A 72,089-nucleotide genomic window follows, 5' to 3' on the forward strand; every position below is an offset into this window, starting at 1 on the left:
TTTTTTTTTTTTACTTGGTACTTAAGAAAATATTTTTAAATAATGTTATGAATTTATTTTTTTAAAATATATAAAAAAACCAATATATATATATATATATATATATATTTGCCTGTTCGATAGCCACCTTCGGTGGCTTTTCTCTATTGATGTAGTAGGGTCCTTCTCTAGAACTCCTCTGACTTCTGATCTTCATGTATTGCATGGTTGGGAGAAAAAGAAACTTGGAAAGGAAAGCAGGTATAAAAATTACAACCGGAGATAGTAGGTCTAAAATATGAAAATCACAAAATATGTAACAGAAGGTTAAATTCACCAGTCTTTAAGTCCAAGGGAAATAAAAAAGTACAAAATCAAAAGCTCTGGCTAGTACGCCAAATATTGAAGGAACGTCACCTAAACATTATTATATTGAACAATGAACGAACGTACAACCAAGGCTTCATTCTCTTATCAAAGATGCCCGATCTGTAGGTATAAGCAAACATGTCAACAAGAAGATGGAACTGCATCAATACAAACAGAGTAACGGGTACACTGGCCAAACAGATGACAGGATTGACAGTCCATGAATGTCCACGTAGCATGATTAAAAGAGCAGTAGAAAAAGCTATCATCATAGTTGTGATAGAGAAGAAGAGGGTGCAAAGGCCTATTATCATTCTTTTAGGCAAGGATTTGAGAAAATCTTCTTCTGCATAACGTGATGTAAGGATCCCCAAAAATATCAATACTGAAGCCGAGGAAGAAAAAAGCGACAGAGAATCGGTCAATATAAAGATCTTGAATAAGCTATCATGTAAGAATATTGGCAAGCCTGATTCTTGATTATTACCACCTGGAACGGTAAATGCTGCCGCAAACATGATAGTGACAATGAGAGCGCCTACTACCGTACAAGAAGTTGATGTGTCCTTCATCCATCGCTCTCCTTCTTTCATCAAGTCCTTGTGGGTCTTTGTAAACAATTGTCTAGGAGTCAAACCATCTGCGTTCTTAAAGTTTGTAATCATGGGATTGCAAAGGCTCTCCACCTGCTGTAATTGTTATACAGAATGTTAAAAAGAAATGCAAATAAAAGTACCTGTCAATATTTGAGAGACACTTTAAGTATATATTTACTTAGAAATTTGAATATTAACATTTATAGTTCGAAAATCTTGTTAAACACTCCAACCTAATTCATGTTAATATTGCCGAAACATAAACTCCCTCCCTTACTCTTTTTTTTTTCTTACTTTAATTTATTTTGAGTTTGTTTGCTTTTGTTCTTTGCCGCTAATCAATCTAGAATCCTATATGGTGTATGCACTTTTAACATAATCACAGTTGAATGGAGCTCTGTAAAATCAGGTGACGATTCAAATGAGCAATTGTAACCCTACAAAATAGGTCATGCACCTATAATAATAATTTTTAAAAGTAATACCGTCAATGAGATTTTCTTAATTAATTCTATATAATTACACTTAATAAAATCTCAGGCCAATTAGATTTCATTTACTTTTTGATCTATGAATTCACGCTCTTCGTTTATTTCGGGGAAAAAGAAAAGATTATGAGCTTTAGGACATCTATAATAATTATGATGACATCTTCCATAGATCTTGGAGAGGTGGAAGACATATGTGAGATGCACTTAATTAAGGAAAAAGAATTTATTTTAAAGATTTAGAGGGGCTACTACTTTTAGTAGAAATGCTTTACAAACTGAAGTGTCATTAATTAATAGTTTAAAAAAAAAGTAAGTCAAATCAATATTTGTTACGCTGGGGATGTGCAGCAATCACATGAAGTTTATACTACTTTTTTTAATAAAAATTATAGTAAGTTTAGTATTTTTCCTATATGAGTAAATGAGAGTAAATGCGGATATGGGAATATCTCAACCATTTTTGGTTTGATTCTAGCAGATTTAAGGACCCTAGTAATATTATCCACAAATGGCAAAAGGAAACTTGCCTTAAAAGTTAAGACTTCTTTGACAAATAATTTTCAACTTTTGCTGTTCTCATTTATTTTCTCTGTGTAAAAATCTCTAGAATTTGTAAGATGCAGTAAGTAAAGACTGCACACCCAAGAAATATAACGTGTGAGAGCTGACCTTAAACCATTGCAACTCTCTTTGCATCTGCAAAGCTGCACCTGGGATGTGATCAAGCGGAGTGAATTCTGTTAACATTGCTACCATATGTAATATGTTATTGCCGAAGACGTCTCTGTTAGCTGCCCACATGCTTGCCTGTCTGGAGCGGAATGTAGCATAAAAGATATCAGCATGGCGATGTAGGGCAGCCAACATAACGATGCCTCTGTTTTCCTCATCACGGATATGCAAAAGTTTTGGATTTGCTGTCACTATTCCAACAACAATCTCAAGGATCCCTTCCCTCATAGCCCGGAATATTGCTGAATAAACACCACCATTTATCATGTCTTGATGATCTAAAGTTGATACAGCTTTGCACATGCAAGACACGAGTTCATAGGATCTGACATGGACCAACTTCATCTCATATAAATGCTTAAATCCTTTGTCAATATGGAAGCAATGTCAATTTTTCTGTATGAATCTATTAATAAACGACAAAATCAAACTAAGAATGAAAAGTTCAAGAAATTAACCAATAAATTATATTAATCAAAAGGATGCACCATACCCAAGATGTTAAGGAGACTTGAAACTAGCTGACGCAATAGAGCTCGCACTGCAAAGTAAAAGCATATTTGCTCATCACAAATATACAATAGAAAATTAATACCAAAAACAAAAATAATTTAGTGACTTTTATTCAGATACACATTTGAGAAATTTAAGCATATTCCATTACTAAGGTCTCTTGCTTGGTAAGTAATAAGAAACTACTTTGTCGAATCAGAGAAATCTGCAAACTAGTCATTTTTACCAAAGAAATATGGCATTCATGCTCTTTCTCAGTGATCACTAACTATTCATCATCATTAATGGGCCTATGGCAATTAATTGGTGAAGCACTCATACACATTGCTCTAATTTTTTGCCTCATTTTGTCAACAGTCGTAGATCTGGAAACATTAAGTTGTATGAATAGATAAGACCATATCGCAGGGTTCCACCCTACCCCTCCCCAAAGATCATAAGACAGACAGATTAGATCATAAAAACATGGTATGCCATGAAAAATTTTAATGACAAAACTGGACTTATTGGTCAACTCAGTTAATTTTTAAGTATGAGCAGTTACTACAAGCTGGTGTATTATATGCTGAGTTGGACAGGTTTTGATATGCTCGGCTAGGATTAGTAAGAGTTCTGCACGTTAGCATGTTGGCAAACTTAGTTACATTCTGTCTTATGAGCCGGAAAGAAAAGTTGGGCAACAACATACCTGGTCCGATAGTTATTTCTTGATTGTTTTGAATGTTCAAACGAATTTCATCCGTGGTATGAGCCCGTGGAATGTGTATACCTTTTCAACAAAAAAAGGCTGATGAGTTTGAAGTAATGATTTAATGCATTTTTAATGTATTTCTCGCTGATAGCATTTTTACGCATTACTCCACACAAACAATTGAATAACTAAATCTTCAATGTACAGTAAAACAAACACACACACACACACACACACACACACACACATTGCAGAGTGGGTTAAGGTTGTGTATGTGTGTGTGCATTTATTTATTTATATTATGTTTAATGTTTGTCATGTTTCACAGGTATTGGTTGCTTTAAATCTTCATGTCATCAAAAACCGGCACCACTGCATTTGATCTTCTTTATCAGGCAAGCAAGTTTACTGGATTTATCATCTAATGTACAAAACGAGGGAGAGGAAAACCTTACAGTCAATCACATCGTAAAAATATGGTGCAAATTATCTAAAATTTTGAAAAAAAATAAAGTAGTAAAGGAAAAGAGGAACCAACGGAGTGCATCCTATTCCATATTGACTTTGATATTGCACAAGAATGGCACCATGAAGGTGGTTTTGAAGGATAGTCCAGTGAGAGAACTGACATGAGAATAATGCAATAGCCACAAGATGTCTTGAAAGTTATTACAGTGAAAGTGGCATTGGGTTAAGTTATTAGAATCGTGTCTTTGTAGCTACTAGATTAATTACTCCTTATGTGGAAATCCATTATTTGATAATGTTAATGTAATCCTTGAAGAAATCAACTGGATCCTAGACGTGAGCACACATTTCCAGAACAATGTAATGAAAAGCAAGCGAAAAGAAGTTGGTACTGACAGGCGTAGATCCATTTTTTCCAAAACGCGAGCCGGGTTGCACCGGGGAATGCATGAGGCATAGAAGCCAATACATACAAAGGGGTGAAATTGTCTCTGTCTGGTGCAAAAGCCAAACGCGGCCAACCCTCCATTAAATGCACGGCAATATCTAGTGTTGAATCATGCATGCGTACAGAAAACAATGAACAAAAGGAATTATGTTGCCAAGATATAAAATCATCAGAAATAACAGCCAATGAATGGTAAGACAAGAAGCACTTCTTACCAAAAAGTCCAGTATAGATAGTGTGGTTTAAAAGCGTAGCACCGTTGTGGCCCTTTTCTGGCTTTAGCTCTTCCAAAGGAGTGTGAAGATAGAGATAGCGAGCCAATTCTTTATGGCCATTCTCAAAGGCAATAACAACAGGAATATCTTGCTGATTATTTCCAATGCTGACTAAGCTCTTGTTCTTTCTAATCATGCACTCTGCCATCCGGTTATTACCCTTAATAGCTGTATAAGCCAGAGCTGTATTACCACCAAAATCTGGTATTGCCAAGTCTTCTTCCTTCATCATCTCCACCAACTTCTCCACTATATGTTCGTGTTCAGCAGCAACAGCAGTGTGAAGAGGCGTCTGGCCTGAAATATTTTCGATTGTTGCTGTCTTTGCATTGGGGTGGAGCTTAAGGAAATCATTTGTCGCGTTCCAATTACCACTTTGAATAGCCTGAAGCAAGGCAGCATACTCAGAGAATTCATTGTTCTGGTTGCCATCCCTCCCTGCCATGGTTTAATTGTTCTCCTTAAAGAATGAAAAAAAGGGATACCATTCCGACATCAACGTGCCAACCACAGAATTATCTTTTATGTTGATTTGAAGTTTCAGAATATGTAAATGACATTTGAATTAATTAGGACCAACAATGGACAGGTCATACCACGTCAAGGCTAGCAAAAAGTATTTCTCAGACTAATAAGAGAAGCACAATTTCATTTGCACTAGGAGTTTTGCAAACCGGTAAGGTGATTGATGTTGTACATAATCATCGATATTGTACTGAAACATTTGAAATCGGAAAAACCACGACTGGGGCTGGTTTTCAGTTCCATGGTATGACACCAAATATGTAATCTACCTATTAAAAACCAATTGAATGGTTAAAATTTACAATGCATCCAATAGAATCCATGTTTGAGCCTCTCGAATCATTGATAATTTTCTTAAATGTATTATAATCCGTGTGGTAATATGTGTTGGCCAGCTAGAAATAATTTGCAGTTAAAATAAAACTAGAGAGTGTCACCTGGGCTGCTTGATGTGTTTCCTGCATCTTGATCAGCTGCATTTGGTGGTTGCTCATGGTTCTGTTTTCTATCTGACGTGTTTGATGAGTTTAGTAGTGCAAGCTCAGGGTTAATTCCTCGTGCGGGTTGCTCATACATTTTAGCCAATGTATCCCACAAAACTCTGGCAGGACTAATATCTTTGATCTTAGACAGTATGTCAATCCCACATGAAATCTGAATTGCATGTAAAGTTGCAGCATTCCTCTTCCTCCAAGCCTTGAATTCTACTTCATCATCTTCTGGATTAGGAGGTTCTGTTGTTGTTTCGATAATGTCCCAAAGATCTTGAGCCAACAGATAGTTTTTTATGCAAGCACTCCAGTTCTCATAATTTTTAGTTCCAAGAACTTCAGGAACAACTGTGCCTGGAGGAATGGTTGTTGCCATGTGCGGAACCTGTCAAATTACAAAGTAAGCATGCATGTTAGGTGAAATTCGGAAAAATGGATGCAGATATGGTATATATTTCGTCTTTCAAAATCGAGAAAAGAAATTTGTGTTTCGTGCTTATAGGAAACTGCTTTTGAAATATAAATCAAACTAAGAAAAATTTCAAAATTGAGAGAGAAATGAATGAAGTGCGAAAGTTGCACGTAACATTTATCTAATCCTAATCCTACATGACTTAGAAATCCCACTTGTATTAATCTAACTTTTTATGTAAAGCTCATCCTACATATTATATCTGCCGAATTCAGCATAATAACTATGTAAGATTTTTAGTTTGGCCGGCGTAGGCTTCTAAAATTGAACCACCTTAAATTCTTTATCTTCTTATCTTCTTTTTTTCTCCTCTCTCAATATTTTCTTGTTTTATTACTATTTTTTTATACCCTATCACGCCTAAAGCTTGAAATCTTAATTACAACTGTGGCTCAACCTTTGCAGCATACTCTATTTTCATTATGAAAAGCAAGGGAAAACCCTGTTTGTTTCCTGTCCGAGTTTGAAAGATTGGCCATGGAAAGAAGGAAGACGCATGAGATCAAGACCGTCGGTTGTACGGAGGGGTAGAGCAAAAGGTGAGGGAGGAATCTAGTGGTGGGCATGCGTATATCAACGGCGGATAAAAAATCCAGATCTAACAATCCTACACCAAAACAAGGAAAAATAACGAGACAATGACGGAAAAAAAATGGCGTAGATTGGCTATCGTTTCAGACCGTGTTCTATTCTTACTCCATTATATCTGCTCTGTCTTTTGCACCCTGCTTTAGTTTGTTCAAACTCTCCCAAACAAGGCTTTAGTTTGATCAGAGACACGCCATTAGTGTACAAACAAATAGAGAAGACTTCACGAAACAAATTAAGATCGAAAACGAAGTAATTACTTGAAGAGAGCTGGAGAGCTGTCTGTCGCTTGCAAAACCCAGTGTGCAGTGCTTCATTTGAAGATATGGTTAATGGTTGAGATGCCCACTGATCATATAAACAAGTCTGTCGTTAAGCGTAGAATAATTATCCCCTAAACTTAATTACGAAGGACTTTTAATGGTATATCTAATTACTGATTATTATTATTATTATTATTATTATATCAATTAAAAATGATATTTATATAAACAATTTTAATTTTACAAAAATATCAAATTATCTATATTCTAAAAATATCTAATTACTTTCCATTGACTTTATTCGAACAACTATTTGTATAATTTTAAAAAAATACTATTATCTCTCTAAATTTATACCACTCATTTTGTCCATTGATATGGTACCACAATATAGTATCAATTGGCTTATTGAAATAATTTAAAAAATTAGAAAATATATATTAAAATTTTATTTATAGTAAACTTTGATTTAGTTTTAATTGCCTTTCTTATTCCTTTAGGCAATAGTTACCTAAAAAAAATTATTTTGGTTTACAATAAAGTATTGTATATTTGCATGTAACTTTTTTAAACATATAAGTCAAATAAATGATGTGACATGCTACTATACTTCTAATTTATACGACTCGATATGCTTTCTTGATGTGACATCATATGATGTATTAAAAAAAATTAAAATATAAATATAAAAAAATAAAGGAAATATACGATTTTAATCTTCTGTATTTTTGTGTTTTCGGACAATGTTTTGTTTTGACTTTATGTGTTTTTTAATTTTTTTGTAATAAGTTACATGGCACCACGTCAAGGAGGGAATTTGAATGATGTAGCATTATTCATAAATAAATATTATTTTGAAATAGATTTAATTAGTTTATGATAATCTGCCCCCAAAAATGTTGATGGCTTAGTTTTCATGTTTGTTTTTCAATTTTTTATTGTTTTTATTTTTTTATTGTTTAAAAAGTGTAGTGTTTGGCTTTGAAGACTATGGCGCATTGTTAAGACCATGGATATAAAGATCAATTTTAATAGAGAAACCGTATTTGCCACAAGTGCTGTGTTTTCTTTTTAAAATAAGGAATTTATGTGAAAATATTAATTTATTTAATAATAAATCTCACATTTTTTATAATACATAGGCAATGTTTGCATAATATTATTATATTAAAAAAATTATATTATATATAATTAATTTTATATATTTTTTATGTCTTCAATTAGTATGATTAGTTAAAATAATTAAAAAATAATAATCATATTAATTGAATATATAATAAATATGTAATAATGATTATAAATAAAAAAATTTATTATTTAAAATTAAGAAAACCAAAATAACACATTTAATTGTCACGGACTCGGAGTACCGATAATCAAGGAGTTTCTGAAAAGCAAACAAAAATTGTCAAAAGTCAGAACCGAAAGAGTACTTATCTCGTGACTCGTGAGTCGTGAGTCGTGGCTTTTAATTGAAGCATGAATCAATTATCAGTGTTGCCGTTGCTTTTGCCATATTATCCGTCCGAAAATAGTGGTTGAAATTGAAAGAGAATGATGCCAAGCTTCAGCATCCCAGTACCATTTACCTTACTCTACCTTTAAATTCTCCGTCCTTTTTAACTTTTTTGGTTTGGTGGTGACCATAATTCAGTTTTGGCTCTAATCTGGGTTCACTTTAGTAGATGATTGAGGTGATGGGTTTCTCCTATTCTCAGATCTCAAAATCTCTCTCTCTGGTAGATGGAGATTCTATTCAACCATGGAAACTTGAGCTTTCTGTGGACCTGACTTGCTCGGCTGACAAAGATTTTTATCTTGTTTTTCCTAATTTTATAATGAATCATGGATGTCAAAAATTAATAAACAAAAAGTTGATATTCCCGATGGAAGATGGATCAACTTGAGAGAGAGACTCTTTGAATGCAGAAAGAGGCAACCATGAGAGACTCCATCGCATTTAATATAAAGAGTTTTATTATATATAATTACAGTTATTTATTATTTTGTATATTAATATTAATTTATTTATATTTAAAATTTAAATTAATATTATTTTTAATAAAATTTACTTTTTAACTAATCACATTATATTAATGCATAAATTAATATATAATGATATTTATAACTATATTTTTCCTAGCACAAATGAGTTTTGCAGTTATTAGTCTCATTTTGATACAAAAACCAGCTTTTGTGCATAATATTTGAAAGGAATTCGACTCTCAAGCATTTTTTTGTTAGAGATCTCAACAACTCTCAAGACTTGGAAATCACTATTCTCAAGACTTGGAAACCATTATTTCAATGGAAAAAGTTCTTTTTCGAAAGGTTGGATTTTTCCTTTGAGAAATGATATTTGCAGTCGTGGTTGTGTAAGCGACGTGTAGTCGCTTTGGAAAAAATGAATTAATATGGGACCCACATGAAAAAAAACTAACTTTTTAATCGTGGACCCTATTTTTTTTCAAAGCGATTGCACGGCGTTTGCAATTCCACGACTATATGTAGCATTGCTCTTTTCTTTTCTAGTTCCTTCATCTATTTTTTTTCTTTTTAATAAAACAAATACTTACATGATGCATTGCCACGTCAGTAGGGTGCACATACAGGCACAATTTTTACCTGTATATAGTAGAATATATATATTTTTTTTGGGATAATTGCGTGAGGTTTACGTTGAAATGTAGTCTATGTTTGTTAGAGACAATGTTTCATTGCATTAGTTTCATAGTATTTTAATTGGAAAGATAAATGAATAAGCTTGGTGGCTGGTTTAAACGTTTTGACCCTTTGGTGGATTGGGAATTTAAACTCATTGAGAACTCATTTTAAGAATCTAGATTATATTAAAATCTAGATCTATTGAAGAACCCCTCTCAAGAACCCGGATTACAAGGAAGAACGCCACAAAAGTTGTAATTTACCTTTGATAAGTTCAAAAATTCAATCAAGAACAAGAGGAGTAAACTCAACTCACGATAAAAATTCAATAATGTCTAACCTGAAGTGGGTAGCCACAAGATGTTTAAATACTCCCCAATAAAAGTAACCCTAGATAAAAAATAAGGCCTCTTTCTAAAAATACCCTTACATAAATAGTTCGACTCTACAGTACTATGAATAGTGCTGCACTACAGTAACTCACTCATTGAAACCCTATTTCAATATTTCCCAACATACCCTTAAGTTATTCTCATAATAAACTCAATTATTCTAAACTAATAAAATAAGTCTTTTAAGTGAATTAACTAAGTTGAAAGCCTTCAAGTCATGTTACTCTGTTGCTCTCTTCCATAACTTATATCAAATTGGTCAAAATTGGTTCTCCTTCCTTGAAGCTCATCTTGAATGTTGGGCTATTGCTAGTTTCATCCCAAGTGGATTGCACCAATTCTTGCATTGCCCCATTGATCTTCTTGGCTCTTGATCTTGTGATTACCTCATTTGGAACTTGAAAAATATCTCTAAGGCTCGATCCACCTTAGGGCCTATTATTTCCCCTCTCTTCAAAATGATTCAACCTCGAATCTCCACCTGGATCAAAGGAAAAAAGATTATGAACATTGAAAATAGCAGATACATGATACTTACCTGAAAGATCCACTAGATATAAAGTATCACTAATTTTATCAAGAATTTGGAAATGTCCATCCAAGCTACTTTTGTTATCAACAGGTAAAGGTATTAAATCAAGAGCAATGTTACATACAGTCGTGAAATTGCAAACGTCGCGTAATCGCTTTGAAAAAGAGTGAGATCCATGATTAAAAAAAGCCTTCTTTGGTCTTGAACTCGCTCCCCGCTCGAGAATGAATGTTGGAAACTCTTCGATGACATGTTCCTTTGAGTGCACGATTCCTTAGCTGTGCCTGTTTGGTACCGAGCTCTTTGATGGCCTTTCTTTATCCGTTCACGCTAAAAGAAAAGGTAGTGAGTGGAGTCAGGCACAAAGCGATCCTCAGCAGCTGAAAGAAGCCTTGTTCGATCTCCTGTTGAAGTGGTGACTCACCTGCAACATAAGTTTTGCAAACCTAGGTTAATTCAACTTTTAGCTTTTTTTTTTTCATGTGGGTCCCATATTAATTCACTTTTTTCAAAGCGACTACACGCCACTTACACAACCACAACTGCAAATATCATTTCTCTTAAATCAAAATGAATAAGTAGATCAAAGCTCAAATCAAATTCAAAAGACGAATGAGAAATAGTTGTATATGGTATTATTATATGCAAACTCTAATAATGACAAATAATACTCTCGCAAACATTTATGCAATAATTCAATGAATGGAAAATGATACTCCCACAAACGTTCATGAAACACATATAAAGTTTTCCTTGTACCAAAATGACCACTCCAATTATATGCAAACTCAATGAATGGCAAGTAGTACTCCCACCAATATTCATGCAACACGTCTAAAGTTTTCTTTATACCAAAATGTCCCAACAAACCACATCTATGCACAAGCAACTTACGCATAAGACTAGTAGGCTCACAAAGTCTATTCTCTCCAAACAATCTAGCCTATAGAACTTACCAAACGATACTTTCGCACATACGCCATACACATTAGCAAAGTCATCATTAGTAGCATGCAATTTCTTATCATATTCAAATCTCAATAACTTTGCATTCAAAATGAAAACAATGACATACCTTCTTGATATTGCAATAACCACAAAAATTTTCTTACCATGTGTGTATTTGATGACATGAGGAAAGGTAACATTACATTCCTCTCACTTGACATGCATTCTATTAAACTTACATTGTCTCTTCAAGTGTATTAAGGACTTATGTTTGGTATTTAGGATAAATTCATTTGGCCAAAGGTAATGTTGCCAATTCTCCAATGCTGTCACACAATCAATTTGATACTTTATTCCTCTAATAAGTAACAATCCACAAAGAACATCACTAGGCAACACGAACTTATATATTTGCAACAAAGAGATAACAATACTAGACAAAGATTCGTTAAATTCGATAGTATTAAAATTCGCCCTAGTATAAAAACTCAATTTTCTCTCACTTTCTTCACCCTCGTTTTTCTTTTCAATCTCGTTTTTCCTTTCACTTTTTTTTTTCTTTCACTCTCTTTTCTTTCACTTCCTTTTTCAACATCTTTTTTTGAGCTCTCGGCCTCACAATTATTTTTTAACTTATTATCTATTTTTCTTGATATTTCAGCCTCACCCTCATATTTTTTCTCTCTATCATTTTCGATCTCACTATTTATTTTTTCTTCAATCTCACTCACACTCTTTTTTTTTCGCTTAACTTCACTTTTACTCTATCTTTTTTGATCAATTTCAATTTCTTTCTTTCTTTTTTGATCAACCTCACTTTCGCTCTTTCTTTTTTGATCAATCTCACTTTCACTATTTCTTTTTTTATCAACCTTACTTTTCAGTTTCAGTTGGTCCTCATGGACTTGTGTTGGAGTTAAAGGAGCAAATTTGATTATTTTTTCATCATTTTTAAAACTGTACATGTTCTTGAACCCATCATAGATCACTTTCCTATCACGTTGCCACGGTCTTCCTAACAAAATATGGCCAGCATGCATAGACACTACATCACAAAGTACCTCATTCTTATACCTCTCAATTGAAAAAGAAACTAACACTTGTTTTTTTACCCTAACCTCCCTGCAATCATTCAATCACTGCAACTTGTATAGTTTAGGGTATTTCAAGGTAGGTAAATTCAATTTCCCAACTAAAGTAGTGCTAGTCACATTAGTACAACTCACTCTATCAATAATCATACTACATACCTTGTTGTTGATGTGACATCAAGTATGGCAAATGTTCCCTCTTTACTGCTCTGTATCATCCATTTTACTTTGTGTATTGAGAGCATGCCTGACAACAAGAGACTCACCATACTTCTTATTCTTATGCTCATGTTCAATACTAGGCTCACATCTACTCCTGTCTCTCACACTTTACAGATTTCTAATTAATGCACCTCGTTGATCAATCATATCCCTCAATGTCAAATTTAACATTCCAAACTTTTATTGCATTGACTGCAATACAAATAATGAATTGTCTCGGTGTTGAGTCACTATTATGAGACATCGTAATGTGCTGCACAAAAAGAATGTTAGTGGTAAAAACCTCACACACTCCCTTACGTGTTTACACTCGAATGATGACACTTCACTTGTGTTTCGCTCTTAATTGACCTTTTCCAGATAAGAATCTCACACTCTCTTACCTTTTACCTCAAAAGTTTTCTCACTCAAGTTCTTTAAGATCTAATTGAACTCAATCAAGACAATACAACCTTATTTTATTCTAACTAGTAATTAGGTCCAAGAAACAAGAACAAGAGAAAACGCAGAAGGAATAAAATGACAAGAGACTCAAGAAATTTATACGATGGAAAGAGTAATTACAAAATAGGATACCAACTATAAAGATGTATTCAACACCTTTAAAGATACGACTCAATCAATACCAAATCACTTAATTTCATAGGATCAAGTATTTCAAACAACTATACCCAAAATCATTTTCTTTCTCTTATTTTTTGTTTTTTGGTTTTTTTTTTTCGATTTTTATTTTCTTTTCCTCTTTTCTTTTCTTTTTTGGATAGAGAATCTAGACCTGTTGAAAACTCGTTTCAAAAATCTAAATTATATTAAAATCTAAACATGTTGAAGAGCCCATCTCAAGAACATAGATTATAAGGAGAAACGCCACAAAAATTATGATTTACTTTTGATAAATTCAAAAGTTCAATTAAGAACAAGAGTAGTAAACTCAACTCACCAATAAAAATTTAATAATGTCTAACTAGAAGTGGGCAGCCACAGGATGTTTAAATACTCCCCAACAAAAGTAACCCTAGGCAAAAAATAAGGCCTCTTTCCAAAAAGACCTTTAAGTGAACAGTTTGGTGCTACAGTACCGTGAATAGTGCCTCGCTATAGTAATTCCTTGAAACCCTATTTCAACATTTCCCAACATGCCCTTAAATTATTCTCATAATAAATTTATTTATTCTAAACTAATAAAATTAGTCATTTAAATGAATTAATTAAGTTGAAAGCCTTCAAGTCATGTTGCTCTATTGCTCTCTTCCATAGCTTGTATCAAATTGGTCAAAATTGATTCTCATTCTTTCTCATTTTTTCAAGCACATCTTGAGTGTTGGACTCTTGTTAGTTTCATCCCAAGTGAATTGCACTAATCTTTGCATTGCCCCATTGATCTTCTTGGTTCTTAATCTTATGATTGTCCCATCTGGAACTTGCAAAAGATCTCTAAGGCTTGGTCCACCTTGGGACCCATCACCATGCTTCTAAGGTTGTATACTAACTTTTGTTCTAGGGCCATGATCCCTTTAACCGGGCCGGTGGATTAATTGGTCAGCCTTGGCCCTTCATGGTATTAGGCTCAGACTCTGGGCCTTTGGCTAGGGGGAGAAAATCCCCTAACAGTTAAAATATTATTTTTTAAAATTATTATTATTTTGTGATTTGAAAAAATTGAGTTATTTATTATATTTTGTGTGAAAATTTTAAAAAGTTGTAATGATTAGATAAAATAAAACTATTTTTGTATCCAAACAGTGCCTAAGAATTAGGCCTGTGCAAAATATCCGTTGGGCCGCACAACCCGCACAACCCGATTGGGTTGAACCCGCTAAAGTCGGGTAGAGGAAATGTCGATTTCGACAAATTCAAATCCGACCAATATCGAACGACACCGACTTAAAGTCGGTTGCAGTGATTCAGTGAAATATAATTCTACACTATCATTCTTTTTCTCTGAGTCGAATAAGAAGTTACGGCTTTCAATAAAATCATATCGCGTTGAGTAGTTTGGGGAAGCCGCAGAAACTTACCCAAGGCAGCGGAGGTCACCATGGGAAAGAAAAGGCACGTGACTGCCGTTCCAGTGGTCAAACAGGTGACAAAAATCCATGGCTAACCTGGGTGGCGCGGTAAAACTGCCATCAATCTCCATGGCCAAGTAACAGAGGGAGATAGAGAGAGTGATGAGAGAGAGAAAATAGAGAGAGACATCAGAAAGAGTGGGCATGGCGTCGAGGAAAGGAACCTCACCGTGAGACGCGGCGGTTAGGGGTTGACGACATAGAGGGGCTAGCGACATCGATGGGCTTCACCAACCTGTCACGGGGCTGAAATTGGAACGAGGAGACCGCTGCAAAGCTTCTCATTCCATTTTTTTTCCTTGGGTCTTTTCTAATCATCTGAGATGTATGCTTTTTCTCTGGATCTTGCAGTGATGGTGAAACAAGGTTTTTGTTTGAAAATGGCTTCTGTAGACGAGGAGACTCTGCAAAGCTTTTATTGTTTTTTTGGCAAAGGTCGGGTCATACAGTTCGACCCGTTTTTGTTTTATTCAGTTCGGGTTGATCCTATCCGGCTCCTTGGGCAATGGTATTCAGGTTGGGTCGGACTCAAACTCGCTTTGCGCTGATCGGGTTGCAGGCCTACTAAGAATACCTCTCCAGTAAAGGAGATTCAGAGCTCAAAAAAATCTTACCCAAAAACTATTAAACCTCGTTTGTTTTTGTAAATGAAATGAGATAAGATGGTTGAAATAAAAATTGAAAGTTGAATAAAATATTATTAGAATATATTTTTTTAATATTATTTTTATTTTAGAATTTAAAAAAGTTCAATTATTTATTTTATTTCATATATAAATTTAAGAAAGTTGTAATATTAGATAAAATAAAATGAAAATAGTTATAACAACAAACGAGTAAAAAGGGAAAAAACTATGTACAAGTATACGACTCTCTCTTCTTCTTCCTTTGAACGCCATGAAAAGCCTAAACTGAAGATTTTGTCCAAACCCAAGAACGATCTCGTATGGGAAGGGCGCTTAGGGTCGGCGTCAAATGAGGGAATGGAGGGGGAGCTGAACTTGGGAAATTAGCTTCTATTCTACAAGCACCGTTTCAGCTTAACACCAAACGTACCGTTTTATTAAACACAGTGGAAGTCGTGCGGAAGGCCTCCACCACTCGCGCCTGTGTTTAGAGACTCTTTCAAAAACAGAAAAGGTACACCTCACACGACTCACGGAATGGAATTGACCTATACTTTCTCGGCCAACATGTTCTTTCCCTTTTTCTCTCCCGATGCTAGAGAACCAGTTTTTCCTCCTTTATTTTATTTTATTTTTAATTTTTTTTGCCGTGCGAAAATAGTAATTGTTTACCATACTTTCCATTCACTCACATGGTAATAAATTTCATGTGTTTAAATCTCTCTCTCTAAACGTGAGCGATCACGTGTTATAATTCTATTATTCGATTTTTGAGAATGAAGAGAAACGTATATTCCACCACATTTATTATAATTTTAAACAGCAAGGAAATAATAATAATAAAGCTAGGAATAATGACATTCACTTTATAACAAAATAATGTCATAATGTCCCGATTAAAAAAATAATGTAATAATGTCGCTCCATCATAATTATTTAATAGATTTTATATAATCATTGGCTATTTTAAAATAGGATTATAAGAAAATAATTGTTAATTTAATTTTTTTTTTGGACGGCACAGCATTAGAAGTTAGTGCCTACAACAAAACGTGTAATATAAAATGGATAAAAAGATAATTAATTAATTAAAAAAAAAAGTTATGAACTCGTTCTTCAAAGTGGCATATGTTTCAACAATTTGCACCGCCGGGGCACTAAATTAATGTTAATGGGCTTTGAAGTTTGAACATTCCCTGCTCCTCACGGTTTCTAGAAGCGGACAATCACACGTAAATTAATATTCACTGTGCCTTTTAAAACCCCCGTAAATTAGTCATCGCTCACCTCATTTAAAACCCGCCTCCGAAATCCCCTCCACCAACAACCCTCCCTGATCCTGCCACGTTACCAAATATTCAATTACTTGTACGCGTGTCAGCATATCCTTGCAGAACCCGCACTCTTACCTACTTGATGATCAAAGCACCAGGGCAACATCCCCGCTCGCACCGCGTCTCCTCTCTCTCTCTCTCCTAGAAATTTTGAAGCCTTCGTCACCAAGTAACTCCATCCCCAAATCTCCGAACTACGTATTAAAGGCAACTTTGTCCAACTGCGAATTTAAACTAGTCTTCCAAAGACTCCTGGAGTATTGAACTTCGGTTCCGGCCATGAAAGTCGACGAATTAATTCATGAGCATGAAATCCCGGCCTTGGATTTCCAGGATCTCCAGGTGATTTCGGCTGTCGGACGTGGAGCCAAAGGCGTCGTTTTCCTAGCGAAAGACAAAGCCTCTGACAAGCAGCTCTTAGCTTTGAAGGTTGTCTCCAAGGCTCTGATTGAGGAGAAAGGCAAGGACCGCGGCGAGTACAAGAGGATCTGCTTTGAGCAGCAAGTGCTTCACCATTTCCGGCATCCGCTTTTACCGAGATTGCGTGGAGTTTTGGCTACACAAAATGTTGTGGCCTATGCTATGGATTATTGTCCCGGAGGTAATCTCCATTCTCTACGGAAAAGGCAGACTGAGAAGATGTTCTCCGATGATGTTATTAGGTTAGCTTTCAAATCCTTCTGTTTGGTTTCCGAGCGAAAATGGAGTTAGATAAGTTCATATGTTAATATAAACTTGATCCTTTTTCTTCCTTTTCTCTTCTCTAGGTTCTACGCGGCAGAACTGGTGTTGGCGTTGGAATATTTGCACAGTTTAGGCATAGCTTACAGAGATTTGAAGCCCGAAAACGTTATGATTCAAGACAACGGTCACATAATGCTCGTCGATTTCGATCTCTCCACGAGATTATCTACAAAAACTCCTCGATCTTCTCCGAACCCCAGCTCGGTCCCCAAACCTCACCCGGTCAATAAAAAGCGGTTCTCGCTTTTGCACCGTTGGTGTAATTCCGGCATCTCGCCTGAGGAATCGGCGTCAGCTTGTGAAGTCCGCGTCAACTCCGGCGACTCGGATGAGAAGTGTAACTCTTTCGTCGGAACAGAGGAGTACGTTGCGCCGGAGATCGTGTCAGGGAAAGGCCACGATTTCGCGGTGGACTGGTGGTCACTCGGGGTCTTACTGTACGAAATGCTGTACGGAATGACGCCGTTTAAGGGGTCCAATCGAAAAGAGACCTTTTATCGGATTATATCCAAAGTGCCGGAGCTGACAGGAGAGGCGACGCCGTTGAGGGACCTGATCGCGAAGTTGTTGGAAAAGGATCCAAAGAAGAGAATCGAACTGGAGGGAATTAAGGGCCACGATTTCTTCGAAGAGGTTCAGTGGGATGACGTGCCTAAAATCTCAAGGCCACCTTTCATCCCGGGAAATGAAAGCGAGGTCACAGAGGGAAGGGAAAATATAGACGTGGAGTTGTTTGTCCAAGGAATCTTTGGCAACGGCGAAGTGGAAGTTCCGAAAGGCATAAACGTCGAGAACCATAATAAGGAAGAGAATACGAATAAGAAGGCATGGGTTGAAGAACAGAATCTCACGACTACTGCAAATGATAGATTTAATATTTTTTGATTCTTTTTTTTTTCCCATATTTTATGATATAACGTCTGATCAATGATCATATAGCTGCAGATATAAGTTTGTAACTGATGATCGAGATTTTTGTTTCATCATCGTATAATTGTATATTTAGCCGATGAAATAATAAATTGAATAAGAAACAAAATTTTCAAACTATTCACGATTTGTATATTGCAATTCAAACTATAAGAAAATATGTCTTCTAGAACGAGACTTTGTAGATTAATTTTTTGAGATAACTTTCTTAATATGAGTTATTCTATTCGCATAGTTTAAAAATCAATAGTATATAATATAAATGCTTTAAAATAACATGATTCTCTTAGAGCACTCTTATTAGATTATTTATATATAAAATTATTGTACTTTTTAGCTATTAGGAATGAAGAGAAACTCACAATGAATTATGCAAACTCAAATAATTTGATTTTGAGCTACAGTATATGTAAACAAAAATTTAAATTTGATGCCTACTGTTTAAGAACCAAATCTATATTTTATTATTTTTTATAACACCCTTTCTCTTCTCTCCATCTACATCTACAAACATTTAGATAATTTAATTAAAATATAATTACTAATTAATATATAATAGGTAGAATAGTAAAATATGATAAAATAAAATAAATTAATAATTAAAAAAATTAAATTTTTTTATAATTATTAATTAATCATTACTATATAATAAATAACTTGATAATTCAATGTAAAGATTTGATATGAATAGTTAAAATTAAATTTATCTCATATTATTTTATTGTTATATAATAAAAAAATAATTATTCCAATGTGGAGACTAATGTGAATAGAATAGCTAAAATCTAAATTCATCTTATATTTATCAAAAGTGTTCTTTACATATGCATAATGCAATAACAATGCTCTTAATAATCATACATTAATTTTGAATTGTTCTTCATTAAAAGGTTTGAATTAATTTTGTCATTTTAGTATTTATTATAAGAGTTCTTGCATGCAGCAAATCTAATTGGATTAAAATATTGCCAAGAAAATTGTATTAAACTCTTTCCTCTTTTTTTTTTTTAATAATAAATAAATCCATAATAATGATTATAATACTTAGATTCGGTTTGGCTATCAAAATTTCTCATATCAAATATAAAATTATTATCTCATTATTACAATTTTTTTAAATTTCTATACAAAATATAATAAATAATTAACATTTTTTTAATTTTTTCAAATTTTAAAATAATAATAATATTAAATATTGTACCTTAAAACTTAAAATTCTGTGACCATGCGGAACCTTAATTGTTAAGAATCGGAGATATTTCCTACGTACTGTTCCGTAACATATTCTATCCTATGTTAAAAGAGTATTTTAAGAGGAAAAAAAAATTGAATAATTCTTCGTGCAGATGCAATATAATATATAGGACCAAACAGTTTTTTATTTTTTATTTTTTATAATTAATTTGTGGACCGGTGATGGGACCAGCTGAAAGTATAATAACTCAGTCGGTCAATAAAAGGCTTAAAATTTCAGTTAGACGTCGAGACCAAGCTGCATTTAAAAGCCACATGGTGTTGAACATCATTTTATTTAGGAGGTGGAACGTACACATGCTTTTAAAATATGAAGCTGTACATCTTTGATCTTTCCCCTCTAATATATCAACCCATGCATGCATGTGGAGAGGCATTCTCAACATTAATTGAGGAATGGACCGGTAACCATTTCTTAATTCCCATTTCCAATTAGGTGTGCGTGCATGCATGCCCTACGCCTCTTTTTTCTTTTCCAGCTTAGAACAGCCTTTTGTTGTTAAAATTCATTACTGCTCTTTAGAAAACAATAGAGAAATAAATGATATTTTGTATAATTTCATTTTTATTTTGTTTGATATGATAATAATCTAATTAATATATTTAATTTAATTAGTAATTTATTTTACAAAAGCATGCACTTAATATCATGTGTACGTTAAGTCAATCATATATGCATGAGTATTTGTTAGGTATTTTGAGTTCAAAACGCTTACTTAATAGTCACATATATGCAAAGAGAAGATTCATCAGCTAGCATCGGAGTAACATACTATATACATGCATGCATACATGCTTCCTTTGTTATTATTCAGATGAGAAGATATATATTAATTGGAGCCCTTGACAAAGACAAGAAACTTTATATGTTGGGATCATTATGGCATGACAATGAACAATATATATAGAAAAATGACTTTCCTATCTTTAACAACATTAGCTAAGAGCTAACACATTAATTTACTCTAATGAGTATCATATTTGTTGACATGTGTCGCATTTTATATTATTTTGATGTCAATCATTTAAAATTTAGCTGTGAATGATAAAATATAAAATGAATTCAGAACATAATTTTAAGTAAGCCTTGATTTATTTGGTTCTTTGCTTCTTCTTTTTCCCACAATTTGGCTCCATCTTGGGTTGGTTTTGGTTTGGCGTTATTCCCACTTATCTACTACTTCATTTTGCATCATATCAAATTGAAACCATTATTTTGAGAAAAAGCACTGACAATTGGAATCATTTCCCCTTGAAGCTTACACAAAACCGACGCCCATAAAGCTATTATCCGATAAAAGATCCACACAAAATAGCAAAAACACGTCCTTTCCCACTTGCACGTACACTATAAGACAACCAAATGCAAAATCAATTAAATAAATAAATATAAAAAAATTATATAAAAGTAAATTTATAAATTAATATGGTTTTATAAGATCTGTTAAATTTATTTTTTAATAAAAATAATTTTACAATTTAACGTATCACATCATATTAAATCAATTTATAATATTTATTATAAATAAATAGAGCGCAAAATTTTGTTAGATTTCTCTAGAAAAAGGAAAAGCCGAAATTGACAAGAGAGTATTGTGTTAGCTCTTAGCTGTAGAACCACTTTAGCACGATTCAGACATATAATGGCTCTGAATTTATCATATCGACAAAAATGTGAATGGTAAGTTGTTAATGGGTCCACAACGACCACTATTATCTATGAGTCGGTCTACACTTTGTTCAGGAATTATTTCATTTCCGAATCTGGTAAAATAAGTATCATTTATATACGTTAATTTATTAATTTATTTTTATAAAATATCTTTGTATCATAAAATCATATAAAATTATTTTTGTTTGCTTTCTTATATATTATAGAGTCAACTATTTAATTATTATGTTTTTTCTGGTGGAACATTTTCTAGTTCTCATAATAGATCGCTGTAACTTTCGCAAAGTTATGATTTCATCGTAGAAAAAATGAAGAAAGTTTACCAGATAAATTTAACTAACAAAGATTTGACAGTACAATATCGTATCTTAGATTTCTTAAACCCTTGCGCTAATTATCCTTCTAGAAAGTATTATATAATAATTATGTTGTTGACTAACCTGATTAAAAAAAACACACTATATTTTTTTATTTTTTATTTCTCTTATTAAATATGTGATATATAAATAATAAGTAGAAGAATTTAATTGATTTAAAAAAAATAAAATTAAAAGAATTTTATTTTTTTTTAAATATAATGTGTAATATATGGAGATGATAAGGAAGAAAAATCGAGAATAATGATGACGGTGATAATGGACGGTGTTTATAAAAACTTCCAACAACTTTCTCTAGAAACCCATAAAATATAATTATATAAAAAAATAAAAAGGGAATAATTTCTGTTTGAAATTTGAGAAGGGTTCGTTTGAATTATTTATAATATTTAGTATATTTATAAATAGTAATGATATAGTTTGAGTTAAAATATTTTATTAAATATTAGAAAAATAAAAAAATAATTAAAAGAAAATATTATTACCAAACGGACCATTAGTTTGTCAAACGGACCCTTAAGTGTTCTATTTAATGCTATCAACTAATAACTGTTATAAGATAGACTATCACGAGAACCTATGTCATAAGATTTGACTCTATAAACTTATTTTTCAAGGCAAACTATACATTTCTCGACAAAAGGACAAAATCTAACCATTTTGTAATAGATTTTTTTTTTTTTTTTAATTTTATATGACCATTGTTTATTATTAATTATGGAATTTATTTTTACCGATAATGCGAAACTGCAAATCACGTCTTCGTATATTGCTAGCTCTCTTGCAAAGATCATTTGACACTATTTTACCGCCACTTTTGTTCATACTCTTGAGTATCATGAGTTATTCTCATAATATTATATTTCTATTTATTATTTTATTATTATTATTATTTTATTTTTATTATTATTTATTACTTTTTCTATTAGTTAATATTTTATTATTTTTTTTAATACTATTCACAACTCTTCTCAATAATTCTCACTACCCAATTGGACAATTAGACAATAGATGTTGAAAGGACACTGCTATCTATAGGCGGTCCTCTTAAGAGTTTTGATCAATTATCTCCTTGCTCGTTTACAATCATTGCGAGCTCAATCCTCTTCTAAAACCAAGAGTCCTCACCCGCAATGGCAACACTGAAATTTTCAACTTTTTACACAATCCTCGGCTAACTGTTCGAACCTAACGTCCTATTTTAGTAAATAGGTACTCTCAAGCTGAACATTGTCAATGTTTTGAAATGCTGGCTGTGATGGTTTTTGGGTATAGACATCAACACTTCTTGCTAAATTGTCAACTCTAAGAATCGGTTTAACTTCATGCTATGAACCCAAGTATTTCTTATATGATTGTTGAGATTAATTATCTTATTGTTGTTAATTGGCTTAATAAACACTCTTTCATTTAGAATTACTCTAATATTTGAAATGATATCTTATATTTCAAGGCCCATTTCCCTTTTAGTATCAATTATGTCTACGACTCCACACAAAGAGGCAATGCGCCAGCCAATTACGGCGCAACGGGACACATGATAAGCTTTTCTTCTCTTCATCAACTCCCTAAACATATGTTTGCTTTGTTAAGTGGATCGAGCAGTTCTTCCGTCTATTCGATACTAATTTCCAAAATTATTGCTTAATCTTCTTGTACTTTCCCTCTATATTTTTCCTTTCCGTTGAGAAACTTGATTCTGAGCCTCTTTCTATCCTTATAACCCCAAGCTTGAGGTACCGTCTCTTTACCATGCCAAAAAAGGGATAAAGTATAAGATCTACCTTTCAAGAATCACTGGCTCACCACCAACCTGCCAGCCTTCTATTCTCCCACAAATTCGCACGTAGAAAAAAACCGGCTGCGATCATTTTCATCTTAACTTTAATTTAAGGAGAAATGATCCCTCCACGAAGTGAACACGATTATCATAACTTAGAAGCAAAAATAAATTGACATAAAAATATATCATCGGAGAAAAGAAATCGGAATTTAAAATTGTCAACTAAACTGACTCAAGCAGGAAACAGTTTTTGATTCGCATCCATTCATCCAAAACAAAATACTCCGCAAATTATAATCCAAAACAATACGAGTCTGCATCAAGCTCACTCATCCTCCTGGCTACGCAACCTGGCCAGTTTGTTCGTAACAACAACATCCAACTGTGCAGCACGCTCAACGATCTCCTTCCTCTTCCGGGTTGAAACGTTGTGTGCTATCTCGGCACAGTAGGTTCTGCAATTACATTAAACAAGCAATGGTCAGGCAAGAAAATCAACACCACCAGAAGGGAATGGAAATTCCAGAAATATGGAAGAAAAAAAACTGTTTCATACCTGTTGTGCATCATAAGAAGTTCCAGTTCTGAGACATTGTGAACAACGAATTTCTTGAATCCATTGGGAAGATAGTGGCGGGTTTTCTTGTCAGAGCCATAACCAACATTGGGCATCAGAGTGCATCCTTTGAACTTTCTCCTGACACGTGAATCAATACCCTTAGGCCTTCGCCAGTTTGTCTGCCACCGATGATTATATCGTTCAAAACATGTTAGCGTCCAAATAATCATCTTAAACAAACAACATAATCACATCAACATTCAGGAGTCATGATACAAGAGCAGGCAAATAATAAGCATTGTTAAACTTCGTTAGATAAACAGCTGCATCATAATATATTGTAAAGTTGACAGCAGGATTTCCCGAGAGAACTTTCTTTTCCTTTTTCTTTTTCTTGTTTTTTCTGATAAGCCTAAGGTTCATTTTATTAATAGACAAGATTTGTAAGGGGGAATCTCTAATTTAAATGGGAAGTGCAGGGTGGAAGGAATATAGAACAAAAAAAATCAAAAGATAAAAGGAAAAAGAAAAATAAACACTATTATAAGCTTTATTGGTTGATGACCAAGAAAACAGACTGATGCGTAGTCTTTAATGTAATAACCACACGCCAGGAACCCTAAGGTTTTCCCTTGAGCTCCTCACAGATGCACCAAGAAACACACAAATAAGCAAGATGATCTGTAAGTAGCAAGCAATCATCACTATTCTTGAAAAGCACAATCAACAAGGAAGGCAGCACCCACCTGACATCAATAAATTAAGAACAGCGACACAAAAACTTGCTGGCAGAGAAATAATCAAACAAGACATGATCCAGGGGCCATAAGCAGGGATTGAAGCCAATAATCATTCAATGGAAACATGTGACAGACATGATCCAGCATCTGATTTGTTTACAGTCCACAAGCCTAACATACAACTTGCAGAAGAGGATGGTTATACATAAAATTCCAACCGACTTTAAGATGCGCGTGGTTGCAAATCCACAAGGCTTGCCTAGAACCCATATGCTTTGTAGATACCAACAGATCCTCATGCAATAATCTAAAACTGGTTTAATGATCACATGATCCTAGAAAATAACTGGAGCATAAGACAGCCAACACAAAATTAAAGATATATCACCAAGGCATATGAACAGCTAAATTAACAGTTCTCGACAGAGCCAGATAAACAAATACTAGGAATGAACAGCATTAAGTAAACAAAATAATCAGATTTAGATGTGCAAACAAACCTTGACAGAAATTTTCCGGTCACTTTGCGGCCGCTTGAACTTCTTGACACGCTTTTTCACAATCTTCTTTGTCAGCAAAGGAACAGCCATTGTTTCTACGACACAAACGCCCACATAAGTACAAATCGAGCATGCATACAAACACAGGTGGATAAAAAGAAAACAAGTACAACTTAAAAAGCACGCCAGTGATTTCAATTTTATCCCAATGGCAAGCCTTTGCAAATGAGAATTTAGTTTGGGGTAATATATTTCCTTCGAAAGAGTTCACATTCTTCGAAGGCTTTAAATATCTCAACGAGATCACTGAGAAAATGAAAGGTTAGAGAAAATCAATTATTCTTTTTTCCTTAAGATAATCATTCCAGGAAACATCCTCCGCGAAGACAAACATATCCTCGAGAAATTCCGATACGACCATTCAGCAACTACTCATATATTATTAACCGAAATATTAAAGATGCAACGATAAAATGAACCAAGCGCCAATTAATAAGTTCAGCTAAAATTATCCCGAAAATATGTAGAATCCGTAACCCTAGCCTAGAGATTGAGAGAAAGAGACTAACAGGTAGTAACTCAGAGCTGCCACCGGTACTGCAAACCCCAATGCGGTGTAGATGAATAACTAGGGTTTTAAACGACGATATATATATTGAAGAGTAGGGATTTGGTGTCCTCCGAACCACCATAAGAAAGTGTGGACAGCTCTGTAGGCATTGTGGCCCAGCCCAAAACATCGGAATGCTAAAAGCCCGAACCCATTTTGTCGGATCCGTGAGTTGGGCTAGAAGACTTATTGGCCCAATTTAAGACTGGGTATTGCACATAACCCATTTAAAAACATTGCAAGATAAAAATGACATTAAGGTTGTTTGGATTGAGAAATATTTTAATCTTATTTTATTATTATAATTTTTTTAATTTATATATAAAATATAATAAATAATTTAATTTTTTTAAATTTCAATTCAATTTTTTCAAATTTTAAAATAATAAAAATAGTAAAAAATAATATTTTAATAATATTTTATTCAACTTTTATCTAAAATCATTTTATCTCATCTCATCTAATTATCCAAATAATTTCTAATTAAGGTTTTGATGGTTTCTATATTGTTAAAGGACTATATAGCCTTCTTTTAGAAAATTTTAAAGAGTAATTATGAGATAATTCTTGAGTCTTGACCCGCAATATTCTCATTCTATCATGATTCATCATATACCGTATTTTAAAATATCAATGCTACATATAGTCTCATTTGGGGACTACAATATAAGTCTAAGTAATTTTATTTTTAAAATTTTTTAAATTTATAAAAATATCTTTTTTAAAATGATTTTTTTTATTTAATAAAAGGTTTGTATATGCAGTCTTAATTAAATAAAGACTACAAATAGTATTTCTCACTTTCAAATAATTTGAATGACATAACATTTTGTAATATGATCCCAACCATTGATTTTATAAAGAAGAGGTCTCTCAAGTGGGATCCAAAAAATCACAACTTCCAAGCAATTGCTCATGGGGAGTCTGTTTTGAGATAAGATAGGAGTATGCATAGCCGCCCATGCTTTAGAGGCCCATCCCATCATTGTGATTTAAAAATAAATCTATGGTTTACAAAAATTGGCATATTACTTTCATTTATCTTCAAAATATGTTAACAACATCGAAATCATTTATTTATTTATTTTTAGGAAGAGGAAGAGGCGTCAAAGTATTTATTGTCTGTTATAATTTTTTATTTTTTATTTATATATATAAAGGCAAATATATTTATATATATATCGGTCACTTTAAATATGACTAGAAAGATTTGAAGTTTTATGAAACAAGCCGCCTCTTGTTGGATTTGGTTCACACATTTATCGGATTGTCTCTGGCTAAAAACAAGATAGCAGACAAACACAAAAATGTGATCACATCTTGAAAAGACTTGCGTGTACGTGGCACAATCCCTTTCTCAGTGGACCACCTCCTTAAACTTCTCAACAGTAACAGTAACTTTTAGTTACAATAAATCTAAAACTAAAACCAAATTTATTAGATACGGTAGACGCATCAAATATTTATTTTATTATATTTTTTTATAACATGATCTCTATTATCTCCATCTACATCTTTAAACTACTGTCTCTTTTTATAACAATTTTGAATCAATGCACATCAGAGTATAAAAATAAAATAAAAAAATTAAAGTAGAGTCAATGCACACTATAGTAAAAATAGCATTAAGTGTGTTTAATTAGACGTTTATGGTTAGCATTAAATAATTATTGAAAATATGATTTTTTAAACCAATAATTTAATTATAATATGATTACTAGTTAACATATAATAGGTAGAATGGTAAAATATGATAAAATAAAATAAAATAATAATTAAAAATAAATAAATATTTTTTTAATTATTAATTACTTATTACTATATAATGAATAGAGGGATAATCCAATGTGAGAATTTAATATGAATAGTCAAGGTCAAATTCATCTTATATTATTTTATTGTTATATAAAGAAAAAATAACTATTCCAATATGAGAACTTATGTGAATGGAATAGTCAAAAATTAAATTCATCTCATATTCATCAAAAGTGTAATTTAACTTTGACTAATCCATTGATGATGCTCTAAGAGAAGTCCGAACGGAATATGCAAATTAAAAAAAAAATGCTTCATTTAGCTATTACAGATGAAAAGTTGGCTGCAATGAATTATGCAAAGTCATACTGACTGACTTTTAGTTACAGTATTTTTAAAAGTAAAGTCAAATTTGATGTAAATTGTTCAAGGAACAAATGTTTAGTTTATTGTTTTTTGGTAACACTCTCTCTCTTCTTGACATTTTCTAAAAATATTGCCGGCTTTTACTACAGCAATCAATGTCAGCAAGAGCTATTAGCATTATATTGAATTTATTCTTCCACATTTATATTGATTTTTATGAGTCTAATTAGACGTTTGTGGTTATTAACATTAAATGATCATTAAAAATATGATTTTTTAACTAATAATTTAATTAGACTATGATTACTACTTAACATATAATCAGTAGAATGGTAGAATATGATAAAAATAAAAATATTAAAAAATATATTAAATTAATATTATTTTATTATTATATAAAAAATAAATAGATAATCTAATATGAGAATTTAATGTAAATAGAATAGCCAAAATCAAATTTATCTCATATTAGCTAAAACTATGATTTAGCTTTGGCTATTCAGGGAAATACAAGATTACAAGATAAAAGTATAAGATTACAGTCTCAAAAGAATAGAAAATGCATAAATTTCTCTTTTAAATCTGGAAACTCTCTCAATCAGTGCAATCTTTGATTACAGTAGTGCTAGCTTGATCTTCATCGTTCGACAGGAGATTCTTTCTTCATGTCTGCCGTGATTGCAGCATGGTGGTTAACAGGTGATACATAATGCTAGTCATGATTTGGTTCAATTTATACTCAACCATTAAAATAGACCCCAAGAGTCAACACAATAAAATAGTTCGAGGCACAATTGCTCATGTTGAGTACTGTGGAGTCTGGTCCACACCGCTCGAGCGGAGGCATTGGCCACTCGAGCGAAGTCAGGCAGAGTCGAACGCTCGATGTCAGCTCGACAGTGAGCTCGAGCAGGAGGAGTTCGCTCGAGCGGAGGCATTGGCTGCTCGAGCGAAATTAGGCAGAGTCGAACGCTCGACGTCAGCTCGACAGTGAGCTCGAGCGGGATGCGGAAGGGAAGTTCGCTCGACGTGCGCTCGACACGCCGCTCGAGCGAACATGCGATTTAGGGATTCCGCCGTTTGAACTATATATATGATTTTTTGCCTCTTAAGTCTATATAGAGCAAATACGAAAACACTGTGGATGAACAGTCTTGTGACCCATCTTGTAGTGTGATTCCTCAATAATAAAATCTTCTGCAGCTCCCGTGGACGTAGGCAATTTGCCGAACCACGTACATCTTGTGTCGTGTGTGATTGCGTGTGTAATTGTTTTTCTTTCTCATTCGGTGTTATTTCAATTCATTGTCATCGTTTTTCACAACAGCTCAATATAGGCGCACATAAGCTTAACATCGAGTATTTTTTAAATGTGTTTCTCCTTTTAAAATCTGAATAAAATACTTTTTAAATATGTTTTGTATTGGAATTTATGAAAATGGATGCAATGAGTTTAAAGGTTGTTTAAATATAAATTTTAAGGAAATTTTTTGTTTGGTTTTTGTATTTTTAACTTTTCACTAAAATTTAGTTATATGATTGGATATTGAAAAGTTAAATAATATTTTAAAATCTAAATGCTGTTTGGTTTGAAATTAAATTTTTTTAAAAAAAAAATATTAAGAAACCAAACGTTCAGTATGAGTGGGCTTCTTTGTGTGGAGTCTGAGTTCTGTTTACTGGGTTCTGTTTGTGCTGCATGGGATGATTTGATTGCTGTCTTGCCATGACATGAGTTGGGAATTAGCTAGCTCGAATCTCTGGCCCAAGTGCATAAAATGTGGAGTCATTCTGTCATTATTGCACGAGGGTAGTATTATTTCTACATGCATGATCTACGGTTTGGCTAAAAAACATTCGCAGTCTAATTCCCAACTTAATGCACAGGTACTTTTTTATGCCAACTGAGGTGATAGCTGTGACTGCTTTTATAAGGACTTGTCCTACCGACGGTCCAAGCTCATGACAGAAGGTTGCAACCAGCTATGCATAGAAGGCCTTCTCGGTCTCAAACAGCTATTCTGTGCAGAGGACTCTATGCTATAGCCATTGGTGTTGGCGGAGTTAAGGCCTCCTTGCCTGCACGCGGGCCGATGATCAGCTCGACAACAGCGATCAGCAGCTCATCTCTGTCTTCTTCAACTGTTTTTTCCCTCTGCACAGGTGGCCTCATAGCTGCCACCGTAATGATATGGATTGAAGAGAACCTTGGTTGGAATTGGACTTTTATTGTATCAGTTAATAGTCTTGAGTTTAGCCCATTCCATTTTCGCAATTGATTGCCCAATTTTTAGGTACAAATGCCCGGTGGAAGTCCATTAACTTGGATTTTTAAGGTATGGCAGACGCTTGAAGTTTAGCCACAATTAGCTTCATGACCTACTTAATTTATTTGGTTGTGTTTGTGTTTGTGTCAAGGTTTTTGCTTCGACAGCTCGTAATTGGAAAATGTAACCAAGAAGAGAAAATCAGTCAGAAAGCTGTGTTGCAAGTAGATCCAAGAAATTGAAGATCCCATGACAAGTTAAAGTAGTTTCAACTTTTCTCCTATCCTTAATTTAGGCGATTAACTTGCCCAAAAAAAGGTAAAAAATATAGGTGATTAGTGCTGTGGAACACTGCCAGCTTGTTATTTGACAATATCGGGATTCATCACCCACTCCTGTCGATAATCATACACTACACACATAGTGTTGCCTGTCTAGAGTTTCACAAAAAGACACGAAAAGATGTTCATTTGCCTTGAATAATTCCCAAGTCCTGCAGCAGGCTCCATGGTAGAGGGATCTAAAAAGATTAAAACAGAGTTTGACGTTGGGGAAAGAGAACGAAAATGAAAGAAAGAAGAGATTTTTTTAGTTTATGAAGCTACCAAAGTTTGATAAATGGGAAACATGGATGTCATTGTTTATGATGCTGTTTTCAATATGTGCAAGTTCTATATTCATGTCTGCTTAGTTGACAAATATAAGACAGTTGACACGATCCTGGACAAAACATTCTGCTTCCTATCTTTACAGCCACAATTATGATTAACTGTTGCCTAGTTCAACTCCAAACATTCTCTGTGAAACAAGAGAACATCATGAATAGAACAATCCACAACTTCAAAATCCCAACACAATCATTATCAATATTTACCCTGTTGATCATGCTATCTTCCATATCCCCCATACGAGCATTTCGTACGTATTTTTGGCAACAAACTCTTGGGGAAGACCAACAACATATTCAAACTACTGCGGAGAATAGGAATGGGTCTAGCACTGGCATCAGGGTCCATGGCTGTGGCAGCCGCAGTTGAAGCCAAGGGACGCGAGGCTGCTGAGAATAATGTCACATTGTTTGTCTTTTGGCTCGGATGCCAGTAGCTTCTGCTAGGAGTTGCCGACATGCTTACTCTTGGGGGAATGCTCGAGTTTTTCTACTCGGAAGCACCAGATAGCATGAGAAGTATGTCTAGTGCATTATCATGGTGGTCCACCGTCCACCTCCATGCGGTACTTCATTAGCTCTGTGCTGGTGACCATAACCAACTCTGTTAGTGGGAATTTTGGTGGGCCATAGCTAAGGAGGAAATTATATTAATCATACCCAGTTGGATCTATTTTACACAATCCTTTGCATTCTTAATTTCCTTAATATTTTGAACTACATCAACCGGGCCAAGTGGTATTAGGTACTTCAAAGTTGTAGCTTCCTCAGTAGTTTCTTTCTTCTTTTTTTTTTTTCATTCTCCATCTTGAATAATGTGACACATTAATTGAATCAATTAAATAATAATAATTTAAAATATATATCAAATATATATGATCGAGAATGACAAAATTTAAGATTAAAAAAAAAAAATAGAATAGTTCTAAGAAGATAGGATGAATCCCTCGTTAACCTGCATTATCATCGCCATAGATACAGCTCTAATTGGTTAAACAAACCAGCAAAATGCAAGTTAGCATAACAAGTCGACATAGAGTTGTGTGCCCGTCAAAGATTGAATTAGAGGTTGCAAAAGAAGAAATTTGAAGTCTAGAAAGTAGAAACGGCTCATTGTCATTAAAGTGTTCTCCTTTTCCCATTTGCGGTCCTATTCCTGTAAAATTGATGAATTTGAGTTTGAATATAATGCGCTTGGATTCACACCTCACCCAACCACTTTTGTCTTATCATTTTATTGTCACCAAGCACGATGTGCCCCTCAATTATTATATGTTGCTCCCCCAATAGCGCAAAATATGGGGACTTAGATATTATACTGTCTATAAATAGTTATTTTTAGATAATTTTTTTTGTATAATGTGATTGATTATATTACTTCTTTTAATATATAATTAATCATATTAATAAAATACATAAAAAAATAAATAAAAATGAGTACATATAAAATTTTTGTAAACTAAGAATCACCCAAAATCATGTGGCTTAAGAGAAATCAAGGACAAACAACTTAACAAAACATGAACGATCCGGATTTAAGTTCTTCAGGAATTGTCTGTGAAATCATTATTTCTATAAAACGATGTTATTTTTATAAAAACGAATCTAAAAGATTACACGTACATTATTTTCTAATGAACAATTGAGACGAATGGTCACAAATTGAAAAATTTATATATATGTTTTAGAAAATATTTTGTCCGTTGTATGGACTCGAGAAACGAAATCAAAGGGTTTTGTTAAATCCTAGATCTTGAAGTCTGGGAAACGTGTGTTCAAAGAATAATTTTACTTAATTTTAATTCACCACTTGCTTTGATTCGGCTGAACTTCTGCAATAAATTATATTAGATACTTAAAAAAAAACAAAAACAGATTTCCTTCCCATTAGCTATAGAGAATTTATTTTGAAACGTGAAGGGTGAAGCATGAAAGCAAGTAAAAATCACATGTGGTTCGTATAAAATAAAGAGCCAAAATTCCCAGTGGATTGATTATTCCACTCTCCACTAAAATGCAATCTTAAGCCCACCTTTTCAGCTGGGGGGAATCCCAGTCATTGACTCAGTTCCTTACAAAATTAATTAAAAACAATAATGTATAAAGAAAAATGTTCTGGATACTGATTATTATTATTAAATTAACGTGACTTAATGATATTTATATTATAAAGTTATTTTTATTATAAAGATTATATTACGTAAGCTATATCATTTTGTAAATTTATTTTAATAAAATATCTTTTGTGATTATAGTATTTCCCATATATAAATATTTTTGTAAGAATTATTATATTTTCATATCAATGTATAGGGAATATCATTTACATTACTTAAATGATAGTATTTAATTTATAATATTTAAAATTTATTTTCTAAATTAAATTATATATCACATAAGTATTTTACTAGGTGTATATTACACATGAGAATATATATTTTTTCTATATATTAAATAAAAAAATATTTTTAAATCGTAGTATATTTGACATAAATAATAAATATATATAAAAATTCTATACACTATATTCTTATTTTTATTTTATTATGTAAGATGTAACACATTTATTACTATTCGATAATTTTTTATAAGAGGATTATTTCTTATCCAATAGTGATAAATTTAATATATCTTATTTAATAAGATAAAAATTAGATAAAAATGTGGTAATCCTGTATAAAGTCATACAGTTCGCACGTGGGTGAACATTATCACGGCATCACCCACCCTTCCACCTTCCTAGTCTTCAACGGTAACAAGCAATTAATCAATTTAAAGCACGCTAAAGTCCTTACATGCTGTGCGCCAATTTGGAGTCAACCACGACCAACCACAACACGCCACGTGCTATTTTTGAAGAATTTTGCTACGTGTCACTTTTTCAGTTCGTTACATCCTCACCTCCCCTTATGTCAGATATTTCACATGTACTGCCTTTTAAAGTCACGATTCACAGCCAAGCATTTTTCGTATTCATACTTTGCTTATATATATATTCCTCCGAATCTAAAGGAGATCAGATCCACCACTGCTCTTGCTCCTCTCCCAAAGCCTCCCATTCCTTCGCAATCTATCCTTAGATCTCTCTCTGTGTTCGGTAATGGGTAGGCTTTGTTTGAAGTTACCGGTGATTCTGGGGGTCTTGGCGACGGCTCTGCTGGTCTCGCCGGCTCTGTCACAGACCTGCACGTCGCAGAAGCTCCGTAACAAAAATGACTACCCCAACTGCACCGATCTCCATCACCTGGGTGCCTTCCTCCACTGGAACTTCAACGCTTCCAACTCGTCGCTGTCCATGGCCTTCGTTGCCCCTCCGGCCAAGACAGGCGGCTGGGTTGCGTGGGCCATCAACCCCAACTCGACCAAAATGATAGGTTCCCAGGCGATTTTGGCCTTCAAATCCAACGGCGGGGCCGTGACCATCCAGACCTACGACATCAAGGCCTACAATATCAGCTTGTCCGGGTTGAACCTCTCGTACCCTGTGTGGGACCTGAAAGCGGAGGAATCCAGCGGTAACATCACGATCTACGGGAAATGGAAGCTGCCGGCGAAGACGGAGATGGTGAACCAGGTTTGGCAAGTGGGTCCGGGCATTCACCCAAACGGCTATCCGATAATACACGACGTCAGCAGTAATGCGGAGAACCTCAAGTCTATGGGGACCCTAAACTTAGTTACGGCAGTGGCTTCTAGTCCTGCTTCTGAACCTGCTGCTTCGGGACCCTCTGGGAATACTGCTCCTGGTCCTGGATCTGCTGGGAGTGCTCCAAGCCCTGGATCTTCCAGCGGAAAAAACGGGGTTTCAAGAAACAGAGACAGAGCCATTTTGAGCTTATGCATGCCTTTATTTGTGATTCTCGGTAGTTTGATTGTCTTCTGATGAGCTTAGTTTTCTGAGAGATTTTTGTTGTTGGATCCAGTCTTGTGATGAACATTCGTATATTTAGTTGAATAATATTTATTTTTCTCCCTCACCTTGTGTATGATTTGAGCTGAAAGTAGGTTTTAAATCTCCGAAAACTTTTGGTTCATTACACGAAGTAGTTGTTCACTTTCTCCTCCTTTTTTAAAGTGGGGAGACTGGGAGTTGAATTCATCATTCACACGATAAAATTTATTATTAAAAAAATAATTTTTTCATTTATTTATTTTTTCTAAAAAAGATAACGTTAATTTAAAATTAAAAATATCATTTTTCTTTTTCGTTTTCTTATCTGGTTCTTTGTTAAGAATTAGAAGCTCTCCATGCTGAACAAGATGTGAGGTTTATTTTTCTTTATTTTGTCTGCACTATTAAATTTGGTCTTGGATTGTCCATTTTCTTGAGGATTTTACCGAAATTCATGACATAAAAGGATAGAGGATTTCTTTTCTAGCTGATGAAAAAGATATATAAATAAGGAAAAATATAGTTGTAAGCATAATTATGTACTAATCTGTGCACCAATGTGATGTGATTGGTCAAAAAGTAAATTTTATTGAAAACAGTGTTAATTTAAATTTTAAATATGAATAAATCAGTATTGGTATACAAATTAGTGCACGATTGTGTTTGTATGTAGCAAAACTCTATAAATAAACAACCTCTCCTTTTCATAAGAAAATATAGATAGATCTCAATATCAGCTCAAGTAGTCGTTTCAGTTTGGTAAACTAGAGATTTGACACTCTTTTCGTAGACGTGTTTGGTAGTTGACAGTTCTCACGTCTCAGACGTTTCAAAATTTGAAAGAAAAAAGGGTACATTTTTCGGATTATTAAAATTGAAGACTCCTTAATTTCAAACAGAGAATCTATCCATTTTGCAATATTTATATCTAACATTTTACAAACCATGAATTGAAATTCCAGGTTGTTTAAGGTATTAGCTATGGCTAATGATCGAATTTAAGAAAATAAATAAATAACATTTTTGGAGGAAAAAACCACAGTAAATATGTATGAATAATGAACAAAACACACCACTTCAGATATTTGGTTATCGACAAAATATACTTTCACATGGTTTTATAAATTAGATATCTCGGATTCGAATCTACATATAAAACAATAGCCAAGTACGATATTACTGTCGATTTTTTATTTATTTATTAGCTTTCCATGATATCACATGTGGTAGCGATGGACTTGGACCATAGTCACCCATACTCACCCAAAAAGAGAATATCTTCCCATATCTGCTCTCTCTTTAATAACAACCTTCCAATAATAAATATTTGTCACGTAACTCTTCTATTTTACATCTCATTTACCATCTTACAATTCATGCTGTGAAAAAAAAGCTACCTCGTTTCAATCATCTGCCTTCCCGTAAAAAAATTTCCTTCCTCTCTCTCAGATATAATCCATCCTCCTCCAACCCTACTGGGCAAAGACGCAGCCAGCCAGAAGAGAAAGCTGCCTATCTAGGGGTGTAATCGGTCCGGTTTGATCCGGTTTTGAACAAAATTTGGGACCGAACCGGTATGTACCGGTTTTGCATTTTTCAAAACCGATTACCCTCCTAAACCGGTACTCCGATTTTACCGATTTCCGACCCGGTTTTACCAGTTTTAATGTACTATATTATATATTATATAATATAGTATATTATAGTATATAATACTATAATGATAATATATTGTAATATATTATAATATATATTATAACGGTATTATAGACTATAATGATATATTATATTATATTATATTATAATATATAGTGATATAGTATAAGTGTAACTATTAATATGAACTATATAATAATAATATAACTATTAATACAATAAGTAAAATGATATAAAATTTTAAAATTTAATATTATATTAATTAGTAATTTAACATATAGTACAAAACTATTTTATATATAGTTATATATTATATATAAATATTATATATAATTAAAAAATTAAAATATATATATAAATCGGTCTAGTCCGGTTTTAGAAAAAGAAAAATTAGAACCGAACCGATTTTGACCGGTTTTAAGAAAATTAAAACCGGTACCGGACCGAACCAACCTCGGAACCGGACCAATGCCACCAGTTTGGTTCGGTCCGATCTGATTTACCGGTTTATCGATTTTTTTTTACACCCCTATGCCTATCCCACAAGAACTCGTATCCCACCATGAGTCCCAAGGGCTCAACTCCCAAGAAGCCTCTACCTAGGACAGAGAGGACTTGTGAGTGTCATGCTTGGGTACGGGGAGGCTTTCGCCATTGGGGTTGCTTCTAGTTTGACTTTGCAGGGAATTGGGAGTGTCATGTGCATATTCTTGTGGGGCTTGGCCAGATTTGGGATTCTATTAGAAGTGCTACCAAGTCTTCTCCTTGAACGATCAAATTTTTTGTTACCGTGCTTTTCTTCAGTTTGTTTATTGGACTTTCGTTAAAATAAAAAATAAATAAATAAAAAAAAGGAGCTTGAAATGGTAGAAAAATGGGAAGTGTTGTGATTCATGACAATGGTCATTTTCCATGGGATTGAAATCACTCGCAAAAGGACAACAACATGTATTTTTTTCCTAAAATGGGTTTCTGTTTGGTGGAAGATGGAGCTCATGGGCAATGGAGCTTCATGGGAGAGATAGAGCTTCATGGATGCGACAGAGTTTGGTGGTGTGACGGCATTTTCCGATTGTGGAGGCGATGAACCTTGTTTGGTGCGGTGGCAGACTGGTTTGAAGAAAGAAGATGAAGTTCCTTTCTCTCTTTCTCAAGTTCTCCTAAATTAGGTTTTTTTAATATAACCAATTTTAGTGTGTATAATATAAAATTTCCTAAGTGTCATTTTTTAATTGAGGGCTGTTAAATGCCCAACAACAGCCCAACCGGTCAGAAGGGCAGCTCACCTAAAAAATATTCGAATGCAAAAACATTAAAAAAAATTATAAGATTTTTATTTTAAAGTAATATTAAATAGCGATTAAAAAAGTAATTTCCATTTTATTTTTATTTTTATTTAAAAAAATGCGTGTAACTTGGGGCAAATGTAATTTCGTTTTCTTGATCACTGGGCACGTCCTCATCGCATCCTGCGTAGAAATGGTACAGCATGTAGGGCTCCCGTCCAAGACAAAAAGCTTGGGCTGACTCTGACTTAAAATTCTGAAGCCTCCTACACGGCCAATTCTGTTCAGTCTGCACTCTGGAGCGCAAGGGCTACGTACCCATTACGTAAAATTGACATCATCCTGACTTCATACTATTTGAATGGTAATTACCAATGTCCCTTTAATTCGAATTAAATCTGTAGTTTAAAAAGACATAAAAACAAATTTAGGTAGGTCTTGACAAAGAGACAGCATTGCATATTAATTTCGATGGCACATTTCTTGTGACATCGAATACGAGCTATGAATGCAGCACAGGTCGTGTCCATGTTTCTTTCTTTACATCACCCTTGCCAACTCGGTCCGTGTAGCTGTAAAGATATCCCTTTAGAGTATTCTCATCCATATTTTAAAATATCAAATTTTTTGTAATTTAAAAAAATATTTAAAAATTTATCTCAAACTACTCTCATCTCATTTTCTATTTTGAGATGAATGGATAGAATTATTATAGTAAATTCTCAAATATGAGATCTACTGTTTGCCCCCAAACTATTATTTTAAGTTTATAAAATTATTTGTAATTAAGTTTATAAAGGGAGGTGAGAGAAAAATATAATAAAAAAAAATAAAAAAATATTATTTTAATAGAATAAAAAAATGATAGGAAATGTGATGTAGGAGATTTTTGAAAGATAAGTAAAATTTAAGAAAAAATTTTAGAAAATGTATTTTTTAACTAAATTATAGAAAATTTTATGAAAAATAAGATGTGAATGCTCTATTAGCATTATAACATCAATACCTTTGAAAGAAACTCTGTCTTTGAATTTAGAAATTAATAACACGTCAGAAAACTTGAGATGGAAATAGCTAGGATTGGGGCATCCTGCCAACTTGCTTGGTTTGATAGAGTTGCAAATTTGAGTATATCTAGCTGTCCAGTCTTTCTACATTTAGATCAATTATAAATTATTTGAAGCTGAAATTATTCTACTGCTGGAAATATTATCAAGTTTACTGTATTGAATAAGATCTTGTCCAAAATAATGGTAATTCGTGCTTCTATATGCATCTTCTTTATAAGTAAAAATGATAAACCTATACGAGATTCAAGATCTATACTCTCCATCTAACTATGATTATTTTAATATAAATGATTTGTACAAATTTCAAATAGATAAATTCTATATCGTCTCTTTATACAATAGAGGTCATATTGGATTATGGAGCTTGATTGGTTTTGTGAATTGGAAGAGGCGCAGATAGATTGTTCGCTCGATTGTTGCTCGACCTAGTGCTTGAATGAACCTCTGGTAGTGAGTTTGCTTGAGGTGGACTCGACACTTGGTTTGAACAAATTTTGGATAAAAAGCTCGCTCGAGGCACGCTTGACATTCCACTTGAGGTAATGTTGGATTGACTGTTCGCTCGCAGCACACATGACACTTATTCGAGTGAATACTCATGTTTTTCCAAAATAAGGTTTCTAACGCCGTTCGCTATATATATGTTATGTTTACGTTCATAATCCATTAGATTGAGGGAATAGTGAGATGCAAACATTGTAGAGCACTTTTGTGAGAGAAAAATCCTAGAGAGAGTTAAGATTATGTGAGTAGACAGAAGCTTTTGTAACTCATTATGTGTGACTGTAATCTACTTTAAAATAAAATTTATTACAGTTTTGTGAACATAGGTAAGTTACCAAATCACATTAAATACTGTATGTCGTGCATGTGCTTGAATCTTGTTGTTAGGGAGGATTTTTGTCGTAGGCCCACAAGGGCCCTTAAAGCCCAAGCCCACCAACGGGGCTTCACTAGAGGACAAGAGAGGGGAGAAAGCAAGGGGGACAGGATAACGAAAGGAAGCAATGTCAGGCCTACATGCAAGAGATGGGGGAAAAGAAATGAGGTAAGGTGATGTGATATAAAAAAGGGGAAGAAAGAGATAAAAAAGGGAGGGACAGATGACTTGGAGGGACTTTTCGATAGACTATTGGCTAGGCTTCGGAGAGGCTTCTCGAGAAGGCTTCTTCAACCTTCAGACACGGTATTTTGTGATAATATCTAAACCGGAAATAATGATCTATAATTTTACTGTACAGTGAGAACGGGAGACCTCGAGAAACTGTAAACCAAGCTCATATAGTGGATTCTCCCATCCCCAAATCTCCGTGAATGTAGGCCCAGTATCGAATCACGTAAATTTGTGTGTCTATTTTTCTCTATTTTCCTTGCATTCATATACCATGGCCATCTGCATGGACACCGTAACCCCGCACTGGACTAACCGGGGGTCCACACAACCTCTTCCAAGCCCAACACCACAGGGCCCACATATCACCGACCCAGGCCTAAGCACCACCCTCGACGCGTCGGGGGGAGATCCTTCTCCTCTTTCGACCTGTTGACGAAAATACACGTTAACAGTTGGCGTCATCTATGGAATAGAGTTACTTTTTACACCAGAAAGAGGAAGAGGGACAACTCCCTGGCGCGCTCGATAATCTCCAAAGAACATATGAAGCTCTTCAGATAAGTATTCCCGATTTTCTCACTTTTACTTTTATAAAAATATATATATCACTACGGAAAAAAGATTGTGTGAGCTTCCTCGATCAAGCACATTGCACCTTTTATGTGCAATGTCTAGACTAGGAACTGTGCATGGTCATTGTGCACTTAAGTGCATAGTGCCCAGTTCACGTGGGAGCCATACATGGCACATACAATGCCATGCACGACTCTTCACGGGTGCTCGCGGTAGCCTGTTGGGAGGTCTAGTGGCCGGACCGCCGACAGCCTTTGGCTGGAGTGGGGTGCTCCCCCTCCCATGAGGTCGTGCCCAGCTGCTGGGCCACGATGGGCAACATGCACCACAAAGCGACAAGGTGTGTAGGAGCATGCAACTTTCTACCACGAGCCCAATTGACCCGTCGACGATACCCTCTCAACCGCTAGCAGTTTTTGGTAGGGACCCAAGTGGCCCCCTGTCTGCGGGGTTTGTGGGTGGTGCACACCATGCGCCCCACCCTTTGCACACGGGCAACAGCCATGCCTATCAACGGCATGGCCTAGGGAGGACGCCGACGGCCACCATTTGCCCGCCGGCGTCTTTTGCCTCCACCGAAAGGGCTGCTAACCGCCATTACAGTCATAAAGTCATCCACGATAGTGCATACTTAGTCAACGGCCATGGACCGCTGCGACCACAGTACCACATACGTCACCAACGTGCACCAGCTTGACACTGCTTCTCACCCACAGTAAAAGGCATGTGGATAGTGCAAGCAGGACAACTGCACTTATGGTGAAGAGTCGTGAAGAACCAGAGGAAAGATCTGCCGACAACGGCACGAGCACCTTGAAGACACTTGAGAATAGCCACCATGAAAGCCTACGGACGATCTTTGCAGGCACAACCACCACGAAGAAGCTTGCGGACAAAATGAAGAAAGCTAACATGTAGAAGCGCTCAAGAAAACTCACGAGAAGAATTGCCATGGATTTCGCAGGCAGCACGAGTGGTACCACTATGAAGACTTGCAGGCAGCGCGAGTGGAACCACCATGAAGGATCACGGGTAGCACGAGTGAGACCATCACGAAGACTCACGGGCAGCACAAGTGGAACCACCAAGAAGGTTCACGGGCAGCGCGAGTGAGATCGTCATGAAGACTCAAGGGCAGCCCGAGTGGAATCCTCAGGAAGGCTTGAGGGCAACACAAGCGAGACCACCACGAAGACACCTAGACAATAGTAACAACGTGAAGAACTTGCGCCAGCCTAACACTGCTTCTCAACCATAGTAAAAGGCCTATGGATAGCGCAAGCAGGATAACCGCACTTATGGTGAAGAGCCGTGAAGAACCATAGGAAAGATCTACCGATAGCGGCACGAGCACCGTGAAGAGACTTGAGAATAGCCACCACGAAAGCCTACGGACGATCTTTGCAGGCACAACCACCACGAAGAAGCTTGTGGACAAAATGAAGAAAGCTAACATGTAGAAGAGCTCAAGAAAACTCACGAGAAGAATTGCCATGGACCGCGAAGGCTCGCAGGCAGCACGAGTGGTACCACTATGAAGACTTGCAGGTAGCGCAAGTGGAACCACCATGAAGGATCACGGGTAGCACGAGTGAGACCATCACGAAGACTAGCGGGCAGAGCGAGTGGAACCACCAAGAAGGTTCACGAGCAGCGCGAGTGAGATCGTCATGAAGACTCAAGGGCAGCCCGAGTGGAATCCTTAGGAAGGCTTGAGGGCAGCACAAGCGAGACCACCATGAAGACACCAAGACAATAGTACCAACGTGAAGAACTTGTCGGCCAGAACACTCCACCACAAGCTTAGTCCCTACCAGGAACAAGCGAGCATCCGACATCAACCGCCATACTCAGAGAGAGAGAGAGAGAGAGAGAGAGAGAGAGAGAGAGAGAGAGAGAGAGAGAGAGAGAGAGAGAGAGAGAGAGAGAGAGAGAGAGAGAGAGAGAGAGAGAGAGAGAGAGAGAGAGAAGAAGAAGAAGAAGAAGAAGAAGAAGAAGAAGAAGAAGAAGAAGAAAAGAAAAGAAAAATAGAGAAGCAAAGCAAATCAAGAAGGAAAAGAAATAGCGTTCAGTAACGGTCAATTTCACTTAAGCAAAAAGTCAGCTACGGTGGCTGAAATACTTCGGTTTGTCTTCCTCAAAACTTGTGTGAATTCTATTTTTGCTAACGTAATTGCTACTTGTGATGAGGAACTCCAGCTATAAAGCCCTAGCTAGAATCTCTATCGGCAAATAAACAAAAGCTCCACTGAAGCAATGAACGAACCTCTCCTTAGGAAATGCATCTTGCTCTGGAAAGCTCCATTAAGAGAATGACGAACCTCCCCCTAGGCTATGCTCCTTGCATGGGAAAGCTCTCGTAAGGGAATGCTCCCCTGAGGGAATGACGAACGTCTCCTGAGACGATACTTCTCTTACGGGAAAACTCATCTCAGGGAATGCTCCCCTGAGGGAATGTACGATCCTCTCTTGAGGAAATGCACCTCACGTAGGAATGCTTTCGGGCATTGGAATGCTCTCCTGAAGGAATGAAGAACCTCTCCCTTGAGGTGATGCTCCTCGCACTGGAAAGCTCCTGTAAGGAAATGAACGAAGGCTCTCTTGAGGGAATGATAAACCTCTCCCGAGGCGCTGCTCCTCGCGAGGGAAAACTCCCGTAAGGGAATGAATGAGCTCCCCTGAGAGAATGACAAACCTCTGCTGAGGCGACTCTCCTTTCACAGGAAAGCTCTTACAAGGGAATACTCCCCTGAGTGAATGACAAACCTCTCCCTCGGTGGAGTGCGAGACTGTACCAACCAAGAAGACCCCAGAGTCCCACCACGCCAAATCGATAAGACAGATTGGTAATTGTCAAATAAAATATATGTACATATGGGCTCTAATTTTGTAGTATGTACACAGGGAATTTAGGTGAGCCCGACTTACGTACCGCTCGGCCTCCTCTCATCGAGCACGAGGGTTAACGAGGCACATAGGATCTTACCGCGCGGCCTCTGTCAAAGTATTTGGGCTAGCCCTGCTTACATGCCTCTCGGCCCCTCCTGCCGAGTGCGAAGGTCAGCGAGGCGCACATGATCTTATCACGCAGCCTCCTTCAAAGTATTTGGCCGAGTTCTGGCTTACGTGCCGCTTGACTCCCCTCTCGCCTAGTGCTAGGGTTAACGAGGCAAGCTAAGCTTATGCGCCGTTTGTCCTCCACAGAGTTTCCGAGGAGAGCTAGGCTTACGTGCCGCTCGTCCTCCGTCAGTGCAATTGGGCAAGCTAGGCTTATGAGCCGCTCGTCCTTCATCAACGCATTTGGATGAGCCAGGCTTACACGCTGCTTGTCCTCCATCAGCGCATTTGGACCAGCTAGGCTTACACACCGCTTGACCCCCCTTTGATTGTTTGGGTGAGCCTTGCCTTAACGGGCCACTCAGTCGCCTCTAAAGATTCGGAGCAAGTTCAGCCTCAATGAGTTGCTTAGCTATCTCCTTCTTATCTCGCCTAGACAGGCTGCATGGTTGCACTTCACGCGGTCAACCCCATGTCCTGCCTAATTCCAGCTCAGAAATCTTTATTGCTTAATGAGGAACGGAGGATGAAAACCAGTTACGAGAATTTATTTCTCAATGGACCTGGATGGGTCAAGTAAAATGCATATTTTATTTCTGAAGATTCTCAAGGTCAGCTTTTGAGCAAAATTGCCCTTAAGAATCGTGGTCATCTGCTATGTGGGGTTTTTGTCGTAGGCCCACAAGGGCCCTCAAAGCCCAAGCCCACCAAGGGGGCTTCATTAGAGAACAAGATAGGGGAGAAAGCAAGGGGTATGGGACAAGGAAATGAAGCAATGTCAGGCTTACAGGTGGGAGATGGGGGAAAAGACATGAGGTGAGGTGATGTGACATAAAGGGAGAAAAAGAGATAAAAAGGTGAGGGATAGACGACTTTGGGGAGACTTTTCGATAGACTCTTGGCCAGACTTTGGAGAGACTTCTCAGGAAGGCTTATTCAACCTTCAGACACGGTGTCTTGCAATAATGTCTAGACTGGAAACAACAATATATAAATCTACTATACAGTGAGGATGAAAGACCCCGAGAGACAGTAAACCAAGCTCATATAGTAGATTCTCTCATCCCCAAACTCCCGTGGACATAAGTCCAATGTCGAACCACGTAAATCTGTATGTCTATTTTTCTTGCATTCATTTACTATTCACTACCATGGCCATTTGCATGAATCTCGTCCAAGTCTAGCACCACAGGGTCCACATATCAATGACCCGAGCCCAAGCACCACCCTTAGCACATCAGGGGGGATCCTTCTCCTCTTCTAGCCTATTGATGAAAATGCACATTAACACCTGTATTTTCAAATTTCTTTCAATGTCTATCTCATTATCATTGTGCATGAGTATAGTGTTTTTTTTTATAATAGATCCCACCTTAAAAATGTATAAAAAAGCATATTCTTTTTAAATAAGATGCGTTTTTTTATGCATCACTATGCGAAACTTGTTATTACTCTTATTTCAATTCTCTTGAATATTACAGAGTTCGTAAAAAATTCAGAGTACATAAGTTTGAGGAAAGCTCGAAAAATAAGGTTAATTACATTACAAAAAATCACGAGCCATCCTTCAAAACCGTCATAGATCTAACTTCACAAAAGACAAAGTAGTATCAAGTCATTAGCCATAATAATTCTTATTGCAGTCCATAGACGAGGACTGCTTTGCAGGCCTGAATGAAACGGGAGCATTTCATTTAAGTGTAAGTGGAGAGAGAACAACGCATGAGAGCCGAATGATTTGCAAGGAGAAGGGTAGAGAGAGAACCAACGCCCAACCTCTTGCGCATCGCCACTTCGCCATCTCCACTGGGCATCGCCACTGTGCCATCTCCATTAGGCATTGGCATTACGCCGTCACAACTAGGCATCGCTACTGATCAAAAAATATTTTTTTTCCTTCGCCCTGTACTCGTCCCATGATTAGCATCATCAGAGCAATCCAGGCCAGCTATAACACCAATGTGTATCAAAGGAATTTCGTACTTATCGTTGATCTCTTATTTTCTATTTTTACTTTCTTATTGGCAAAATGTTTTTCCAAGATTGGGGTTGAGTTCGATTATGCCAGAGTCATAAAATGTCAGCGTTGCCTATGGGAATTTCTAAAACTTTGACTTTCTCTCATTTTACCTTTTGAATTTGAATTTCTTTTATTTTTAAAGGAGAATGTGAACTTGGTTTGTTTGGTTGCAAGCAATGGAAAATAGTGTTGGTCTTGTTATGTTTGATTATAGAATTTGTTGGTTTAAGTGACCTGAGTGTTTATGAATTTTGCTTGTGGTGCTTGCCAGGTGATTGAGATTGCTGACAATTTATGATTCTTTCAACTTTTAGTTGGAAATTTGAAGGCTTTCTATCTATTGGTTTGCAAGCAGTGTTGTAGGGTGTAAGAAAATTTTTCATTTTTCAAGCATTGTTGTTTTTTAACTTTCTATCTATTAGTTTTATGGGATGTACTAAATTCAATAGAAAGAGTTGTATTTTTTACTTTTTGTGCAGGAGATTTGTTGGTATATTTATACTTGGTCATAACTGATTCATAGTTAGAAACAACAATCAGTTGTGAAATTAGATGGAAAATTATAGTTTTTAATAAAGATTCGCAGCATCAAGTATGCATAGATGGGAAGAAATGTTGGTCTACCTGTTGCAGCATGTTGGCCAAGGAAGTCGTCGGCAATGGAGTATGTGACTCCATCGATGGTGAAGGAGATCGTCCCGTTGATGGTGGAAGAGATTGGGTCGAGGGCCACAATTGAGGGAAAAATCAATTTCTCTAGATTTAGATAGATTGGAAAGAGGGATAATTTAGTCAATCCAATGATAAAATTTGGGACAATTCGCTCAATTCAGCCTTAGAGCATTCAAATTTGATTATTCAAATACAAACTCATAATTTGCATAATATCACATAATTTTACATTTGACTATTTCATTCCAAACTTATTTTCACATTAGATTATTCATTCATTAACCAAAATAATAATAAAATATTAAATATATGGAAGAGAGAGAGTGTTTATAAAAAAAGAGATAATACAGAGGAAGAGAGAGAGTGTTTATGGAAGAAAGAAATTATTTTTTAATATTTTGGTCTAACTACTGTAAATATCAAATATAACCACAAGAGCTAGTTTACTGTAGCTTAAAGTCATTTTGATTTATATTTGGATTATCCAATATAGGTCATTCTCATATTCTATTAACCAAATTATCCATTTTATTTGTATTTATATAATCCATTAATAATGCTCTTGGGATAGTCCTCTAAAGTAGACTGTATGTCGAACAACGCAAAAATGATGATTTTGAAAGTTGAGCCATTCTTCTAGGTTCATATGAAAATAAATAAAAGTTTTATTCATCATTGCACATTATACATCATATATGACATATTCAATTTTTTTTAGTAAGTATGTGATATATAAATGATAAGTAGAAAAATTTAATTAATTTAACATAAATAAAACTTTAAAAAATGTGTAAATATATGAAATGATGAGTAGCAAAACTAAAAAATAAAATAACGTCAAGCTACCAGACAAGTCTAATGGGCATATATTCATCCGAGAAATATTACAATCACAAAAAAGAAATTTATAAAAAGAAATTTATAAATTAACATAATTTTATGTAATACATTAACTATATCAACTTTATAATAAAAAGTCAATGAAATTTATAATATAATGAACTATTTCAAACCATGAGTATACTTTTATAAAATCCTTAAATTGAATATACTTTTTTAAAATTTTTGCGTGGCTAAAATATTTATCTATTCACTCATCTTTTCATATATAGGCTAAAATATTTATCTATTCACTCATCTTTTCATATATAGATGTTACAAAAGGACTTTCATCTATTGATGCATTCACCTCCCATGTGAATAGAACGTGTTCCAAACACAAGGATAAGACGTCTTTAACTAGCAAAGCCTCCCATTCCTTCGAAATCTTTCCTTGGATCTCTCTCTGCGTTCGGTAACGGGTAGGCTCTGTTAGAAGTTCGCGGTGATTCTGGGGGTCTTGGCGACGGCGCTGCTGGTCTCGCCGGCTCTGTCACTGACCTGCACTTTGCAGAAGCTCAAGAACAAAAATGACTACCCCAACTGCACCGATCTCCCGCACCTGGGTGCCTTCCTCCACTGGAACTTCAACGCTTCCAACTCGTCGCTGTCCATGACCTTCATTGCCCCTCCGGCCAAGACAGGCGGCTGGGTTGCGTGGGCGATCAACCCCAACTCAACCCGAATGGCAGGTTCCCATGCGCTTTTGGCCTACAAACCCAACAGCAGCGCCGTGACCATCCAGACCTACGACATCAAGTCCTACAATATCAGCTTGTCCGGGATGAACCTCTCGTACCCTGTCTGGGACCTGAAAGCGGAGGAATCCAGCGGTATCATCACGATCTACGGGAAATGGAAGCTGCCGGCGAAGACGGAGAAGGTGAACCAGGTTTGGCAGGTGGGTCCGGGCATTATCCCAAGCGGCTATCCGATGATCCACGGACCACGCCAGGAATGCGGAGAACCTCAAGGCCATGGGGACCCTAAACTTGGTTACGGCAGCGGCTGCTAGTCGTGCTCCTACCCGCTGCTTCGGGACCCTCTGGGAGTACTGCTCCTGGTCCTGGATCTGCTGGGAGTGCTCCAAGCCCTGGATCTTCGGGCGGAAAAAACGGGGTTTCTAGAAACAGAGACAGAGCCATTTTGAGCTTATGCATGCCTTTATTTGTGATTCTCGGTAGTTTGATTGTCTTCTGATGAGCTTAGTTTTCTGAGAGATCGATTTTTGTTGTTGGATCCAGTCTCGTGATGAACATTCGTATCGGATTTTATATATTTGGTTCAATAATATTTATTTCTCCCTGATCAACTTGTGTTTGATTTGTGCTGTAAGTAGGTTTTAATCTCCGAAAACTTTTGGTTCATTACACGAAGTATTTACACATATTGAGTTGAAATGTTTTAAATGGTAAAGAATAAAGTATTATTATAATATAATTTGTAAATATTAATTTTATATTAAGATTTGAAAAATTAGATTATTTATTATATTTTATATAAAAATTTAAAAAAATTATAATAATGAGTTGAGATGATATGAGATGAGATTTTTGATTTTGGTTAATCAAACAACTCTCTTTTCCATTTTTAAAGTGGGAGACTGAGAGTAAAAGAATTCAATCAGACTGAAATATTAGTTTTCTTTTTTTTTTTCAATTTTTTAAAATATGCAAGTTCAAATTTGTTATTAAAATATTAAATTTCTCATATTATTTATTTTTTTAAAAATAAAATTAATTTAAAAATAAAAATATCATTTCTCTTTTTTGTTTTTTGTTTTCCTATCTTGCGTTGTTAAAAAATAGAAACTTAGGTTTAGCTTTGTTAAACAAAATAAAAAATCTTATCTCAACTTATTATTATAATTTTTTTAAATTTACATATAAAATATAATAAATAATTTAATTTTTTCAAATTTTAGTATAAAATTAATATTAAAAATTATATTATAATAATATTTTATTTATTATTATTTTAAATATCTCATATCATTTTATCTCATCTGTGTAACCAAATGAGACCTAAATATAGGCAACTTGTGTAAGCAATTGCATACTGACGGTTGATATGAAAAATGAAACGCAACGTTTCATTGAAGCAACGGTGTGAACCCGCCATTCCAAATTATTTTTCATGTCAATGGCATTGCTGAAGGTAGAAATTTTCCAATTCATCAATGGGTTTTTTGACTTTCATAAACCCAAGCTTCATAAAGATAAGACCTTGAAGTTGTAGATTCATCATATGCATCTTCTTCTTTATCTTTCTTTCCAAATCTTTGTAAACCAGGAATAATTGAAGCCAAGTTTGAATTCCTATTTTCTTTTGAGAAAATAAAACCCAGATCCATAAACCCTTTTAGCTCTTCAATTCAAGGGTAGACAAGCTCTTGGTTTCAGATCTCTTCTGTCTACTACCTGTGGCTTTCTTCTTGGATGATACTTGAAGACCTATTGGTTTAATTTTCTCCAGTTCCGTGATTTCTTTTCCATAAACGATGGTACATAGCTTTGATGAGAGAAGGATTTTATTTTGTGACACAGAGTTGCAATTGAAGCTTGTTTTGGAGCTCAATTGGTCATTTAGGGACCTTCTATGGAGGGTTGGAATGTGAGAAATATCTTATTTTTGCAAGTTTTCTTGAATTTGATGATCTGCATTTGTTTTGAAGTCTGACAAATTCCGTAAATTTGGGTATTGTTTCTTGAAGATTTTGAGGATGAACTAGTAATAATCAAAGAGCTCTATGACCTCCTATGGGTCTATCAATGGCGGCTATGAAGGAAAAAAGATCATGATTTTTTGTAGTTGGTGTACGATAAGGGCTCTTGGTGAGAAGAGATGAAAATAGTGGAGGAGATTTGTGGAGGAGGCTGTTGCAAATGAGCCACGGATGCGAGAGATGAAAATGGCAAGAGCACGTTTTTGGAAATTCATTTCCCTCTTCTTTTGTTGTTTTAAAAATAATAATAATAATTTAAATTACTATGTCAGCAGTGGAGAAGACCTCGGAAAACAACCTCTCATTTTCATAAAAATAAAGATCTCTCAATATCAACTCAAGTAGTAGTTTCAGTTTGGTCAACTAGAGTCATTTGACACTCGTTCTTAAACGTGTTTGGAAGTTGACAGTTCTTTCGTCTAAGACGTTCCAAAATTTGAAAGAAGAAAGGGTACATTTTTCGGATTATTAAAATTGAAGACTCCTTAATTTCAAACAGAGAATCTATCCATTTTGCGCGGCATGAATTGAAATTCCAGACTGTTTAAGGTATTAGCTATGCCTAATGATCGAATTTAAGAAAATAAATAAGGAGAAAAAAAAAAAACACAGTTAATATGTATGAATAATGAACTCAACACACTACTTCAGATATTAGGTTATCGACAAAACATACTTTCACAAAGGTTTTATAAATTAGATATCGCGGATTCGAATCTACATATAAAACAATATTCAAGAACAATATTATTGTCGATTTATTTATTAGCTTTCTATCCCTGCATATCACGTGGTACAGATGGACTTGGACAATAGACTATACTCACTCATACTTTCTAAAAAATATCGATTTTGTTATATATAAATAAAGTCGCGTATTAATGTACGTATTAATATTAATTTTTTTATATTTAAAATTTAAATTAATACTATTTTTAATAAAATTTACTTTTTAACTAATCATATTAAATTAAGATATAGATTAATGCATAATTGTGATTGTAATTAATTTTTTTTTTAAAATATTCGTGTGGAGAAAAATTAAACAAATATTTTTATTATGCACTAAACGAATATTTTTCTTTTCAAATAATATTAAATATTTTTTTTATATATAAAATAGAGTATATTGTTAAAAATAATAATTTTTATTTTCTTTTCTTTTTTTTTTTTTTTTAAAGAAAAGATGCGTGTAACTCGGGGCAAATGTGATTTCCTTTTCTCGATCACTGGGCACGTCCTCATCGCATCCTGCTAGGAAATGGACCAAATGGTACAGCATGTAGGGCCCCCGTCCAAGATTGAAAAGCTTGGGCTGACTCTGACTTAAAAGTTTGAAGCCTCCAACACGGCCAATTCTGTTCAGTCTTCACTCTGTAGCGCAAGGGCTACGTTCCCATTACGTAAAATTGACATCATCCTGACTTCATACTATCTGAATTGTAATTACCAATCTCCCTTTAATTCGAATTAAATCTATAGTTTAAAAAGACAAAAAAAAAAAAAAATACAAATTTAGGTAGGTCTTGACAAAGAGACAGCCATTGCATATTAATTTCGATGGCACATTTCTTGTGACATCGAATACGAGCTATGAATGCAGCTCAGGTCGTGTCCATGTTTCTTTCTTTACATCACCTTTGCCAACTCGGTCCGTGTAGCTGTAAAGATGTCCTGATAGCAATACCTTTGAAAGAAACTCTGTATTTGAATTCAGAATTTAACAACACATCGGAAAGCTTGAGATGTAAATAGCAAGGATTGGGGCATCCTGCCAACGTGCTTGGTTTGATATATAGAGTTGCAAATTTAAGTGTATCTTGCGGTCTAGTCTTTCTACTAGCAGATGAGTTGTAGATTATTTGAAGCTGAAATGATTCTACTGCTGGAAATATTAGCAAGCCTACTATATTGAATAAGATATTGTCCAAAATAATGGTAATTCGCGTTTCTATATGCATCTTCTTTATAAGTTAAAATGATAAACCTATATGAGATTTAAGATCAATACTCTCTATCTAACCATGACTATTTTAAGAGAAATGATTTGTACATATTTTAAACATATAAGTTCTATATAGTCCCTTTCTAAAATAGTGGATCGCGTTGGATTATGGAGCCTGATTGGTTTGTGAGCTAGAAGAGGCGTTGACAGATTGTTCGCTCGACTGTTGCTCGAGCGAAGCTCAAGCTGTGAGTTTGCTTGAGATGCACTCGACACTTGAAGCTTGGACAAAAAGTTCACTCTAAGCTTGTTCAACTTTCCACTTGAGCCAATGTTAAATTGGTTGTTCGCTTCAGCATAATCGACACCTACTTTAGTGAAGAACCATATTTTGTCATATTAGAAACTTTCAAAGCCATTTGCTATATATAAGTTAAGTTTATGTTCATAATGCATTAGATTGAGATAATAGTAAGAGTCAAACAGTGTAGAATACTTTCGCAAGAGAAAAAAACCCTATAGAGAGAGCTAATATTATGTGAATAGAGGCAATCTCTTCTAATTCATTATATGTGATTGTAATCTATTTTGAAATAAAATTTCTTACAATTTTGTGAACGTAAGCATATTACCAAATCGCATTAAATATCGTGTGTCGTGTATGTGCTTCATTCCTATATTTTCACATTTATTTCACTGTCTATCTCGTTATCATTATGAATGTGTGGGAAATGATTAATAGTAAAGGTAAAAAATAAAATAGTATCAAGCCACCAGACAAGTTTAATGGGCATATATTCATCCAAGAAATGTTACCATCACAAAAAATAAAATGAAATTCACAAAAATAGGTTTACAAATTAACATAATTTCATATACATTAGCTAGATCAATTTTATAATAAAAATAAATTTATAATATAATATACTATTTCAAGTCACTTTAATTTATAAATATATTTTTATAAAATCCACTAAAACATTTATCTATTCACTCATCTTTTCATACATAGGTGTTCACAAAAGGACTTTCATCTACCTATTGATTCATTCATCTCCCATGTGAATAGGATGTATTCCAAACACAGGGATAAGACATCTTAACTAGCATAATCAACATTATATTTTTGCAATCATGACTCGACAAAGCCTACAAATTTGTAAAAATATGACACATAACCATAATGAAAAATGTTAAAATGTACTTTGCCTAGGAAATAAACATTGACATGGCTATCTAACCATGTTTGTACAAAGTGGCTATAGGGGTTCGATCCCCACATCATTAACTTTCCTCAATTTCCGTAGCATTCTATTTTAAACACGTTTCAAGTTTCTGCATATTGTTCTGATCATCAAACATGCGATCTAAAATATTATGTCATTACCATAATATACGCAGGAAAAAAATATATGTCACATAACATTAACAACTGTTGCTGGCACAATAATTATGAAAATAAATTCTTAAAAATGTATTTTTGGAAAATTCGTAAATACAGCCGAATACAAGTTGAAATCTCAAGGCAGCCATGGAGTATGATAGACGCGAGAGAAAAACTCAGACACGTGTCGCTCAATCATTTGTTATGGAAAATAAATCTACAAATCGTGCACAATAGACTATAAAGCCTCTTCCCTATAAATAATATCTCCTTTGGCTCTCACTTTACTCTCTCCTTTCTCACGCGTAAAAGCATCCATGGCGTCTTCTCCATCCCCTGCTTCGGATTTTCTAGTTCTTACTCTTTGGGCTCTGCTTGTAATCTCTCCTGTTCACTCTCTGACTTGTAGTTCTCAGACCTTCACCAACAATGGCCTCTACAAGAAGTGCTTGGACCTCCCCACACTTTCTTCCTACCTCCACTGGACCTACGACCAGTCCAACTCCTCTCTCTCCATAGCCTTCATCGCCCCTCCTTCCAAATCTGGCGGATGGATCGCTTGGGCCATCAACCCAACTGACACGGGCATGAAGGGCTCACAGGCCCTCCTTGCTTTCAAATCCGACAACGGGTCCATGACCGTCAAGACCTACAACATAAGCAACATCGGGCCCGTCACGGAGTCCAAGATCTCCTTTGATGTTTGGGACGCGAGCGCCGAGTCCTCCAGCGGCGTCATGAGGCTCTTCGCCAAATTGAAGGTTCCCAGTAACTCCCAGACCATTAACCAGGTCTGGCAGGTGGGGCCATCCGTCACCGGTGGTGTTCCGGACGCGCATAGCATGCAGACAGCGAACTTGAACGCCAAGTCCACCCTTAGTTTGGTGGGGGAACAGACTGCCACTCCCTCCGGAACGGACTCTAGGACCAAGAAGAAAAATGTGGGTTTCTTTTTCCTTGGGTTTCTTTTCTCTGCTAGTTTTAACTTTTAATAATTTTGGTCGTTATGGAAACCGATTTTTGTTCTTTTGGAAACTGTGAATTCTGTGTGAGTGGGTTCTGGGTGCGAAAAGCTGCAAAATTTTCAGGATAGTTTGTCGGAGTAGATTTCTTACTGGAAGTCCAAAAGCTGTTATTTTCTCTTATTTTTTTGTCCTTTAAGGAAAAACATTAAGGATAACAGTGAAGTATCTTTAATTTTCAGAAATTCTTTCTATAGAGAATATTCAGCTTCAATCTCAGATCATAAATCTTGGGGAAGTCTTAGTTTAAAGGTCGAAGAAGTACAAACGCTTGTTTTGGTCTCGTATAATTTTCTACTGGAAATCTGAGCAAATTAGCTTACCATAACATTTGCTGTATTTCGGTTAATATATTTTGTGGGTTTTTTGACAAATTGTTGAATTTGATTTGTATTTTCTTGGGTGTCAGATTCATGGAGTACTGAATGTCGTGAGTTGGGGCATTCTGTTTCCAACTGGAGCTATCATTGCGAGGTACCTAAGGACTTTTGAGTCTGCGGAACCCGCATGGTTTTATCTTCATGTTTTCTGCCAAATATCTGCTTATGCAATTGGGGTGGCTGGCTGGGGGACCGGTCTTAAGCTTGGAAGTGAGTCGCCGGGGGTCCAATACACCGGTCACCGCAATATCGGCATCTCCGTCTTTTGCCTCGCTACGGTGCAGGTAATGTCATTTCACAACAAGAGCAAACGTGGTATCTTTTGCCTTCTGTTAATAGCTGATTTTGATCAAACAACGTTACCCGCATCGATTTTTGTTTCTTTATGTATTAAACTGAAGCTTTTATCTGAGAGATTAGCACAAAAGGTCTCAGGTGAGCTTTCGGATACTGAAAATTCGAAATGCTCTAATTAACGCTGAGAAATTAGGTAAACTCCATTGCATGGAACTTAAACTCATGGCCATTCCCCACTTATTCTCTGTTTGAGCTCAAAGAGTTATCATCGATTATGGTTGTTTTGTTTGGTACAAATATATTTGTAATTGAATAGAAGTTTGGAATGTTAGTACTTGATGTTTGGAATTTTGTTGCGCGCTGAGCAGGGTTGTTTAATTTTGTCTTTGTTTGTTTATTCATCTTGCGAGCTTCAAATAGAATTCCATAATTTGGCAACCTGCTCTGATAACTAGTTTTCTTCTGATGGAACCTCCTTGTTGGGCTTTCTACAGATTTTTGCTCTATTTTTAAGGCCAAAGAAGGACCACAAGTACCGGTTATATTGGAATATCTACCACCATGGTGTTGGATACTCGATACTCATCCTTGGCATCCTCAACATTTTCAAAGGTTATGACATTTTGCAACCTGCAAAGAAATGGAAATCAGCTTACATAATTGTGATCATTGTATTGGGCGCGATTGCCTTGTTGTTGGAAGCAATTACTTGGATTGTAGTTTTGAGGAGGAAGTCCAGCAAGTCCACCAAGCCCTATGACGGATTCAACAATGGACAAGGCAGACAATAATTGCTTGACTTTTAGGGTCAAAATGCATTTGGTGCCGTTCTCTCATGCCAGATACTGATTTTGTAATATCCCTGTCTTCTTGCTCAAGACATCACGAGGTTTATCTATGTCATCCTTCTATTTCTCTTCCAAACTTTTGTTTGGCTTGTGTATAATGGCTTGTTGGATAGGATAATTATCTATTACACACAGAGATTGTTCAATCTTTCGCAATTATGTCTGCTGTGTTTCAGTGGTTAGGTTGATGAAACTTTCTAGGATGTGTGCCTATTGACAAAATATTTGAAGAGAATCATTTGTTCACGATTTCCTATTTAAATATTTTTGGTTCAGTTCTCTAGAATTATCTACATTGAACTTATCTTTATCAGGTTACTGAAAAAGGGTTTTGCTTGCTGTCTTTTACAATAGGAACCAATCCCTGGTCGTGTTGTATAATCAACATAACTTCGGTTGGCAAGTGATGATTTCAGGCAACCATATGTACTGTTTCTTAAGCTCATATGGCAGATGTAGTTTCTGGTCAATTTCATCCAGAGTTATTCATCTCTACAGATAACCACACCACAAAGCCTGTAATTAAGATTTGGTTCTCTGTTCTAGTCCCTACCCACCCGCTTCTCCACTCCCGATGGAATGACTGGTCGTTTTAGCTCCTAAAAGCCCTGCATATTTTTCCAGCTAAAGCTGTACAAGTAATTGACAACTATATCTAAGGAGCTTTCAGCCATTTTTGGCCCCCTGACTATTGATGGTCCTCTTCACTTCTAATGCATCGTGTCAAAAACAGTAGGGTAGACATCTTATTGTGATAAAGACTTCCATAATGAGACATCTCATGTTGCATTTACATGTCTAATCACGCATTTTACATATTCTACATACTTTATTATATAAACCATGATGAGGACAGCCTATAGGAGCAGATACTTGTACAACATGTCAACTTGTTGGTGGGAAATTTCTTGAGTTTTGTCCGAGCCAATGAAGCGTCCAAAGGGGATTGGCTAGAGGAGCTTTGTCTAGGAGTCCTAAACTTTGCGAAGTAAGCACTAAATCCCCACTTAGCTCAATTATAACCTCACAAAAAAAGAAGAAGAAGAAGAAGAAGAAGAAGAAGGCCATTCATTTTTGTTTTATTGTAGTGTCCTGAAGAGAGGTCCCCTCCGGGCCTCCCTGTGCATTGTTCTTTGCCCCCCACCCTCCTGCTTTCACTTTCATTATTCCACGTACTTCTGTTGTTTTCTATAGCCCATTGCTTTCTTTATGGGATTCCCTTGTGATACACCGGCTTCTCCCCCAATACTGGGAAGGAGATGCCCTCCCCCCTTGAAGAATACTTGTTAGCTTGTCTTCCCACAATCAAAACGTTACCATGAATCGTGAAGAAACGGTAGAAGATGTTTTTTTTCACATTAATATTGTGTAATTTTAAATAGAATATCAAAAATGATAAATCAGAGTGGTGTAAGAGATGATAAGTAGTATTTTTCATTACTTTTTATGAATAGGATACTGGTACCATAACTCTATGGGGATCAATCTAAAAACCTTCATCAATGCTCTAAGAGGTGTTTCAAACTCCCACCCTCAAATTGATGCAATTTAGGAACTCTATTGAAGAGCTTATTACACGTTGTTGGCTAGAACAAAAATAACTTAGAACCCCAAAAAGAAGTCAAGTTTAGTCTGAAATTATCTAGAAGGGTGGGTGATATGTGACTGACAGACAGGTGAAAAGTTGGTGGGATTCCTTAAAGTTGGTGTGGCACAGCCAACCATGTGGAAGAGTAGATTTTTTTTTTTTTGAAAAAAAAAGAAAAAGATAAAAAAGAAGACGAAAGATTACTTAAAGCAATTCGATTTTGCTTTTGTTAAAGGGATATTTTGATGATGACTTCTGACCAACACATAGCCCACGAGACACGGCCGTTTATCTCTGCAATGAGTATGCATTTTAAAAAGATCAGCATGTGAGCTCATTCCCATTTGCTATTTGGAAAGAGAGTTCAAAATAGGCAATAACTTCACCAAGCCGAAAGACTGATGACTGGACTCCTAATCATTTTTTTAATAAATTAAATTATATTATATCACCAATTAATATAATATTTCCTTTTAAAAAAATAGATATTTTTTATTTTTTTCATTTGAAATTGATAGGGTATATATAGATATAAATTTATTATATGTTATTATATGTTTTGGTCCCATACCCATTTCCATAAAAGTAAAACAAATGCTTTTTCGGCCGAAGCTGACTGACCTTTGCATTCGAAAATCGAAAGCTCTCATAAACAAGGTCGATGAGAATTCAAAGGTGGGGTCTATAATGGACCATGTCACCGTGATGCTGTGATGATTACATAAACAATAAACTGGACCCCATGAGAAACGGTTCCATCCTCAGCTCTGGTTGAGCTCTTTTTGCTGATTTTTTCCCCAATACCTTTATCAAAGGTTGATGATTTAAGTAGTTCAAATTCAAATGCAAGCATCAGAAGCTCGGGGGTTTTTTTTTTTTTTTTTCAAGTACAAATCATTTGGTAAACTCAGAATCCTTAGGTTTAACCCTAATCCAGATAGATTGGAAAGGGTAGTACAATCATTAGAGAAAAAAGATATATCAGAAAATTCAGAAAAAAGTGATGACATCTATGAAAACAAGTCTTTTAGTTGTTGTCGGATCATAGTACTCGTAGCCCTTTTGAAAGAGCTAGACTACCAACACCCATATTCAATTACCTTTATATACAGTTTGTGAAAAGTGGAGTCATGTATTCAAGATTTACCAGAAAATAGTTCCAAAGGATATACCAGGATGAGGTTCCACACCATTTAAAAAAAACAAATATTTTCTTTGCCAAATTTTCATTCTCTCAACACTTTATATCTACCTCGTGTCTGGCTTTGTCTTCGATGTTGAGTAATTGTTGGTGTGAAATCAAAGAGTTTTCCCACCAATATAAAAAATAAATAAAGAAATCAACATATTAGTTGCTTTATTTTGGGCCCAAATCTTTTAAACTTCTTCCATAGTAATAATAAGTAATATTATATATAGTTATGAGTCGTACAAATGCCATAAATTTCTTTTGAAAAAATAAAAATAAGATTTATTGTTAAAAAAATTAATTTTTTCATATAGATCCCCATATATACTCAATTCCCAAAAAGAACAACTCATAATTGTATATGACATTACTCACGAGCCCTTTAAATTTGACCCTCTATTTTTATTTTTTTATTTTTAAAAAACTGAATTTTGAAATATTCTAATTAACTCTGGAGATCCAAATCCTTAAATATTTCTTTGATCTGCTCTCCTTGATAAAGATGCGGTGTGTAGTTATGCAAACAAGTGCAAAAATATGACCACAATATTTATTTATTTTAAGAATAATGCTATAGTCACTTTTGCGTATTCTTTACGCACTCTACTGATATGATTGGCTAGATTAATTTTTTTTAATACACAACTAATCATATTACTGGAATGCATAAAGGAATCCATAAAAATAACTGTACATAAAATTTTTATTATTTTAATTGCTACTTGCTCTTCTGAAACTATTTATGGCACCACGGTGTTAAAAAAAAAGTCTGCAGTTTGCTTTTGCTTGGAATCCCCTTGCATTAAAAATGCATCAACCATTCATGAACTTCGTGATAAACTAAAAGTTCGGAATTTTGCTACACAACTTCCTAACACCCAACATCTCACTTTTTTTAATTTTTTTAATTTTTTTAAATTTATTCTTTTTAAATTAATTTAATTATTTTATTCATTATTGATATATTAAATATTTGATAAAAAATAAAATAATAAAAATTAAAAAAAAGGTGGGATGTTGGAGTGTTGTGTAGATTTTTTCGAAAGTTCGAGACAATTATGATGTTGCCTTTGATAGATCTCAAAAGAAAATAACTTTGTCTCTACACGCAGATGGAACTTTTTAGCTGCTATCATTTAGATTTGTAATGTCATCTTCATCATTTAAACCATGTATATTGTACTAAGAGAAATGATGCTACTTATTCTGAATTTATCATACTCGATTACACCGACAAATGTGATTTTCTAGATAAATGGTTGATATAAGAGGTTACTTAAAAATGCGACATGTCAATTGATAACACTTAAGGCTGACAAATCCAGGATGGACAAAAACAAAAATCCCTGCATGAGATCATGGAAGTCTACTTCAAAGGTCCGTCATTATCACCGAAAGTGGTTCCAAGCCAAGCATGACACCTCAAAACAGAGGGTAGATGGGGGAAAAAGCTGAAGCATATGGTTAAGCCCATGCCTTCTTTTCCTTCCATAAACATGAAACCCTGATAATGAAGCTATATAAAATAGCTTTGCTTTTTCAAAAGCTATATGATATAGGTAATGCGTGAATGAACAGGCTAAAAAAAAATAAAAAGGCCAACCTCAGTGACACAAAGTATGTGTAAGGATATGAGTGTACACACGCACACAAAGATCTGAGCATTCAGCTCAACATAGAAATATTCTTCACACCAGAGACAATATCAGCTCCAAACCTCATCATCTGCAACTAACACATCACCTTTCATCATTGGCTCCCCAAAGTAAAGGTGATTGTGATTCAGCTCTTGGCTTGCCTTGCTCCACTAGAAAAAGAGTTTCAGCTCCTTCCAACAATTCACTCTCAGAACTGAGTGAACGGAACATAATGTCAGCAATATATAAGTTTGAAATGAAAGCAATTTAACATTCTAGCTATCAATGGATTCAAAAATTTCTATGAGAAACTGCTCAAAGGCTACGAAATCCAGCCACAGCACTACTTGTGTTAGCTAGTTATCTTTTTTTCTTTTTCTTTTTTATCCTCTCTTTCACTGCATAATATACCACCAGAATGCCACCAAAACTGTTTGCTTCATCAACCTCAGTCGTAGTGGGAATATACCACAGACTAGAAGATGATGCAATGAGTTCAAATTTCTTTTTTCTTTCATTTAAATTCTTTATCCTGATAATAAATCATTGTAACAATATAACATAAGGAAAAGCATTCTAGAAATTGTTTTACATCATACACCTTTCTTTGGGTTTAGTTGTATTATTATTTTTAACTGGCACCGGGTGTTGAGGCCAGTCCCAACTAACCTCCGGGGTGCACAGGCCCTCAACAAATAGTTTCCACAAGTGCACCTTGGATTTATTGGAGCTTTACATGTAGTCTTTAGTAGTTTGAAGCTTAGTCAGCTGGCCGCACTTTCTAAATTTCAACCATTTCTTAAGTAAGAATCCTAGTCCTTGTAGAATCACAATAACTTATGCACGTGATGCCTAATGCCAGCTTCTTCGCTTCCTGTTAAATTAAATGGACATTAAGGACTCATAGAAGCCCCAGTTACTCTATTTATTGGATTTCAACCCCAGTTTCTTACAGGTAGTGGAAGAAGTCTGGATGGAAGAATCTGCACTATATCATTTCCTTAACTTTATTGCTCTTCTGCTACAGTACTTAGTCCAATCTGTAATGACATCTCTCTGAAAACATGGAAGATGTTAAGGGGATGTTTGGAAACATTTTCATCCCATCCCATCTCATTTCCTTCCAAACATCATTCAAACACAAACACTTTCAAACTAATCATTACAACTTTCCTAACTTTTCAAATAAAAAACAATTCAACTTTTTCAAATCTTAAAACATAAATAATATTAAACTTTTATATTTTAATAAAATTTTAATTTTGTAATATTTTTTATTCAACTTTTTCTCTCTCCTTTACCAAAAACCAATAAATACTTGCCTCAAACTATCTCACTACTATTTACAAACCATCTTACTACCATTCACAAAATTCTTATCTCATCTCATTCCCCAAGCATCCTCTAAGAGACTCCCAAACAAACCAATAGGTTGGAACTAAAAAAATTTGAATGACAAGTGGTTAGAAGATTCCTCACTAGTCTTGCTGAACAAACAGTAATTGGGAAAGGCCCAGCTTGTAAGTATGAGATGCTAAGATTATATATAATGAAGGCTGCACATGATAAAGAAACCAAAAGAAGATCAATCCTGTCCCTCCACCAACTACAATTTTACATCAACAACTCCAAATAAAATCTGAAAGAAAACTAGACCAAAAGCGCAATACTGCTAAAATTCCTAGCCTCCCTTGCAGTATCCCCCCTTTGCATCAGTCAGTACCCAAATTTGAAGATTTCAGTAAACTTTCGGAGAACAAATCATCATCGAATCAGAAAAACCTTGGTCACTCCATGTATTACACTTGATGAGTTATAGTTACCAAAACAAACACATGAAAAAGATAGCTAAACAAGAAAAGGTCAATGAAGCCAATCAAGAAAAGGTCATACGACATATAACTTGCAATTTAAGCATATGGAAGATTTATTTTTTTTAAAAAGGTCTAAACATGGATAATTTAACAGAATGACACATTTTTTTGCCATTTAATCATCACAATTCAACAATCTCACAGAAAAAGAATTTGCAACAGCATAGCAATGGGTTGAGTCCTCTTTTGGGAAATAGATTCAAAGCATTCCATGAACTAACTAACAGCAAAAATTTATCACACATCAATTATATGCATTAATCCAATGCACTGGCAGCATGCTTAAGCAACAATATTAGAATCAAATCAGATTTATCACAGGAAACTATTCAAATCCCAAACCCTTAATGTCTATGTTTGTACCAAATTAAGGGCATAGCACGATTCAAGAAAATAATATTTTTGTTAACTTAGATTTAAACTCAAACTTTTATTACCTCGTTTTTATGTTTTCCACATTCAGATTATCTCCAACAATGGCATCCATAAGTGGGACAAAACTTGGTACATGAATAATTGCTTCAAACACTGACAGAACCCCATGAATCCTTAGATATCTAAAACATCTTTCCACAGGATTATATAATACCAATTCCCTCTTATCCCATATCATCAATATATCTTCATTCTCCAGGACCTTCAACGGCCGGTGTAGGTGACCAGAGTGTGTCTGTATAACATACTCTTTAGTCCAAGACGTTGGGTCACCATACTCCTTCATCACCCATATGTCAAAATGATCCACAAAAGTGACATCGCATACAGAAAGACAACCTCCTAACACTCCCATATTCATATGGTGCAAATTCTCTCTTACTTTGTGTGTCTCTCCGAAGTGAGGAGGCAACGGAACCACACTGAATTGTTCCACCTCAAAGTCAAAAGCCACGATAAAAACCGGACCCTTCTCATCATCACTTACCCAATGAATGACACCATTCAGATACGTTGCAAACAAAGATACACCAAGATCAAATGGAGCATATCCGATGCTCCTCCAGGACGCTGTTCCAACCGTATAAACCTCAGCCATACTCTGAAACATATTCTCAAGCCAAAATCCCAGTCTCACAACCTTGTACTTGTTACTTCTCGGACAATAACCAAAACCCGGAACAACAGGACCCCAAAACCTATCATCCCCTTGAGAATTGGGAATACTTACATACTCACCCGTGAACGGATTGCATATAATATGAGGATTGTTATATATGGATTTGCTCAAACAGAGCAACCCATTACAAGAATTAACAATACCATAATCACGGTCCAAGAAACTATTACTGCTGCTACTATCATTTTGTTCAACACCCCTGCTCTCAATGTTATATTCGGGAATCGGGAGCAACATTTTGGTATTAAGCCTAGTCTCCAGCCTCTCGTTTAGATCAAGAGGTGGAGCGGTTTTGATAACGCAATCAACATCGACCAAGTGAAGGGTTGTGGAAACACAGCCGAGGCCATTGGCGCGGAGCAAGAGCTCGAGGGGTTGAACTCTTGCGAGGTGCAGGGAAGCGAAAAGAGGGTCTGAGACTAAAGTGCTCCAAGCTGTACATACGCACCTGGAGGACAAGACTGAGCCGAGAGGTAGCCTTGAGAGTATGTCGATGAGGATGTGGCCTGGAAGGTCCAATATGGTCGTGCATGCCCCTGCTGCCGCAGATGATGGCCATTTTTTTGTGACTTGTGAAATGGGAGGGATAGATCTTCTTCTCTTTTTCCTTGAGAGCAGGTTGATGGTGAGGTATTGGAAGAAAAAAGTCATTTTGTGGAACAGAGATTCGGGGTTTTGGGGAGAGTCGGAGAGTTGGGTTTCTGAGAAATTATTGAAAGTGAAAGATTAGAAAATGCAATCAGCAGTTCATCGACGGTGATCGACCAGATGACTATCAGAGCTTTTTCTCGTTTTACGTGAAAACAAACAGAGCCTTGATTCCTGGTCATGGGACGCCGAGGAGGAGGAGGAGGAAATGAAAAGGCGGACAGAGAAAATAAAAATACATTTGAAAAAATATAATTGCAAGCACAATCTGTGCATCAATGTGATGTGATTAATTAAAAAATAAATTTTATTGAAAATAGTATTAATTTAAACTTTAAGTATGAATAAATCAATATTAATATACAAATTAATACGCAACTATACTTATATGTAGCAAAACTCAAATACATTTTAGTTTTACAAAGGAACAATTTACCAATTGAGCGCTTTCCCTGCAAGAAGACATGTCAATATTAGAGTCTTTCATCCTATTTTCATTCACTTTTCATTCATTTATATAAAATAAAATGTAATACTTTATTATTATTAGATGATATTTTATTTTATAAAACGCTACTTTTACTGAAAATATTTACCGAAATTCTGTCCCAAATTAATTTTTTTTTATTTTATTTTAGATGATATTTTATTTTATAAAACGCTACTTTTACTGAAAATATTTACCGAAATTCTGTCCCAAATTAATTTTTTTTATTTTATTTTTAGTAAATAGTTAATAAAGTATTTTTTTAATGAATTTATATTTTTTTAAAACTTTTAAGGGAGTAAAAAAAAATTATTATTTATACATAGTCTTTAGAAATCTTTGGTGGATCTCTTATGTGGCTCTAGCATATGGCCTTTTATTTTTAATAATTCTATATATAATTATTGATTGTACAAAAGTTACGCATTGCTTTTAAAAAAATAATAGAGTTTATTATTAAAAAATTAAATTTTTTTATATGGATATCATATTTATTCATTTTTTTTTAAAAGAAGTATACAACATTTATATATTCTATAACTGTAAATATCATTTTTCTTTAACAATTAGTCCTATATGTATTAAATTATTAAATGTGTGAGTTATGTAAATATTTAATGTTAAGTATATCTTTCTTATTAAACCTATAATATTGGTGGATAAAACTATACATTTTTGCGTAACGAGATAATATAATAAATTTTCAAAACTTCTTGTAATTTTCTTTTAAAAAATTATTAAAACATAAAACATTCTTCAATTTTAACTTTTTAACTTTGGGCAACACTACCGTGCTACTTGCAGCTTACTCCTGCCAGTGACTGTTAGTGTAAAAGTAGTTTTTTATTCACTTTTAAATATTTTTAAAACTATATTAATATATAACAATTCACTTCCTTAATTATTAAATAAAAAATAATCATTGAGTGATCAAATAAAGCAGGAAGTATTGGGCTGCATAGTTTCTTTAACTTTTTTATTTAATTATTATAACTTTTATAAATTTAAAAAAAAAACATAAAATTTAAAAAATTAATACAATTTTTCAAACTTAAAAATAAAAAAAATATTCAAATAATTTTTTAACTTTATAATATTTTTATTTAACTATTTTCCCTCATTTTTCAATAATTAATAAAATATTTTAATTCAAATTATTTTACTAATATTTATAAATTATTTTATTATTATTTGTACAATTATAAAATACTTAAAGTGTCCAAACCAGCCCATAAACTATCAATTAACTAGGCAGTTCACTTTAATTTATTCTCGATCAAAATAAATGTGTAGGTATTTAATATTTGTTTATTTATCTATGAAAATTAATATAACCTTCCAACCAATTTTATTTTTATTTCTATAATTCTCTTACTTTATCCTTTGTTTTTAAAAAAGCTTTTAATAGTGTCTTTTACACTTTGACACTTAGGGCAAGTTTGAAAGATATATTTTAGCTCAAAAATTTCATCTTATTATTACAATTTTCTCAAATTTCTACACAAAATATAATAAACAATTTAATTTTTTCAAATTTTAAAATAATAATAATACTCAAAAATAATATTTTAAATTTTATTCTCATTCAAAATTCTCATCTTACTTACCAAACATGTCCTTATCCAAGTGTTTAGGGGTGTTACTGTAGCCTACCCTGCGTGAGGTTGTCCCCATAATTAACGGCCTCATCCTAGAGCAAGGCCATTGTCAAGTGACAGACCCACGTTATCCTTAGGGGGGGGGGGGGAAGCGTTTAGGGGTGTTACTGTAGCTGCCCTTGCATTGGGTTGTCTCCGGAATCTGCCACCTCATCTTGGAGTAAGGCCCTTTTCCGGTGGCAGACCCACGTTTTCCTTAAGGGATTATGGCCCCCCTTCCCAAAATTTTGTGAAAACATAAATGATTCCTTTATATTTTATAAATAATTCTACAAATATAGAAAATGGACTTCCAAAAGATTTTATAATTTCCATATAATCTTTAAGATTTTTCAATCTCTTTTTAATTTACATATGATAAATGATGATTGCAGTCTTACGATGTACAAGTCTCACCCACTTCATTTGAAAAAAATAAGTAAATCTATAACTTACATGAAAAAAATTATTTTTTAATAGTGAACTCCACTTTTTTTTTCTTTTTTTTTTTTTTCAAATGGAGTGCTTAGAGCTTACATACCATATGACTGGATTTAGCATTATTCTTTATATAAATGTGTCACACAATAGAAAAGTTGACCCCCTCAACACAATTGCTAGTTCTGCCACTGCCCATGTCCATGTGCTAGGGTGCAGGGATGACCCATGGTCCGTCCGCCCTTCATCCACCGTCCACCCATGATTGTCACAATAGGGAAAGAAAATTCCACATAATAATACACAAATCCACAACACAATACATAACAAATTGAAAAAGAAATATAAACTAGTAAAAATTATTTCCCAAACCCACAACGACTACGAGAGGGACTAAAGGACTGAGAAGTAAAAGAGGAGTCAAGGAAGAGGATAAAGAGAAGAATAAGACATCTTTGGTGTCTGCAAGAGGGAAAGAGCCTTGAGAGGGTAGCACAATGTAGAGGAAATAAAGAGAGAGGGAGAATAGAGACTTGAGTGTTAGGTTTAACAAGGTTCTGCTTGGCCACTGAGATAAAATGAGAATTTTGAGAATTTTGTGAATATTGTTAAGCTGATATGAGTTAAAAATTTTGAGTTGAGTTGAAATTTTCGTGTGGGTCCCATATAGATATGTTTGGAAGTAAAAAGTTGAGATGAAAAATCTCAAAATCTTGGAAATGGGAAAGTTGTGGGTCTCACAACTATTATACCGAAAATATATAATAAAACACTGTGGAAAATATCACTCGGGGTACCATTGGTGTAATAAAGCACTGAGAGAATGTTGTAGGCCATAATTCTCAAACGCTGATTTTGTTCTCGACGGAGACGGGAATTTTTTTCGAATAGCTCCTCCTCACCTCGACTAATGAGCTGCTTCGATCCCAAGTCGAAGATTGAGGTGCTTCGATCCCCCTCACCAATGACCTGCTCCGGACCCCTTGCCCAACGAGCTGCATCCGAAACAGCCTGAAAAATCCAGCTCCTCGCCGCTTGTGAGTCAAGTAGAAATCCTCTCCCCCTGACTTCATTCTTGCAGCAATCCATTTGGCTACTAATAACAATCAAAATTTCCATTTCATTTTAATTTCGTGCTTGTTCTATTTCGGTACCTCTGATAATCTCTTTTAATTATTTCCCCTATCCCTAACTACCTTCATTTTTTTGCATATATATTCCCCATTGCCCCTTTTTTTGTCGAAATGATGATCTAGGTATGCCCAACGTGAGTAGACTTGGTCTATGGTAACCTTTGTATGAGTGTTTCTGGATTATATATAAATGGGTCATTATTTTTTGCTGTCTTCATGTTTTGTTGCAAAGGAAAAATGCCCCAAAGAGACCAAGGGATTTATGCATATTACTGGTTAACGATCCACTTGGTGTGACTCTTTTTTAGATCCAAGTGGATCTCAGATCTCCTTCATATCTTCATTTTGGGATATATATAGTTTTTCAATTTATGTTGCATAACACATTTATGTGGCCGCAGGAGTAACAGAACCGTATCTGGATGGATCACTCCTGTTGTTTTTGTTAATAGTCTCATTTATGTTCACTTCTTTTCTTCAATGTTGGAAAATAATATGAGTTCTCGAGCAAATCAAAACAATTCCTAAGCCCTAGCAATAAAAACTGTGTGAAAAATATTTTGGCCTTCTTCTGTGCTGTTATCATTTCTCATTTTTTGATAGATTTAGAAATAATAATCTTATTGCTCTTTAATGTTGAGAATGTAGAGATTTTTTTGATAGATTTATCACATCTACAACAAACCAATTCTAGGATGTTTTATAGACTATTAAGATGACTCTATGTACTATAGTGTTGGTTGGTGAAGATTGAATAGTCAATTGTGTGAAAAATTATATATGTGAATTCCCTCTTGTTTTATCTAAACCTTATTTATTTTGTCCTCCTTTACGGGTCTTTCTTTTGTTATAAGTAAAATAGAACTATATGACAGAAGTGATAATATGTGTTTGTTCATTTCCTACTGCCAAGGGGTCCTCAAAAAAGTGCATTTAATGGATAACAAAATAAAAACAACCACTGGGGCAAGGTTATAGTTCCTTTAACATAATATGCTAGATTTGATATTTTGTTTTATTATCTTTTTGACTTTTGTCCCTTTGGTTTTGATAAACATATCTCTGCTACTGGTCTTTCTTCCACCCATTCGACGAAATTCTTTCAGACCATTTGGGATTTGTTAATTCTTTTGACTGGTTAGGTGGCTGAGATATGTAATTAAAGAGCGAAAAAGGCCATAATTCTGAAACAAGGTCCTCCGTTTAAATCAATTATAAGGCCTTGGTATTTTGCTTTTTGTAGTAGCGCTCTATGTGAGTAGTTTTGTTGATGAATATGCCCTCCTTGTCTAATTTAGGATTGTTTATTTTTTGTAGACTTGAATATCATTATAAACTATATGATTCAAATTTCCAAATCTTGTTTACTTCCGACATATTCAAAAAATTCAATTTAACTCTGGGCTAATACTTATTTGAAATTTTTTATAAGATAAAATTGGTTTGTAGGTACCTTAGTAACTATATGACAAGTTTTTGTTATTTTGCTTCCTACATGGTTCATTGTGTTTGAATCTTGTGTTTGAATCTGTATTTGGTTTTTTAGAACTACAGTCATGCCATCGTCTCAATCATTATCTTTGCTTAATGACTTTGTACTTGAATCACCAACATGTTGGTGTGGTTTGAAAATATACTAAAAGACATCCCACACAAGGAAAAACCCTGGAAGGAGATTTTTTACTTACCCAAACTATAATACAGTAAAGCAAATTCCAGTTTATTATTTTTATCATGTTAACGATATGATTTGCTTCTTGTAGATGGCTTTTTATCATGTTAATTGAGAGTTCGTACTGGGTGCAGGGAAATGCAAAGTGTAAATTCTTCGTTTGGGCGAATATACTTCATTTATTAGAGTAGAATTTTCGTGCAAGAGCGAATAAGGCGCCGAAGATGTGGGATGATGTACTACATCACGAGTATAATGTTTGGAAAATGGAAGAAAAAGTGAGACAGAGAGTGAAGAATCTAAAAATTCAAGAGCTCAAATTGTTATGTTTGTATTGGGTTTTGACATTTGTAATAGTTTTTGTTTGGTTTGGATAAAGTTCATTGTCAAATTTAGGTGTATTGACTAGGTTGTGCATATTAACTGTATGCAAATTGCTCTATGTTAACTTTACCCTTTTTGGTCTTTGTAGAATTTTCCCTGACAAGGGATTTGCCTATCAAGAGTAGGATCTTGTTTACCTGTCTAAGCTGAGCAGGGCGCTTGCATAATAGGGATTTGAATGACTGCCTACAAATTATATCGCCAATATGTCTTCTCAAGTTGTATTTCTTGCATATTATTTTTTTAATGTTATTTACTTTTTTTTATCTCATATTATTTTTTGTTAAGGGAAAAATGAGTTGATTGACATATTCTTGTGAAAACTTGTATAAAATAGTGTTGTAACAAGTGTTGAAGTGAAAAGGCTTGAAGTGTGCTCATTATTGGTCAAAACAGAAGTATTCGCTCGACCCTCGCTTAATAGGGCGCTCGAGCGAATTTAGGTAGAGTTGAACGCTCGACCCTCGCTCGACACTGAACTCGAGCGAACTCAGGTAGAGTTGAATGCTTGACACTCGCTCGACACTAAGCTCAAACGAACTCAGGTAGAGTTGAACGCTCAACACTCACTCGACATGAAACTCGAGCGAACTCAGACAGATTGGAATGCTCGACACGGACCTTGAATGAACTCAGGCAGAGTTAAATGCTTGACATGGAGCTCGAGTGAACTTAGGCAAAATTGAACGCTCGACATTGAGCTCGAGAGAACTCAAGCAGAATGTGTCCCTTGACCTTCACTCGGTCATAAATGTCTTTCAACATTCCATCATGTACATTAACATATTATATATATGGCCTACATACGAAACATATGTTTGAAAATTCTCATCTTGTATTTGCACTCTCTTGAGATTTGTCAAAAGAACATTCATTGGCCAAATCTATGTGCCCACATCGGTAAAGCAATCGCATCCCTCATTGCCCCCATTGCTTGAGTCGATTCACTGGACATGTCGACCATATGAGATGTTTCCCTCGATTCATTTTCAATAGTCATATTCTGCATTTCTGACTGATAATTCATTACAACCTGAATGATTTCATCATTAGGAGTCACCGTTTTTATCATATTGTGTAGTGTACAACATGCAGTAACGATCATGCCTTGCCTGACAGGGCGATAAGGAGGCATGACATACAAAATTCGAAATCTCCTTTTCAACAAAGAGAATGTGATGACCCGCTTTTACGTGTATTTTCACTGAAGTGTTGTTTTTAATTTAATTAATATATTAGTTTATTTATTTTAAATTAATGTATTTTAATTAGTTTTTATTTATTTGATGCGGTGTTTATTTTATTTAGTCGTTTTACGGTTTTTCATGTCGTTTTCGGCGGATCCATTTTGGTTTCCGGAGTGAGGATTGGACTTCATTTCTTCCCTCCATCTTTTCTTTTCCCTTTTCCCTTTTTCTCTTTTTTCTCTTTTCTTTCTTTCTTTTTTTTTTTTTTCTTTTTCCCTTCCTTTTTCCCCTCCCCTTCCTGCGCAATACCCCCCTCCCCGTTCCTCTCTCTCTCTCTCTCTCTCTCTCTCTCTCTCTCTCTCTCTCTCTCTCTCTCTCTCTCTCTCTCTCTCTCTCTCTCTCTCTCTCTCTCTCTCTCATGCCGGAAGCTTCTTCTGCCCAGACCCACTGCCGCCGGCCACCTTGCGGCACACCACCCCCACCAAAATCTTCCCCTCCCTCCGGTGAACCACCCCACCAATTTTCACCGCCAACGGAGCCGCCGTTTGGCCGGAAAAAGCCCAGCAAGCCTCACGGATTTTTGGTCCGATTTGCCGCCGTCGCTCCACCTCCAGCCACCACCTCTTCACCACTTCATCACCGACTCCTTACCGTCCTAACCCACCCATTTCTGGCCTCCAACAGCCACCGGAACAGCATCCACGAGCTAGTTTCTGTTTTGGGCATTTCGACCCTTCCTCCGCCGTTTCCGCCGCCACCCACGGCCAAATTTCACTTCCACTAGCTTCATAAACATCCTTAGACCCTTCCCAATCAATTCCAAGCCTTGGTTTGTCCCCGTTCAAAAGTGGGTATTCTACAACCCACGGCCACAGTGAAATTTCACTGCTGCGTGTTTTCTAAAAATACCATATAGGGCTGTAAGTATTTTTCAAATCCTAATTTTAGATTTAAATATATTTTACTCATTCAATAAATTAATTGTTGTTGGTTGGCTGACTCTGGACTGAGTCCGAGGAGTTCAGGGGTCGGATGGATTGAGGACGGAGTGTTTGGTTTTGGTTGTTTGTGAATGCTTGTTTATTTGAGCCTTGAGGCGTGAGTTGCATATTGTGTTATGTGCATTTTGTTTTAATCGAGAAAATCCCGTTTTATTGGCATAAATGGTTTTTGGGTGCGTGTGTCTCACGAGTCCAAGCCGGGATGAGTTATTATCTCGGTGGAGCTCTTATAGTCACTCAGTATTATCCACTCTCGAGTGACCATGCATAACCGGTG

General features: G+C 35.2%; 6 protein-coding genes and 2 pseudogenes across 7 annotated transcripts; 5 read left to right on the forward strand and 3 right to left on the reverse strand.

Annotated features, from left to right (window-relative positions):
* Positions 1 to 262: 262 nt before the first annotated feature.
* On the reverse strand, positions 263 to 6,970 carry LOC122291289. Of its 2 annotated transcripts, none has more exons than XM_043098960.1 (9): positions 6,899 to 6,970; positions 6,747 to 6,809; positions 5,525 to 5,963; positions 4,503 to 5,000; positions 4,236 to 4,385; positions 3,369 to 3,449; positions 2,661 to 2,708; positions 2,105 to 2,532; positions 263 to 1,034 (listed from the first exon to the last, which is right to left on the reverse strand). In XM_043098960.1, exons 1-9 carry the CDS (start codon positions 6,953 to 6,955, stop codon positions 393 to 395), a joined length of 2,406 nt encoding a protein of 801 aa, XP_042954894.1. In that variant the 5' UTR covers positions 6,956 to 6,970; the 3' UTR covers positions 263 to 392. The 2 variants fall into 2 exon arrangements, with proteins under 2 accessions (XP_042954894.1, XP_042954893.1); XM_043098959.1 differs by having other exon boundaries at positions 263 to 1,037.
* Positions 6,971 to 16,864: 9,894 nt separating this feature from the next.
* On the forward strand, positions 16,865 to 18,573 carry LOC122290734 (serine/threonine-protein kinase OXI1-like). The gene is made up of 2 exons (XM_043098345.1): positions 16,865 to 17,441; positions 17,547 to 18,573. The coding sequence occupies exons 1-2, from the start codon at positions 17,059 to 17,061 to the stop codon at positions 18,406 to 18,408; spliced, it is 1,245 nt and encodes a 414-aa protein (XP_042954279.1). The 5' UTR covers positions 16,865 to 17,058; the 3' UTR covers positions 18,409 to 18,573.
* A 5,114-nt stretch (positions 18,574 to 23,687) lies between these two features.
* Positions 23,688 to 26,000, reverse strand: LOC122293009 (60S ribosomal protein L32-1). Its single transcript, XM_043101612.1, has 4 exons — positions 25,908 to 26,000; positions 25,339 to 25,433; positions 24,096 to 24,277; positions 23,688 to 23,994 (listed from the first exon to the last, which is right to left on the reverse strand). The coding sequence occupies exons 2-4, from the start codon at positions 25,426 to 25,428 to the stop codon at positions 23,865 to 23,867; spliced, it is 402 nt and encodes a 133-aa protein (XP_042957546.1). The 5' UTR covers positions 25,429 to 25,433; positions 25,908 to 26,000; the 3' UTR covers positions 23,688 to 23,864.
* Positions 26,001 to 29,709: 3,709 nt separating this feature from the next.
* On the forward strand, positions 29,710 to 30,601 carry LOC122292217 (annotated as a pseudogene).
* Positions 30,602 to 31,049: 448 nt separating this feature from the next.
* Positions 31,050 to 31,802, forward strand: LOC122292218 (annotated as a pseudogene).
* Positions 31,803 to 33,985: 2,183 nt separating this feature from the next.
* On the forward strand, positions 33,986 to 48,528 carry LOC122292844 (auxin-induced in root cultures protein 12). The gene is made up of 2 exons (XM_043101389.1): positions 33,986 to 34,939; positions 48,480 to 48,528. The coding sequence occupies exon 1, from the start codon at positions 34,104 to 34,106 to the stop codon at positions 34,884 to 34,886; it is 783 nt and encodes a 260-aa protein (XP_042957323.1). The 5' UTR covers positions 33,986 to 34,103; the 3' UTR covers positions 34,887 to 34,939; positions 48,480 to 48,528.
* A 5,008-nt stretch (positions 48,529 to 53,536) lies between these two features.
* LOC122292305 (cytochrome b561 and DOMON domain-containing protein At3g25290-like) lies at positions 53,537 to 56,069 on the forward strand (the record flags this gene model as incomplete). Its single annotated transcript, XM_043100573.1, has 3 exons — positions 53,537 to 54,217; positions 54,708 to 54,962; positions 55,470 to 56,069. Coding segments are annotated over 3 exons (1,233 nt in total), but the record flags the coding sequence as incomplete, so codon positions are not given.
* A 3,858-nt stretch (positions 56,070 to 59,927) lies between these two features.
* LOC122292911 (F-box protein At3g07870-like) lies at positions 59,928 to 64,110 on the reverse strand. Its single transcript, XM_043101472.1, has 2 exons — positions 62,549 to 64,110; positions 59,928 to 60,451 (listed from the first exon to the last, which is right to left on the reverse strand). Exons 1-2 carry the CDS (start codon positions 63,874 to 63,876, stop codon positions 60,340 to 60,342), a joined length of 1,440 nt encoding a protein of 479 aa, XP_042957406.1. The 5' UTR covers positions 63,877 to 64,110; the 3' UTR covers positions 59,928 to 60,339.
* Positions 64,111 to 72,089: the final 7,979 nt, after the last annotated feature.

The sequence above is a fragment of the Carya illinoinensis genome, chromosome 13, assembly GCF_018687715.1.
Source record: "Carya illinoinensis cultivar Pawnee chromosome 13, C.illinoinensisPawnee_v1, whole genome shotgun sequence".
Classification (NCBI taxonomy): domain Eukaryota; kingdom Viridiplantae; phylum Streptophyta; class Magnoliopsida; order Fagales; family Juglandaceae; genus Carya; species Carya illinoinensis.

What these genes read in the sequence shown, in the direction of transcription:
- LOC122291289 (XM_043098959.1), bottom strand. Translation starts at nt 6,955, where the DNA reads ATGAAGCACTGCACACTGGGTTTTGCAAGCGACAGACAGCTCTCCAGC. An exon ending in AAACACATCAAGCAGCCCAG is followed by an intron (nt 5,001 to 5,524) that starts GTGACACTCTCT and finishes AAACCATGGCAG; the next exon opens with GGAGGGATGGCAACCAGAAC. An exon ending in AAGTCTCCTTAACATCTTGG is followed by an intron (nt 2,533 to 2,660) that starts GTATGGTGCATC and finishes ATATTGACAAAG; the next exon opens with GATTTAAGCATTTATATGAG.
- LOC122290734 (XM_043098345.1), top strand. Translation starts at nt 17,059, where the DNA reads ATGAAAGTCGACGAATTAATTCATGAGCATGAAATCCCGGCCTTGGAT. An exon ending in TTCTCCGATGATGTTATTAG is followed by an intron (nt 17,442 to 17,546) that starts GTTAGCTTTCAA and finishes TCTCTTCTCTAG; the next exon opens with GTTCTACGCGGCAGAACTGG.
- LOC122293009 (XM_043101612.1), bottom strand. Translation starts at nt 25,428, where the DNA reads ATGGCTGTTCCTTTGCTGACAAAGAAGATTGTGAAAAAGCGTGTCAAG. An exon ending in ACCGGAAAATTTCTGTCAAG is followed by an intron (nt 24,278 to 25,338) that starts GTTTGTTTGCAC and finishes CATCGGTGGCAG; the next exon opens with ACAAACTGGCGAAGGCCTAA. An exon ending in CTTCTTATGATGCACAACAG is followed by an intron (nt 23,995 to 24,095) that starts GTATGAAACAGT and finishes ATGTAATTGCAG; the next exon opens with AACCTACTGTGCCGAGATAG.
- LOC122292844 (XM_043101389.1), top strand. Translation starts at nt 34,104, where the DNA reads ATGGGTAGGCTTTGTTTGAAGTTACCGGTGATTCTGGGGGTCTTGGCG.
- LOC122292911 (XM_043101472.1), bottom strand. Translation starts at nt 63,876, where the DNA reads ATGACTTTTTTCTTCCAATACCTCACCATCAACCTGCTCTCAAGGAAA. An exon ending in GTGGAAAACATAAAAACGAG is followed by an intron (nt 60,452 to 62,548) that starts GTAATAAAAGTT and finishes CCGTTCACTCAG; the next exon opens with TTCTGAGAGTGAATTGTTGG.